The 66556-nt window shown below is 62.2% G+C and overlaps 7 protein-coding genes and 1 long non-coding RNA gene across 11 annotated transcripts; 3 read left to right on the forward strand and 5 right to left on the reverse strand.

Moving 5' to 3' along the window:
- The first annotated feature begins 502 nt into the window (after positions 1-502).
- Positions 503-2615, forward strand: PGAP3 (post-GPI attachment to proteins phospholipase 3). Its single transcript, XM_057399549.1, has 3 exons — positions 503-716; positions 829-1033; positions 2514-2615. The coding sequence occupies exons 1-3, from the start codon at positions 503-505 to the stop codon at positions 2575-2577; spliced, it is 483 nt and encodes a 160-aa protein (XP_057255532.1). The 3' UTR covers positions 2578-2615.
- Positions 2616-3745: 1130 nt separating this feature from the next.
- On the reverse strand, positions 3746-7300 carry PNMT (phenylethanolamine N-methyltransferase). The gene is made up of 3 exons (XM_057399532.1): positions 7106-7300; positions 6217-6424; positions 3746-4181 (listed from the first exon to the last, which is right to left on the reverse strand). The coding sequence occupies exons 1-3, from the start codon at positions 7257-7259 to the stop codon at positions 3746-3748; spliced, it is 798 nt and encodes a 265-aa protein (XP_057255515.1). The 5' UTR covers positions 7260-7300.
- On the reverse strand, positions 5208-6181 carry LOC130593986 (uncharacterized). The gene is made up of 3 exons (XR_008970947.1): positions 5929-6181; positions 5667-5686; positions 5208-5238 (listed from the first exon to the last, which is right to left on the reverse strand). It is a non-coding gene; the product is annotated as an uncharacterized LOC130593986 (long non-coding RNA).
- A 2513-nt stretch (positions 7301-9813) lies between the features above and the next one.
- TCAP (titin-cap) lies at positions 9814-11106 on the reverse strand. Its single transcript, XM_057399534.1, has 2 exons — positions 10930-11106; positions 9814-10130 (listed from the first exon to the last, which is right to left on the reverse strand). Exons 1-2 carry the CDS (start codon positions 11076-11078, stop codon positions 9875-9877), a joined length of 405 nt encoding a protein of 134 aa, XP_057255517.1. The 5' UTR covers positions 11079-11106; the 3' UTR covers positions 9814-9874.
- Positions 11107-12289: 1183 nt separating this feature from the next.
- Positions 12290-25682, reverse strand: STARD3 (StAR related lipid transfer domain containing 3). The gene is made up of 14 exons (XM_057399538.1): positions 24929-25682; positions 22188-22265; positions 21918-21995; positions 21774-21827; positions 21569-21686; positions 20391-20489; positions 19813-19868; positions 18970-19062; positions 17664-17726; positions 16673-16768; positions 16205-16284; positions 15854-15958; positions 14585-14678; positions 12290-12434 (listed from the first exon to the last, which is right to left on the reverse strand). The coding sequence occupies exons 1-14, from the start codon at positions 25142-25144 to the stop codon at positions 12324-12326; spliced, it is 1341 nt and encodes a 446-aa protein (XP_057255521.1). The 5' UTR covers positions 25145-25682; the 3' UTR covers positions 12290-12323.
- Positions 25683-30708: 5026 nt separating this feature from the next.
- On the reverse strand, positions 30709-37630 carry PPP1R1B (protein phosphatase 1 regulatory inhibitor subunit 1B). Of its 4 annotated transcripts, none has more exons than XM_057399542.1 (8): positions 37201-37626; positions 35950-36094; positions 34702-34724; positions 33802-33868; positions 33529-33657; positions 32059-32124; positions 31834-31965; positions 30709-31051 (listed from the first exon to the last, which is right to left on the reverse strand). In XM_057399542.1, the coding sequence occupies exons 2-8, from the start codon at positions 35981-35983 to the stop codon at positions 30963-30965; spliced, it is 540 nt and encodes a 179-aa protein (XP_057255525.1). In that variant the 5' UTR covers positions 35984-36094; positions 37201-37626; the 3' UTR covers positions 30709-30962. The 4 variants fall into 4 exon arrangements, with proteins under 4 accessions (XP_057255525.1, XP_057255522.1, XP_057255523.1 ...); XM_057399539.1 differs by having other exon boundaries at positions 35950-36010; positions 37201-37623; XM_057399540.1 differs by lacking the exon at positions 32059-32124 and having other exon boundaries at positions 35950-36010; positions 37201-37630.
- Positions 37631-41302: 3672 nt separating this feature from the next.
- LOC130593989 (putative per-hexamer repeat protein 4) lies at positions 41303-43011 on the forward strand. Its single transcript, XM_057399536.1, has 3 exons — positions 41303-41374; positions 42090-42170; positions 42904-43011. Exons 1-3 carry the CDS (start codon positions 41303-41305, stop codon positions 43009-43011), a joined length of 261 nt encoding a protein of 86 aa, XP_057255519.1.
- A 6083-nt stretch (positions 43012-49094) lies between these two features.
- Positions 49095-51590, forward strand: NEUROD2 (neuronal differentiation 2). Its single transcript, XM_057399535.1, has 2 exons — positions 49095-49303; positions 50521-51590. The coding sequence occupies exon 2, from the start codon at positions 50526-50528 to the stop codon at positions 51588-51590; it is 1065 nt and encodes a 354-aa protein (XP_057255518.1). The 5' UTR covers positions 49095-49303; positions 50521-50525.
- Positions 51591-66556: the final 14966 nt, after the last annotated feature.

The following is a 66556-nucleotide window of genomic DNA, read 5'->3' on the forward strand; positions in this document are numbered from 1 at the left end:
AATATGGGGGTGCTGGGGGGCTCCTTCTCAATATGGGGGTGCTGGGGGGGCTCCTTCTCAATATGGGGGTGCTGGGGGGGCTCCTTCTTAATATGGGGGTGCTGGGGGGCTCCTTCTCAATATGGGGGTGCTGGGGGGCTCCTTCTTAACATGGGGGTGCTGGGGGGCTCCTTCTCAATATGGGGATGCTGGGGGGCTCCTTCTCAATATGGGGGTGCTGGGGGGCTCCTTCTCAATATGGGGGTGCTGGGGGGCTCCTTCTCAATATGGGGATGCTGGGGGGCTCCTTCTCAATATGGGGGTGCTGGGGGGCTCCTTCTCAATATGGGGGTGCTGGGGGGCTCCTTCTCAATATGGGGGTGCTGGGGGGCTCCTTCTCAATATGGGGGTGCTGGGGGGCTGCTTCTTAACATGGGGGTGCTGGGGGGGCTCCTTAATATGGGGATGCTGGGAGGCTCCTTCTCAATATGGGGATGCTGGGGTTCTCCCTTTCAAACCTTGGATGCTGGGGGGGTGGGCTCCCTCTGACCATGGAAGTGCCCCCTTCCTCCTCCTCCTCCTCCTCCTCCTCCCCCCCAGGACACTGGGGCTGCAGCGCCCAGCCTTAATCAGCATCTTCCGAGCCTTCCTCCTGCTCTTCCTCGCCTGCCACATCTCCTACCTGAGCCTCGTCCGCTTCGACTACGGCTACAACATGGCAGCGAACGCGGGCATCGGTGAGCCCGGCGCTCGGGCTTTGCTATGGGGGGTCCCCCTATATATACCTATGGGGTGTATGGGGGGGGGATCACCCCCTATTCCCCTCTGCATCCCCGTTCCCCCCCCCAGGGCTGCTGAACGTGGCCTGGTGGCTGCGGTGGTGCCTGCGGAACCGCCCGCGCCTGCCCCACGTCTGGAAGTGCGCGGCCGTGGTGCTGCTGCTGCAGGCGCTGGCGCTGCTGGAGCTGCTCGACTTCCCCCCCCTGCTCTGGGTGCTGGATGCCCACGCGCTCTGGCACATCGGCACCATCCCGCTCAACGTCCTCTTCTACAGGTCAGGGATGGAAACGGGGGTGCTGAGTGCGCCCCTTTGGGTATTGGGGTGCTGGGAGCGCCTCTCTTTGGTGCATGGGGTGCTGAGTGCACCCCCTTGGGTATTGGGGTGCTGGGAGCGCCTCTCTTTGGTGCATGGGGTGCTGAGTGCACCCCCTTGGGTATTGGGGTGCTGGGAGCACCTCTTTGGTGCATGGGGTGCTGAGTGCGCCCCTTTGGGTATTGGGGTGCTGGGAGCCCATCCCTTTGGTGCATGGGGTGCTGAGTGCGCCCCCTTGGGTATTGGGGTGTGGGAGCCCATCCCCGCCTTGAAACGGGGGTGCTGAGTGCGCCCCCTTTGGTATTGGGGTGTGGGAGCCCATTCCTGCCTTGAAACGGGGGTGCTGAGTGCCCCCCCTTTGGTATTGGGGTGCTGGGAGCGCCTCTCTTTGCTATAGGGTGCTGAGTGCCCCCCTTTTGACACTGGGGTGCTGGGAGCTCCTCTCTTTAGTGCATGGGGTGCTGAGTGCGCCCCCTTGGGTATTGGGGTGCTGGGAGCCCATCCCCGCCTTGAAACGGGGGTGCTGAGTGTGCCCCCTTTGGTATTGGGGTGTGGGAGCCCATCCCTTTGCTGTAGGGGTGCTGAGTGCCCCCCCTTTGGTATTGGGGTGTGGGAGCCCATCCCTTTGCTGTAGGGGTGCTGAGTGCGCCCCCTTGGGTATTGGGGTGTGGGAGCCCATCCCCGCCTTGAAACGGGGGTGCTGAGTGCCCCCCCTTTGGTATTGGGGTCCTGGGAGCCCATCCCTTTGATGTAGGGGTGCTGAGTGTGCCCCCTTTGATATTGGGGTGCTGGGAGCCCCCCTCTTTGGTGCATGGGGTGCTGAGTGCTCCCCTTTTGACACTGGGGTGCTGGGAGCTCCTCTCTTTGGTGCATGGGGTGCTGAGTGCTCCTCCTTTGATATTGGGGTGCTGGGAGCCCCTCTTCAGTGCATGGGGTGCTCAGTGCCCCCCTTTTGACACAGGGGTGCTGGGAGCCCCTCTCTTTGCTATAGGGGTGCTGAGTGTGCCCCCTTGGGTATTGGGGTGTGGGAGCCCATCCCCGCCTTGAAAGGGGGGTGCTGAGTGCGCCCCCTTTGATATTGGGGTGCTGGGAGCCCCCCTCTTTGGTGCATGGGGTGCTGAGTGCCCCCCTTTTGACACTGGAGTGCTGGGAGCCCCTCTTGAAAAGGGGTGTGCTGAGTGCCCCCCTTTGATATTGGGGCACTGGGACCCCCTCTCTTTGCTATAGGGGCGCTCAGTGCCCCCCTTTGATATTGGGGTGCTGGGAGCCCCTCTCTTTGGTGCATGGGGTGTTCAGTGCCCCCCTTTAGACATCGGGGCACTGGGACCCCCCCTCTTTGCCGCATTGGGCGCTGGGTACCCCCCTCTTAACCTCGGGGTGCTGGGGGCTCCCTCCCTGCCCATGGGTGCTGGTGGGAGCCCCCCCTCTTCCCTCCCCCCAGTTTCCTGATGGACGACAGCCTCTACCTCCTCAAGGCCAACTCCGACCTCCTCAAAGCGGATTAGAGCTGGGGTGATGGGGGGGCACACGTGGCCCTTTGTGCCCCCCCAGATCTGCCCTGTGCCAAGCACCCCCCCTGCTCCCCCCCTCCAGCCCCCCGGTTGCCTTCTGAGGTTTGTTCTTCTCCCCACACCCCCCCCTGTGCCCCACATCTCCTTTGGGGGGGGGGGGCCCTGCTGGCTGCTGGCCGGCTTTTGCAGGGGGATGTGGGGGGCTGTGTGTAATGTGTGGGGCTGGAGCGGTGCCTTGGGGCCCCCCTTGCCAAAGGGTCTGTGCCCCCCCCCCCCCCAAACCTGAGTGTTTTGTGGGATGTGAATAAAGGTGAGTTCAAATCCAACCTGGGCTGGGCTCTTGTTCCCCCTGTGCCCCCCCCCCCCCCATTGCACCCCATATCTGTGCTGTGCACCCCACAACCACCACATCCTGCACCCCGTTTCTCTTGCCCTGTGCACCCCATATCCCCCTCACTGCCCACCCCATCCTTACTCCCTCCCTAGCCCCCACTGCAGCCCCCCTGACCCCTCCAGCCCCTATGGGTTACCCTGCACACCCCCACCAACACCCCCCTGTACCGTGCACCTCGGGCTTTATTTGGGGGCACTGGGGGCCCCACATCAGTGTTTTGGGGTGCTGGGGGGGGGGGACGGGACCCTCATTCTTCCAGTGGCTTCTGCACACAGGCAAAGATGATGCTGTCAGTGTCTTCTGCACCCCATTTCTCTCACCCTGTGTGCCCCATTTTCCCCCTCCATGCACCCCATATCCCCCCCATCCTCACTCTGTCCTAACCCCCATTGCAGCTTCCCACATCCCTGAGCCCCCCGACCCCATCAACACCCCCCTGTACCATGCACCTCAGCCCTTTATTGGGGGGCTCAGGGACCCCACATCCGTGCTGGAGGGGACCCCTAATTCTTCCCCCGCCTTCTGTGCATGGGCGATGATGATGCTGTCAGTGTCTTGTGCACCCCATTTCTCTCACCCTTTACCCCCCTGTGTGCCCCATATCCCCCCCATCCTCACTCTCTCCTCACCCCCATCGCAGCCTCCCCCATCCCTGACCCCCCGGAGCCCCCCCCCAACACCCCCCTGTTCCACGCACCTCAGCCCTTTATTGGGGGGCTCAGTGCTCAGTGCTGGACGGGGCACACGCGGACCCCCCCCCTTCCTCCCTCATTCTCCCCCCGCCTTCAGTGCATGGGCGAAGAAGACGCCCTCGACGTCGTCCACCCCGGTCCGCAGCGCCGGGGGCATCGCGTAGGAGCGGAGCTGCCGCAGCTCGAAGCCGGCCCCGCTCAGTGCCCGGCGGACGTCGCCCTCGTCGAGCGGCAGCACCGGGAGCCGCGCCGGCCCCGCCACGTAGAAGGACTCCCCGAGGGCCCCCAGCAGCACCGCGTGGCCCCCGGGCCGCAGCAACGAAGCCGCGTTCGTGAGCGCCCGGGAGAAGGCGGCGCGGTCCGGGCTCACGGCCTCCAGGCAGAAGGCGGAGAGGAGCGCGTCCGCCCGCGGCTGCAGCGGGGCCCCGAGCGGCTCCCGTCGGTGGACGTCGATGGGGAGGATCCGGCGCAAACGGGCCCGCAGCCGCCGCTCCTTGTCCTGCCACGGCTCCCTGGGGGGGTTAATGGGGAGAGGAAAGGGGGATGTGGGGATGGGGTCCTATGGGGAGCAGTCTGGGACCTGAAGGGATGTGCGGATGGGGATGGGGATGGGGATGGGGATGGGGTCCTGCGGGGAGCAGTCTGGGACCTGAAGGGATGTGGGGATGGGAGCTCGTGGGGATGGGGTCCTGCGGGGAACAGCTGGGTACCTGTGGGGATATGGGGATGGGGTCCTGTGAGGAGCAGTCTGGGACCTGAAGGGATGTGGGGATGGGGATGGGGATGGGGTCCTGCAGGGAGCAGTCTGGGACCTGAAGGGATGTGGGGATGGGGATGGGGATGGGGTCCTGCGGGGAGCAGTCTGGGACCTGAAGGGATGTGGGGATGGGGTCCTGGGATGTGGGGATGGGGATGGGGATGGGATCCTGTGGGGAGCAGTCTGGGACCTGAAGGGATGTGGGGATGGGGATGGGGATGGGGATGGAGATGGGGTCCTGCAGGGAGCAGTCTGGGACCTGAAGGGATGTGGGGATGGGGATGGGGATGGGGTCCTGCGGGGAGCAGTCTGGGACCTGAAGGGATGTGGGGATGGGAGCTCGTGGGGAGGGGGTCCTGGGACAGCTGGGTACCTGTGGGGATGTGGGGATGGGGTCCTGCAGGGAGCAGTCTGGGACCTGAAGGGGTGTGGGGATGGGGATGGGGTCCTGTGAGGAGCAGTCTGGGACCTGAAGGGATGTGGGGTTGGGGATGGGGTCCTGGGATGTGGAGACAGGGATGGGGATGGGACCCTGCGGGGAGCAGGGATGTGGAGATGGAGAGGGGTTCCTGCAGGGAGCAGCCTGGTAGCTGTGGGGATATGGGGATGGGGATGGGGATGGGATCCTGCGGGGAGCAGCCAGGAACCTGCGGGGATGTGGGGATGGGAGCGCACAGGGATGGGGATGGGATCCTGCAGGGAGCAGCCTGGGACCTGCGGGGATGTGGGGATGGGAGCGCACAGGGATGGGGATGGGATCCTGCAGGGAGCAGGCAGGGCCTGTGGGGATGGGAGCCCATGGGGATGGGGTCCTGCAGGAAGCAGCCTGGCACCTGCAGCGATGTGGGGATGGGGACAGGATCCTGCAGGGAGCAGCTGGGTACCTGCGGGGATGTGGGGATGGGAGCCCATGGGGATGGGATCCTGCAGGGAACAGCCTGGTATCTGCGGGGATGTGGGGATGGGAGCCCGTGGGGATGGGGATGGGATCCTGTAGGGAGCAGCCAGGGCCTATGGGGATGTGCCAATGGGAGCTTATGGGGATGGGATCCTGCAGGGAGCAGCCTTCTCCTGCCAATGATCCCTGTGGGGATGGGGCGCTGTGGGGATCAACCTGGCAATGCAGGGATGTGGGGATGGGGATGGGGATGGGGATTGGGATGGGATGGGATCCTGCAGGGAGCAGCCTGGTACCCGCAGGGATGTGGGGATGGGAACCCATGGGGTTGGGGATGGGGACAGGATCCTGCAGGGAGCAGCCTGGTACCTGCAGGGATGTGGGGATGGGAGCCCGTGGGGATGGGGATGGGATCCTGTAGGGAGCAGCCGGGGCCTGTGGGGATGTGGGGATGGAAGCCCATGGGGATGGGATCCTGTGGGGAGCAGCCAGGGTCTATGGGGATGTGCCAATGGGAGCTCATGGGGATGGGGATTGGATCCTGCAGGGAGCAGCCTTCTCCTGCCAATGATCCCTGTGGGGCTGGGGCGCTGCGGGGATCAACCTGGCACCTGCAGGGATGTGGGGATGGGAGCCCATAGGATTTGGGGTCAGGATCCTGCAGGGATCAGCCACCAGGATATGGGGGCTGTGATCCCGTGGGGTCTGGGGACACAATGGTGCAGGAGATCAGCCCAGCATCCAAAGGGATGTGGATCTGTGATGTCATGGGATTTAGGGACAGCTTCCCGCAGGGACCAGCCCAGCATCTTCAGGGCCGTGGGGCTGTGATCCCATGCGATGTGGGGATGCGCTCCCACAGGCCCCCCCCCCGGATCCCGTGCACCCCTACCCGCGCCCCTCGATCTTGCAGACGTGCTGGATGAAGGGGCTCCAGTCGAAGGTGCCGGGGTCCCCCCGCACCCAGCGCCGCAGCTCCTCCCGGTTCACGGCCAGGTAATCGGTGGCCACGATCTCCTCGAAGTGGTCGCAGGCGCTGAGCAGCTGGTAAATGGTGGGGCCTGAGCCCACGTCGATCAGCGTCCGCCCATGGATCTCACCTGGGGAAGGAGACGGACGCAGTGGGATCCCACCCTGACATCCCAGCATCCCATCTCAGCATCCCATCCCATCCCAACATCCCATCTCAGCATCCCATCCCAACATCCCAGCATCCCAACATCCCATCCTACCCCAACATCCGACCCCAACATCCCATCCCATCCCATCCCAACATCCCATCCCAACATCCCATCCCAACATCCCATCCCATCCCAACATCCCATCCCAACATCCCATCCCAACATCCCATCCCATCCCAACATCCCATCTCAGCATCCCATCCCAACATCCCATCCCATCCCAACATCCCATCTCAGCATCCCATCCCAGCATCCCATCCCACCCCAACATCCCAACATCCCATCTCAGCATCCCATCCCAACATCCCATCCCATCCCAACATCCCATCTCAGCATCCCATCCCAACATCCCAACATCCCATCCCATCCCATCCCAACATCCCATCCCATCCCAACATCCCATCTCAGCATCCCATCCCAACATCCCACCCCAACATCCCAACATCCCATCCCATCTCAGCACCCCATCCCACCCCACCCCACCCCATCGAGTTCCATCCTCCCCAGGGCACAGGGAAGTCGCTGCGGGGCACGGTGCCTGCTCCCTCCCTCCCTGCCCCATTCCCGTCCCCCCCACAGCGGGCTCCCCACGGCCCTCACCGGTACCGAAGGTGTCCGCGAGGCACCGCAGCTTCCAGGGCACCACGAACTCCTCGGAGGAGAAGTCCGCGCGGGGGGGGCCGTAGTTGTTGTCCAGGTACGCGCGGGGGTCGAAGCGCTCGTAGCGCTCCCGCAGCGCCGAGAGCCCGCTCATGGCCGCGGCTCCGCCGCTCCCCGGCCCCGCAGCCGCCTTTTATCCCCGTAACCAGGTTAGAGCCGGCGCCGCGGGGCGAGCGATGGGGCCGGGCGCCAGCGAGGCCGGATGCGGCCCCCGCGCGGGTAACGCGGCTCTATCGGAGCCAGGGAGCCGGCTCCGTCCCTGCGGCTGGAAGCGGCGGTGGGAGCGAGGAGGGGGATGCTCGAGGGGTGATCCCCCCCCCAACCCCAGCCCCAACCCCAACCCACCGTGGGGTGCCCCCCCGGGGGGGATGGTCATGAGTGTTCTCTGGGGTGGGGATGGGAATGGGATGGAGATGGGAAGGGATTGGAATGGGGAGAGGATGGGGGTGGGGGTGGGATAGGGGTAGGAAGGAGGTGGAATAGGGGAGAGGATGGGGATGGGGGGGTGGGGATGGGGATGGAGATGGGAAGGGATTGGAATGGGGAGAGGATGGGGATGGGGGTGGGATAGGGGTGGAATGGGGAGGAAGGGTAGGAAGGGAGTGGAATAGGGAGAAGATGGGGCTGAGGATGGGATAGGGGATGGGAAGGGATTGGAATGGGGAGAGGATGGGGCTGGGGATAGGGATGGAGATGGGAAATTGGAATGGGGAGAGGATGGGGATGGGGGTGGGATAGGGGTAGGGGGAGAGGATGGGGATGAGGATGGGATAGGGATAGGAAGGGAATGGAAAGACAGAGAAGATGGGGATGGGGATGGGGTATAGGGGGGAGAGGATGGGGGGATGGGGATGGAAGGGATAGGAAGGGAATGGAAAGACAGAGAAGATGGGGATGGGGATGGGGTTGGGGTAGGGGTAGGAAGGGAGTGGAATGGGGAGAAGATGGGGCTGAGGATGGGATAGGGATGGAGACGGGAAGGGATTGGAATGGGGAGAGGATGGGGATGGGGATGGAATAGGGATAGGAAAGGAGTGGAAACACAGAGAAGATGGGGATGGGGATGTGGTAGGGATGGAGATTGGAAGGGATTGGAATGGGGAGAGGATGGGGCTGGGGATGGGATAGGGGTAGGAAGGGAGTGGAATAGGGGAGAGGATGGGGATGGGGATGGGGTAGGGATGGAGATGGGAAGGGATTGGAATGGGGAGAGGATGGGGATGGGGATGGAATAGGGATAGGAAGAGAGTGGAATGAGGGAGAAGATGAGGATGGGGATGGGTTAGGGTTAAGGTGGAGTGGAATGGGGAGAAGATGGGGCTGGGGATGGGGTAGGGATGGAGATGGGAAGGGATTGGAATGGGGAGAGGATGGGGATGGGGATGGGATAGGGATAGGAAGGGAATGGAAAGACAGAGAAGATGGGGATGGGGATGGGGTGGGGATGGGGATGGGAAGGGATTGGAATGGGGAGAGGATGGGGCTGGGGATGTAATAGGGATGGAGATGGGAAGGGATTGGAATGGGGAGAGGATGGGGATGGGGGTGGGATAGGGGTAGGAAGGGAGTGAAATGGGGGAGAAGATGGGGCTGAGGATGGGATAGGGATAGGAAGGGAATGGAAAGACAGAGAAGATGGGGATGGGGATGGGGTAGGGGTAGGGGTAGGAAGGGAGTGGAATGGGGAGAAGATGGGGCTGAGGATGGGATAGGGATGGAGACGGGAAGGGATTGGAATGGGGAGAGGATGGGGCTGGGGATGGGATAGGGATAGGAAGGGAGTGGGATAGGGGAGAGGATGGGGATGGGGATGGAATAGGGATAGGAAGAGAGTGGAATGGGGGAGAAGATGGGGCTGGGGATGGGATAGGGATAGGAAGGGGATGGAATGAGGGAGGGCTGGGGATTGTCCTGCGGCTGGGGTTGTGTTGGGAATTGGGGTGGCGATGGGATGGGCACGGGACTGCGGCTGAGCCCAGCCCCGGGCACCATCAGCACCGTGGGGCCAAGGGGCAGGATGGGACCCACTCAGGGGCTGGGTTAAGGACCCCAAACCCTGCCCATGCAGGGCCGGGAGGTGGCCGGGACGGGGCCTGGCAGTGGCCCAGGGGCAGCTCAAGGGAACAGGAACAGGAACAGGAACAGGAACAGCTAATCTGGGTGCTGGCACCACAAGGGCTGGAGGGGGGGGGCGTTATGCAAGAGATGGGTTCCCCCCCCCCCAAACCCAAACCCAATACCCCCCAATTCCCCCCCAGACCGCCACCCTGCAGCGTGCTCGGGCCCCTCCGGCTGCCTCAGTTTCCCCCCTTCCCACAGCGCCCCATGGGGACCCCCCCATAACCAACACTGCCGGGCCAGGCCGGGCACTTTATTGCCATACAGAGCCCATCATTGCCACAACCCCACCGCAGCCCCCCCCCCCCCCCCCCCAAACTTGGTACCGGGGGGGGGGGGGTTCATTCAGCGCTCCCCATCCTCGCCCCCCCCTTTCCTTTGCCAGGGAACACAAGAGCAGTCCCCACCGGCCCCCTCGATGCCCGCTATGGGGTGGGGAGTCCCAAGCGAATGGGAGCCCACCCCCCACATCCCCCTCCCCACCGTCCTGCGCTGCCTCTTTGGGGTGGCAGAGCAGAGCCCCCCCTCCATCTCCATCCTCATCCTCACCCCCCACCCCGCCCCAGACCCCATCTATCCCCGTTGCCACCCTCAGCCCCTCTGGGCCTCTTGGGACAGGGAACGGGACAGGGTGCGGGGGACCCCGCTCTTGGCTCCTCGGAGGTCCGGGGGGGCGAAGAGGGGCAGGGGCAGGGTGCGGGCGTAGGGCAGGAGGTGCTGGCTCAGGGGCTGCCCCACGCAGCCCACCCGCAGCACGCCCCATGGCGAGCGCTGCTCCAGCACCCGCACCTCCCCGCGATGCTCCAGCGTCTCCCGGCGCTGCTCGTCCACCTCCCGACGGCACCACCTGGCAATGGGGCCGGGAAGGGGGGCTCAGCACCCCCCGGGGGGGTCCTGTGTCCCCATCGACCCTAATGGGGACCTGCGCAGCCCCAAAGGGACCCCCAACATCCCTCATGGCTCAGCCCCATGGAGACCCCAATTGAACTCCCCCCACATCCCTGGAGCTCCACAGGGACCCTTGGAGCCCCCCACATCCCCTTGGACACCCCTATATTCCCTATGGTCCCATTGGAACCCTGGAAGCACCTCACAGCCCCCTTGGGGACCTCTGAGACCCTCATATCCCCTATGGCCCCATGGAGACCCCACACCCCCATAGAGTTTGGGGACCCCAGAGACCCCCATATCCCCTATGGCCCCATGGAGACCCTTGGACCCCCCCCCCCCCCCCCCCCCAGAGTTTGGGGACCCCTGAGACCCCCATAATCCCCTACGGCCCCACAGAGACCCTTGAGACCCCCATATCCCCTACGGCCCCCCAGAGACCCTTAGACCCTCATATCCCCTATGGCCCCACTGAGACCCTTGGACCTCCCCCATAGAGTTCAGGGGCCCCTGAGAACCTCATATCCCCCATGGCCCCACAGAGACCCTTGGACCCCCCTATAGAGTCTGGGGACCCCTGAGACCCCTACGGCCCCACAGAGACCCTTGGACCCCCCAAAGACTTTGGGGACCTCTGCAACCCCCATGGCTCCATTTGGACCCTTGAGACCCCCATATCCCCCCATGGCCCCCTTAGGATCCTTGGTGCCCCCCCCTTGGATCCCCCCCCCATAATGGGTGCCCACCGAGCCCCTCACCCCTCCTCAGGCCGGGTGCTGAGCTCCAGGTCGAACCATTCAGCGCTGAAGCTCTCGTGCCGCCCCACATCCTCCTCCCGCACCCGGCAGCCCAGGCGGGCCCCCGAGAGCAGCCCCCCGCTGCGCACCACGGCAGTGGGGCCCAGCATCCTGCCCCCTATGCGCTGCTGCTGCTGCTGCTGCCCCCCCCGCCCCCGATGTGCCGCAGCTCTTATATAGCCCCACAGGGGCTATTTTGGGCCGCGGCGCTGGCACCGCCGGGGCCAGGACGGTGCCAAGCAGGGGGTGGCACCGGGGGGGGGGACACACACACACACGTGTGTGGCCCCGTGTGTGGCTGTGCCCGGCCCCATGCGGCTGCGGTGACACCCCCAAAGCCGTGTCCCCTCCATGGGGATGGCGTTGCCAGGACCCCCCCCCCCCCCCCCCCCCCCCATGGATCCAGCCCAGGGCACGTTTGGCCTTTCCCTGCCTGGCACTGATGGGCACTGAGGTGGGGATGGCTTTGGTGGCCCTGTCTCTGCCCTATAGCGCCATTAGGGCCCCATTGCAGGGACAGGCTGTGCTGGGGGGGGGGCTGAAAGGTGGTGCTGTCGTCGTCCCCCCCGTGTCTGTTCCCCCCCCCAAGGGTGGGCTATTTACAACTCACTTCTGCCCCCAGGGTGCCAGCGGCCATGGGGCATCCCGCTCCAATGGGACCAACCAGGACCCATGGACCAGGATGCTCCACGCGCTGCCAGGGACCCCATGGGATGGGGGCAAGGGGCACCCATGGTGGAGTCCCCATCCTTTGGCATCCTCCTCGCCTTCATCCCCTCCGGGTACCAGGGCTTTGTGGAAGACAACGACCGACCAGTGCAAGGCTTTTAATGCTGACACATCCCGTGTGTGTCCCCCCCCCACACTGCAGGGACAATGGGGGACACCAGACCCCCAGGAATGGGGCGGAGGGGGGGCCCCTCTGCAGCGTGGGCCCCATGTGCAGGCGGCTCCGCTGCTTCTCTTTATAGCTCAGCACCCGGCCCCGGCGCTCACAGGTAGGGAGCAGCCGCAGGCACCCCCGCAGCAGCGCCCCCCCAGGGAGCAAAGCCTCTGCTTAAGGCTCTGGTTCCCCCCCCGCGAGAGGCAGCAAAGCACCAGGGAACAACCCAGGCACCCCCCTCACCCCCCCCGGGTGCTGCAGTGGGGCAGAGCCCCCCCAATGTGAGGGGATGGAGCCGAGTCCTCACCCTCAAGCATCCTCCTCCGAGCCTGGGGTCATCCTGCGTGGGGCTGAGCCCCATGGAGGGCCGGGGTTTGGCACGCGCCGGGAGGAGCCGAGCGCTGCCCCACGCTCATCCCAGTGCCGCAGCGTCCTCCCGGGGGTCCCCGTCCCAAGGGAACGGCCGTGGGGCTCAGGGCCGGGCGCCGGCGCAGAGCTCGCCGACGCGCTGCCGGAGGTGGAAGGCGAACTCGAACATGGTGGCAGCCAGGCTCTGGTGGACCAGGGAGCGGGGCAGGCGGCCCTGCGGGGACGGGAGGGAGCCGTGAGATGGGATAACGGGGATGTGGGGATAACGAGGATGCAGGGATAAGGGGGATGTGGGGATAACAGGGATGTGGGGATAACAGGGATGCAGGGATAACGGGGATGTGGGGATAATGGGGATGTGGGTATAACGGGGATGCAGGGAAAAATGCAGGGATAAGGGAGATGCTGGCATAACAGGGATGCTAAGATAACGGAGATGTGGGGATAAGGGGATGCTGGGATAACAGGGATGCTGGGATAATGGGGATGCGGGCATAACAGGGATGCGGAGATAAGGGGGATGCTGGGATAATGGGGATGCTGAGATAACGGGGATGCTGGGTAAGGGGGATGCTGGGATAATGGGAATGTGGGGATAACAGGGATGCTGGGATAATGGGGATGTGGGGATAACGGGGATGCTGGCATAATGGGGATGTGGGGATAATGGGGATGCTGAGATAACGGGGATGCTGGGTAAGGGGGATGCTGGGATAATGGGGATGTGGGGATAATGGGGATGCTGAGATAACGGGGATGCTGGGTAAGGGGGATGCTGGGATAATGGGGATGTGGGGATAATGGGGATGCAGGGATAACGGGGATGCTGGGGTAAGGGGGATGCGGGGATAAGGGGGATGCTGAGATAACGGGGATGTAGGGATAACGGGGATGCAGGGGTAAAGGGGGTGCAGGGATAACGGGGATGCTGAGATAATGGGGATGTGGGGATAACGGGGATGCAGGGATAAGGGGGGTGCAGGGATAACGGGGATGCTGAGATAACGGGGATGTGGGGATAACGGGGATGCTGAGGTAAGGGGGGTGCAGGGATAACGGGGATGCTGAGGTAAGGGGGGTGCAGGGATAACGGGGATGCTGCCGCAGCGGGGAGCTGCCGCTCGCAGGGAGCAGGCTCCGGGGGAGGAACTGCTTTTGATTCCTCTAAAAAAGCCCTGCACGACTCAACCCAACCGCCTCGGCCCCGGCTCTATTGTGTGAGAGGCATTGAAAAGTACATCTCCTCCATGCCGCTGCGGGGGAAGGCAGCCCGAGGGAGGGCTGGGAGCAAGCACAAGGGGTGCTCCGGCAGGCACAGAAGGGACCATCCCCTTTGGATGGTGGCATTCCAAGGAGGCAGAGGCTATTCCCTATGGAGCAGGGTTCCATGGGACTGCAGGTCCGGGGGCAAAGCTCCAGCGCGTTGCAAAAGGCACCCAGAGCTGTGTAATCCTCCCCCTTGGGTGAGGCAGGGATGAGCCACGGGCTATAAATACCCCTCCAGGCCCAAAGGAAATAACAAGGCAGCGCAGGAGAGGGGCCCGGGCACCAGCAGAGCCCTGCAGGAAGGTGCTGGAAGCAGCAGCCAGGGGGTTATTAATAGCCCGGCTGCTCTGGAATCCCTGCCAGCAGCAGAGGCCGCGGGTGAGGGCTCTCCAGGTCGGGAAGCACAAGGAACATCTTCCCTTTCCCAGCTCCAGCTCGCACAACGGAGCGGGTTCAGCACCCTCCAAGCTGCCCATGGCAGAGCTGGGGAGGGAAACGCATCCCCAGCACAATGGGGCAGGAGGCCACGCTCTGCTCTGCTCTGCTCTGCCCCGGCATTCCCTGCCCAAAGCGTTCCACAAGGCAGGCAGGAGCTATGGGGAGGGAAGGGGAAGAGGGGGGGGGCCGTGGGAGGGGAGGGGGCCGCGCAGCTCTGCAGCAGAGCGCTGATGAATGGAGCCTTTGTGCTCTGCTGCTGCAGCGCCGTTACCACGTCAACCCCCGGCGAAGGAAGGGGGGGAAAGGGGCCAGCTCGACCCCGGCTCCCTTTTGTCTGGGCCACCAGTAAGGAACTGGGAGCCGCAGCTCCACCAAGAGCCTTGCCCTGGGTGCAGACTCAGCCCCACACCGAGCTGGGGGGGGTTCCTGGGGGCAGTCCTGCACACAGAGATGTGGACTCCCGAGGGAAATCACAGAGGGAGCTTTTCTGGGGGTGATTTTCAGGTAGTGTTCAACCTCCACCTCGGAGCAGCCTTTGATAAGGAGCAGCTTTGTGGGAGCACGGCGCAGGTCCTGAGCGCGCAGCGGGGGCTGCCGGGAGCTCTGCTGGGGCCAGGATGCGGCCGCAGCGCGAGTGCATCAGCAGAGAGCTGCCTTTACCTTCAGGTCCGTGTTGAGAATCCAGATGAAGGTGCAGACCCTGGGGTTGCTGGGACATTTGAGCACGATGAAGCCTCCGGGGCCGTTCTCACCCCTGCGGGGAAGCAAGCGCACACGCTCAGAGCCGGGGCTGCTCTGTGACACCCTGGGGTGCAGGGCTCGGCGGCAGCAGCAAGAGCTGGAGCCCAGCAGGGTGAGAGCAGATGCAGAGCGCCCGGGAAGGGATCTGCTTTGGCTGCAGCACACGAGGGGCAGGTTTCCCACAGGTGCCTTGGCTGCCAGGGCAGCCTCTGCCTCCAGCCCGGCCCCAGCTCTTCCTCCCACCGAGCTGTAACCCTACGGAAGGGGGTGCAAGGAAGAGGTCCCAGGACACCCTGCACGGGCAGGGAGAGGCTCGGCGCAGGGAGCCTCGCCAGCACAGCCCCCCCGAGCCTTCCTCGCACCATCTGATCCGGCTCCGAGACAAGAGACACGGAGCCCGAACACAGCTTTCCCTTCCCAGATCAGGAACACGCTATTTTCTGCTGCACACGTTTGTAACGGGGATCTTTCTAGGCCCTGAAGTCCCCAGCTCTGCAACAGACCTGAGGCAGCTCCAGTGGCTCCCAGTTACAACGTCAGTTACTTTAACCAGATCAGGAGGAAAAACCAAGCCCGTGCACAAAGTGGCACAGCCAGGCCCCAACACTGGAGCAGCACAACAAGGAGCCCTTGTCTGACGAGGCTAAGCCCACTGACATCCATCCCCAGGCAGGCAAAGCTGGGGGCAGGCCCAAGACCTGCCCTGCTTCGGGAGCCAGCCCGTCCTGACGCAGCCTGCATCACCCCCGGGACCGTATCTGAGTGTCCCCAGCCTTTAAAGTCACTAAGTTCCTGGCTTACGAGAAGCAAAAGGCATCCGAGAGGCTCCAGCAGCCACTGTCAGCTGCTTCCTGCCCCTCAGGACCGGCAGCTGTCCCTGGTTGGGAATGAACTGTTGCATAAACAGGATGCAGACCGGGCTGGGGTTTGTGCTGTTTGTGGTCAACACCTCTGCTCCCCTGAGCACAGAGCTGGGGAACGCCCGAGCAGCGCTCGACAGCGCTTGGAGAGGTTCTCTGAACAAAGGCAGAAGAACAAGGGAAGCAAGGTTTAGCTCCACAAATAGACCTGGCTTCCTGCACGCGCTGCCAGGGCGACAGCAGGGCTTGCATTTCAGTGCCTCTTGGCCCCGAGCTCGAGCAAAGCCTCAGGAACCAGCGACAGGGGGGAAGAGAGCCTGCCTCTTACCTGACATACTTGGAGAGCGGAGGCTTCAGGCTGTGCGTGGTCGCCATCCCTGAGGAGATGTACCTGTCTCTTCTCCTCTCGATCCGCCGCACGTTCACGAAATCCCTGAGCAAAGAAAGGAAGGTTTCAAACGGTGCAGGGGTGGGAGGCTTGGATCCTGCTCTCCAGGCTCCTAGGAAAGGCTTTGGCAAGGGTATGGCAACAACCCGGACAGATCCCTTTGCCTTTGGGAACGTCGACAGCAGGAGCTGCCAGGCGGCACCGAGCACCAGAGCTGGGGCCGAGCGCAGCCCCGTGCTTCGGGAGGGTGCTTGGGGGCTCAGTGCAAAGCAGAGGGGGGAACAAACCGACCTTGGGGAGACAACACCGCCCGCAGCCCCAGCGGCCACGTCGTACGACACGATCGTGTTGTCCTCCACCCGCTGCAGGACCTGGGCAGGAGGGTGAGAACAGGAGACAAGAGGAGGTCTGCGCCCGCCAGCAGCGGCACGGAGCCTCCGCTACCCCAGCAGTGAAGGCAAACGGTGTGATCTTGCCACCAGCCCAAGACCCCAGCGAGCAGAGGCAGGCCTGGCTCAGGCCCTGGCCCATCTCCCTGCCCACCTCGTGGGCTCTTGGCTGGGCAGCGGCGGGCAGCTGGCTGCCGCAGCGCATTCGGCTCGTACGGATGAGCGGCGGAGATTTAACGCCTCGGTGACTCGGATCCAGCTCCAGCTCCAGGAAGGGTCTGGCCACAGCCCTGCCTTGGACTGGGAAGCTCCCCAGCTCTCCGCTCCAAGGAGCTCCTGTGATTAAGCCATCTTTGTCCGGCACGCTCACCTGGCAAGCTGCCACTGTTCTGTTCCACAGGATCATCTTCTCCGGCTGGAGAATCACCTCCTGGTAAACCGTTTCAGCAGAGCACTGCAGGAAAGCCTGAGGACAGAGGCAGAGCAGTCAGCCAGCCACTCGGGCGAGGCTGTTCTCAAGGAGCACAGGACAGATCACCAAAGAACTGGGATAACACAGGAGGGAAGAGGCGAGGCCGGCCCGGCTCCAGAGCACGCTGTCAACAGGGGCCTGGAGGGCACACGTGGAGCTGGAGGAGGCGAGGGTCTGCCTGCAACAGGGCCACACACACAGCCCTGAGGGCTGGCTCCTCTCCCACCCTCACCCCTCTTCAGCAGCAGCTCCACTGTGCGCACAGTTGCTTGGGGAAGCGGCTAAGAAGCTGTTCTGAGCTCCGGCACAGACCCCCATCTCTCCAGGTCCCTGTGGGGCCGGGAGATCTTTGGAGGTAAACGGTTAATGCAGTCAAGTGGGCCCCATCCAGCTTTTTCTCTGCGAGCTGCTCCATTGGCAGCTCCTGCCAGCGAGGCAGCATATGCACTGGAACAAAGAAAAGCTACCGCAGCACCGAGGCTTCATTAAAGCGTGGGTCCCAGCCAAGGCACTCCAGCAAGAGGGCACAGAGCACGGCACTTCCGAGCAGCTCTCCTCCATGCCAGGAGGCAGCAGACGCACGCTCAGCCCTGGTCTTGCTGGCAATTAGTTCCAATTAGCCTCCTTGGTCAGATTAGTCCTAGATGCTGGGGTTGGAAGCGACTCTTGCAGTCACCTGCTCCCAAGTCTACCAACGGAGCTTGGGGGCCCAGTGTGTTTGCTGGGGAGTTTGTCTGCCAGCCAAGGGGCTTTCCTGGAGAGATTCCCTAGAGCGTGCAGTGCGCTTCATCTGTCTCAAGCAAAGAGAGGGTGCTTTGCAGCCTGCGCCGTCCTGCCAGGGCCAGGAGCTGGGACTCGGCTTAAGGAAGTGATCCAGGATGGTTCTTACCTTTAAAATAAAGGTCTTGCCGTGGAAAGGTATTTCAAAAGTGTAAACAACGTCCCCAAAGTCCTGGGCAAGAAAAGAAGGAAGTTTCCATTTCCGTTAGCAAAAGCAAGCACTTGTGTGTAAACCACCCCAGGCGTCACTGCAGGAGCCTCTCCAGCCCTCACACGTGCCCTGTCTCCCCATAGCAACCCCAGAAGGGAGCTGCGCTGAGCCCGTTTCAGAGGCCCAGGCAGAGATTTCCATAAACAAAACAACATCCAGAGAGGCAGCAGGGATGAGACAGAAAAAGAATCCACCCCGTGCCAGCCTGCAAACTCCTCACCAAGGTCAAACTCTCTTTGTAGCAAGCTACCAACACCAGGGTAAAGAGAAAGGGGTGAGTTTGCCAACGCTGCCGCTGGTACCTCCATCTGAGAAGAGCCTCCCTGGGGGGGTTAGGGATGGACAGATGATAACCTTTCATCATTAGCCCCGTGTTAAACTCTGATTAGTCTATTTAAATCCATCCCCCTTTGGATAAAGAAAACAATCTGCCCAGCTAGTTTGGCATCAGACAATGGATCACTTGACAGGGGAATTTTGAACACCAGATGAGACAGCAGTTTGCAGGACTCTCACCCCACAAGCAGAAAGCAAGGGCAGGTTTAGGAGGCAGAGGCACTGCCCTTTTCTCTCCAGCCTTTGGAGATAAAAGAGCTCTAGGTACCCAGAAAACTGCCCTGTAGCTCAAGGAATGGTGAGGAAACAGGCAGGGCAGGGCCTGCTTTGCCTTGCGTGCTGCCCAAAGCAAGAGGTGCCCCAGTGGGAAGACCTCAGGCAGAGACGCGTCCCCCATTTACACTCCAGCACCCTCAAGGTCCCTGTCCTAGGGAAAGGGCAACACAAACAGCTTTGGAGGTGTGAGGAGAGGGTCTGTGCCCCACATCCTCCTGCTCCCACGTGGGCCAGAGCTGCTTGGTGTGGTGGCCCCAGCACGCCCAAAGGTGTGGAGCAAGGGCAGAGCCGTGGGGCCGGTGTGCTCTGCATCCCAACGCCAACCAAAGGTGAGCCCTTCCCCGCCTGCCAGCCACAGGGAGGAGTGATGGGCTCTCTCCTGTCAAACGGGAAGGCAATTAAACGTCTAATTAAATACGAGGGGATTTTACATTGAACTGAACTGGAAGAGGTTCCTAATTCAATCAGGTCATTGTAACGCTTGTTAATTTTTCATGTCGCGAGGAGGTTTCAAAAGCCCCATTTGCCCTCCCGTTTGCACCGAGCCACCCGTGCTCCCTGCCAGCAGCACGTGGGGCAGGGAGACACTTGCATTGTTCTTCTCGAACTTCCAGTTCTCCTCCTGGGCGAGGATTTGGTCCACAACCTCCATCGCATCCTTGCCTTGCCGGACGTACTCTTTCTCCTAGGAGAGAGGAGAGCACTTCATTAGCTGGGCTCACAGGCAGGCTGTGCAGGGCTGGCAGAGGGAAAGGGGATCTCTCCCATCACCACCAAGCAGAAATCTCTTAATTTGGGTGACAGAGGCCTCATTTTGGAGCTCAAAGTCACGCTCCCCGCCCTGGCTGGCATCCACACACCAGCTGCGTCTACCAGCGAGGCTCCCGCCTTCATGTGAACGCTTCCAGCAGGGAAAGGGCTGGGAGATGAGCAGAGCTTCCTCCTGTGGAGGTGCCAGAACCGGGGCTGAAGCACTTGGAAAGGAGCAGGAAGCAGCTTGTGCCCAGCCAGGCTTTGAGGAGCTGAAGGACTGCCCTGTGAGGCATGGATCAGCAGGGATGGCCCAGGCGATGCCCTTCTTGGTACGTGACCAGGGAAAGGGAGAGGGGGATTGAGGCAGAGCCAGAACCACATCCCTGTGGAATGCTGCAGGGAAGAGGGGGGTGAATGCTGGGTGGCCCAGAGAACCCACTCCTCTGGTGGCCACGATGCCACTGGTCTCAGAGCACACAGGGACCAGCCTGGGGTGCTCTGGAGTTACAGCGCCCTGATGGGGCCGCAGGGGTGTCAGAGACTCCCATAGCCTTGGAGGAGCCTAAAGCTGAGGGACAGGGAATGGTGAGGGACAGGGAATGCTGGGGGACAGGGAATGGTGAGGGACAGGGAATGGTGAGGGACAGGGAATGCCACCCCAGGCCACGCTGCCTCTGTCTACCTGAGCTGTCAGCACCTTCCTCCCTGCACCTTCCTCATCCGATTCATTGTCCGACCCTGGGGGGGGAGAGCACACAATGAACACGCAGCTGATGAAGCCCCCCCTTGTACAACCTCCCTCTGAGCTTCTCCTGGGGGACAGTGTCTGATCCCACACGCTATGCAATGGGAAGGGCTCCCATGCTGCTGAACACGGGCACTGCTCTGATCATCACCTGCTTGTGGCAGCTCGCCCCGTGCCCTCATCCCAAGGGCAGCCTTTTGCAAGCCCTTTAACCACTGCTAAGAGCACTTAATCCCAAGACCACAAAAGGCTCCAGTTTCCCACAGAGCTGAAGCCAGGTGTGGGGGCTGAGCATGACTCTGCTCTGCAATGGCCCAGGGACAGCACAGCCGTGCCCCACACACACCTTGCCTGGGTGCAGGGCAAGGACAGGGGAGCTTGTTCTGCAGAGTCAGGTCTTGGAGGCCCTGCCACTGCCAAGGGCTGGGGTAACGGGACAGGGCGCAGGGAGGAGGCTCAGGAGGAACCCTGTGATGGGAACAGCGAGGCAGAGGGGGAGGAAGGGCAAGAACTACCTGCAAAGGACTCGGGTGGGGAGTAGAACTGCCCCTCGGAAAGGGCTCCGGGGTAGAGCAGGGGCCCACGAGAGGCTGCAGCCTGGGCTGCCAGGTACCCTGCGAAGCAAAGCACAAGGTTTTACACGCACAGCACCCGGTGCTTCGACACCCAGGGGTGCTGGACCTCCCAAGCACATCCAACCCCTCCCCTGAAGCACCCTCCCAGGCACTTCCCTCCAGATCCAGCTGGTCTTTCTGCACCGGCACCAGCCAGCCCACCAGCTTTTCAGCTCCTATTGCCTCATCTTTTGTTTGAGACATTTTATCTGCATGGAGATCAATGGGCTCTTCTGCCTGTCAAATCCAAAGGCGATTAAGCATCTAATTAAATAAGAGCTTCCCCTGGAAGCAATTTGGAACCTGAGCCTAATCCAATAGAGGCATTAAACACTTGATCATTTTTCATCTTAAAGCCTCCTCGCAAGACCCAAACATCCTCTGGTGGTTTCCAGTCAGTGCATTTCTGATTGAGCCCCGCTTGACAAATACTCCTTGCTTTAGGTGCTGTTTCCCAGGCCCCGGTCATAGTGAAGCCTGGGAGAGTGACAGCCTCCTTTTGCCATGCTAGGAACGGGCAGCTGGGCCAGTCCAGTGCCACTTGCTCCCTAGAAGGACCCCTGCAAGTTACAGGTGCCCGGCACTGGAGGGTGATTTGGAAGCTCAGTGCCCAGAGGCTGTGAGACTTCACAGGCCATAAGTCACGTCCTGTCCCTGACACGTGGCTATGACTGAAGCAACCCTCCCTGAAAGGTCTCCAGCCCGGCTCCAAAGGCAGATATCCCCACACAGAGCCCAAGAGCCCGCCTGGCATTTGTCTCACTGCTTCAAAACCCCTTCTCCAAGGCGGAGGTGAGCGCCGCTTCCAACCCGTCTGGCTTCTGGATCCAGACACTGGGGAATTTGGCACACTTTGCTCCACTCAATTAAAAGATGCTTTTTATAAGCTGGTATTTTCTTCCCCTGAAGGGAACTTCTATACCATAACAGAACGGAGTCGGGCACTTGCTGTCACAGCCAGCCTGGAGATCACTCCTCCATCAATGTCATCGCTGCCAAGGTGCTGCCAAAGCAGCAGCAACCTCGGGCCTGGGAGCCTCATCTGCCAAGTCCTACCAGAGAGCAGCGAAACCACTCACATCGTTCCTCTTCTGCTTCCTGAGTTAGGACTTTAAAATCCAGGAACCAAGTCTCCAGCCAAGCAATGACAAACGAGACGATGGGAAGCAAATAGCCAAAAGCCCCTTTGGCCAGAAGCTGTGTGGAAGAAAGGAGAAACCAGAGGGAGTTCCCAGCAACAAGCAAACAGCGGCAGCCATTCCCTGGGAGCCCAAGGAGACCAACCTCGGAGAGGATGACCTTCACGATCAAGAAGGCACTGGATACCAACGTAGTGACCTGGAAAACAAACGTGCACGCCTCAGATCCCTGCAGGATCTGGCTGGAGGGAGAAAGCTCCAAAGAGGAAAGCAAAAGCTGCCTCCTTACCGCGATGACCCACCAGTGGCGCAGCCTGACGATGGCGTAGGCCAGCAGCAACACAAAGAAACGAAAGAAAGCCAAGACCTTTAAAACAAGAAGCCACGGGACACTCGTCACTGCCCCTGTCCCTCTGCCAGGTGCTTGGGAGGACCCAGACACGAGCCAGGCTCCTGCAGACCTCGCTCCTACACAGAGCAGGCCGAGGGGCCCCCCTGCACGCAGATTCCCCCCCCCCCCAAAGCTGTTTCCTCACCTGCAGCAGTCTGAGATACTCACAAATATATCAAAGAAAGAGGTTTTAAAGCTGTACTTGATGATTTCACTCTCCAAGTTCTTCTGAATGCCATCCTTGGTCTGAAGGGGAGACAGGAAACCACAGAGCCATTGAGTGCACTGATAAGAAACTAATGGTAGAAAGAAGCCGGCCAAGCGGTGACCGGAGGTTGCCGCCAGGTCAGGTTATGCACCAGGCATACAAATGCTGCCTCATCTGCCAGGGCAGCACCACGGGAGGATACAAGAGCCCATTTCACCCTCGGTTTCACACCGAGGAGCACGAGGCGAGCAGCCAGAGCAGGAGCAGCAACGTTAAACCCTTCTCCATGGCCTCCCCGTAGCTGCTCCTTTGGCTCAGCCACCAGCTCCCAACTCTCGCAGCCTAAAGGCCTTGCTTGAGCACCTCCCACTTGTGCCCATCACTTCCACGGGTGGCTTTAGGGGGCAGACCTCAGCTGTACTGGAGGAGAACAGGGGAAAGTCACAGGAAACTGCTCCTCCAGCCCCTTTGCGCTGAACAAAGCATCCCACAGCTGCATAATCCAAACACCTCCCCTGCGAGGGCTCTTCTCAAGGGTCACTCAGCAACCCCGGTGGGATTTCAGCTGGGATCATCCCTCGTGGTGCAGAGCACTGAGGGGTCCCCTCTCCTGTTTTCCAGGCCAGCTGGCTCCCAGCAGTGCTGATGGAGGAAGCCAACCGGCAGGTTCAAACGTACTGGCAAAGGGGAAGAGGGAGGAGAGGGGCACGAGGGGCACGCACAGACACGGTCAGACCACGAGGAAAGCCAAAATGCTTCCTGGGGTATTGTATGGGAGCGTGGAAAAAGCTCACAGAAGAGCTGCCTTGCCTCACCCGCAGACAATCCGGGGCCCGCCAGCCCTGCTCCTTTTGACACCATCAATCCTGCTCTGGGGAGCCTGGGATGGCTGTTTGGGAGGAAGCGGATGGCTCAGGTAACTGGAACAAATGCTTCACCTTTAGGCTATTGGTTTGAACGCAGCCCAGCTGGCCTGGAAGCCGGGAGAGGCTGGCAGCTGTCTGATGAGCTATGAGAAACAAGTTGGTGGATCTCAGGCCAGTCCTTGGCAGCCGGGTGGCCTGGCACCCTCTGCTCTGCCAGGCCAAGGACAGAAGAGGCAGCCACCGGGAAACGGGCCCTCTAGGTCAGGGCTGGTGCTTGATACCCAGGGCAAGGGGAGGGCAAAGCAGCTCTGCACTGGGGCTCGTGCTTTGCCCCACACCACTTCACCAGGAGATGCTGCAGAACCAAGACCCAGGGAAGGCTCGGGATTAGAAGTCCTGGGAGATGTTTTCAGCTTGAACTGAAGAAGAACTGAAGCATCTCCTGTCCCCGAGGGCGGCGCGTTACAGTTTGCAGGCAACAGACATTTAACGAGGGCCAATTTGCTCGGCTTTATCTTGCAGTGAAGGAAACCGTTTGATAAAAAAAGCATTAGTCATGATACGGAGTCGTTGCTCTTCATAAGGAGGCAAATAAGCTGTCCTAATAGCTTTAAATATGCAGCATCTCGGCTCAGGGCCTAAATATCAGCAGTTAGTCACTCATTAATGGCTACCTGCAAGCCCTCCGCTCACAGTCACCCTGGTGACCGCGCTGGCACATTATCCCCCGGGGGGCTGGAGAGACAGCCCCTTTCCAGAGAGCCCGGAGAACAGGGACAAGAGCAGGAGGTCGGGGTCCAAGCCTGGACACCGTTGGCATCGCTGGAATGCTGGCTGGGAGATGCTTTTTCCTAGGCAGGGGTCTCTTCAAGCTCTCAGTGCTGCAGCGCGCAGGGGAGGGAGCTGCTGGCCCAGACAATCTGTTAAGTGCAGACACCCAGGAGATAAAGAGGGCAGAGATAAGAGCTGTTAAGTGAAGGCAGGATCCAGTGCTGATAAAGAAAAGCCAGATGCAGGCAGGGCCGCACGCAGAAGCGCTGGGGTCTATCTGTTCATCTGCTCTGCTCTGGGGCTGTTCCACGGGAGGAAGGACACGTCGTACCTGAAAAGACGCCGCCACCACGGCTGCAACCAGCCAGGGCCAGTTCAGGAGAAACCAAAACAAAACCAAGGCCAGGGAATTGCTTCAATCTGATGGGAACGAGGGAAAGAAACTGGATTTCCCTGCTCCTTGCAACAGGTAACTGGCTGAGCAAACACAGCCGCCTGCACAGGCGTGCCGGACCAAAGCCCTCGCGTTCCCCTTCGCCAGTCCCCCGTGCAGCAGAGCAGCGTCTCCAGCTCTCAGAAGCTGAGATTCCAAAGCTCAAAGCCTCTTTTGTCTGTGCCCAACAGCTGGGTGGGTGTGAGGAGGGTCTGCACCTCCTCTGATGCTCGCAGAACAAGTCGCTGCAGCGGAGCTGGCAGCTGCCTGGCAAAGCAAAGCGAGCAGCTTCACTTCAGGCAAGGGGAGCAGGAGAGAAATGGGGCCAAGAGCTCAACGTGGCGCTTCCAGGGGCCCCAGATCTTGTTTTGCTCGGACACAGAACACGGTGTTAACACCCCTGGACAGCCACAACAGAGCCCGGGTGCAGGAAATGAGCTGGACTTTCACGTACACCGAGTGCAGCGGCTCCTCAGCCAGCTCCAATCAGCAGAGGGCTGGGAAGAGCAAACAAAGACTTGGCCCCAGCCTTCTGAACCAGAGCAATTACCACCGAGGGAGCTGCGTTGCAAAAGCACAACTCAAATAGGACAAAGGCTCCTTGGATTTGCTCCCCCCCCCCCCGACTTACATTCAACTCGATTATCCACAACAGAGAAATGAAGAGCAGGTCGAAGGTGACGAAGAGGCAGAAGGTCCTCCTCACATCCGAGATGGCTTTCCTCTTCTCCAGGGAGAAGTAGCAGTATGGGGAGAAGCCCTGGCTCTGGGAAAACGAGGTGCTGATGGAGGCGATGGCCGGGAGGCTTCGTTCCAGGTTGTGCTGCAGGTCTGCGGGCTTGCTCATCCTCGGCCCAAGCCACTGGGGTCCTACATCAGTCAGGGCAGCATCGGCCAAGTCAGTGCATCACCTGTGGGGAGACACGCAGGGCACCCTCAGCTCTCTGGATATTCCTCCTCTCCCCCTCTAAGGGCAAATATTCCCATCTCCAAATCAGGTCCTGCCTGGTTTGTACAGGGAAAAGGCTAATGCTGACTGCTGGGCTGCCAAAGAGCCTCCCATTGGGAAGCAAAGACATCCAGGGCTGCCCCATCTCACCCTGGCACCCCTCATTGGCACAGACACTGTCCCCCCCTCTCCTGCTCACTGCAGGGGAGGAGGAATTGGCTGGGAAAGGCTCAGAGGTGCCAGGGGTCCCCAGAGCCACCAGGAAGTGTCCCTGGGACCTGGAGCAGGCACCCAGCACACGCCACAGCCAGAGCAGCAGATGGCAAACCCTGTGGAGATGCTGCTGTGGCAGCAGGAAAAAGGCCTCGGGGTGTTTCTACAGCTCCAAGAAAGGAGCAGATTCCCAGGATCCCGGAGCCAATGCGAGCTTCCCTGGGCTGCAGCAGCCTCCTCTGCAGGGACACGGAGCTCCTAGGGGCACAAGGCAAAGTGCAAAGCCTCAGGAGCTGGTTATCCATCAGCCAGAGCCCATCCCGCACAGCCAAGAGAGGGCCCAGCTCCCTTTGGGAGCAGGATGCTGGGTTTCACCCCCTGCTCCTGGCCCCGCTGCAGCCTCAAGGCTGTTTCCATGCCAAGGGCACTCTATGGAAACCCTTCCTCTCCGTCAGCAGGGCACGAGGAGGCCACGGTGTTAATGGCCCATGCGACAGAGCAGATACCCAAGGAAAAGGGGGAAGCCAAAGCAGGTTGTTCCAGGGGTCACCCACGGCAAAAGCACAGCCACGAGCTCTGCGCAACGCTCCTGCTCAAGCCCTTGCATCGGCTTCTGTCACAGCAGCTCTGCATCCTCCAGGAGCCAAATGGGGTTTGTCAACTGCAGATCACCCTGGGAACGACCAGGAGGCTGCAGCTGTGCCACGTTTAAGGGGCTTGGGGGGAAAACCCACCCCAAGACTTGGGGGGTAGGTGAAGCTGATGGAGCCTTGGACACCTGAGCAACAGCGAGAGCTCGGGTTTGGGGCAGGAAGGGAACAAAGCTGCGCTCCTGTCAGGTCCCTGTGAGGCCCTTCGGAAGGAGCTGCAGGCCTTGTCACTTCTCATCAGCCACAGCGCCCGCTGCTCCGAGCCGGGGGCCCCGGCTCAAAGTGGGGAAAGTTAGGAGACATCTGTGAGAGCTGAATAATGCATCAGCCCAGGCAGGGCTGCTCCTCCTGCACCGCCTCCGACACCGCTTTGCACTTAGGCAGCTCCCCCCCAACCCTCACAGCGCTTTCACATCACCCTGTGAGCCCCTCCAGCCCCACTGCCTCCACCCCTCCCCGGCTCTGCAGTGCCAGGGATACAGTGGAGCACAAGGGGATGGTTTTAAGCTGCCAGAGGGGAGACTGAGATGAGCTCTTAGGCAGAAGCTCTTCCCTGGGAGGGTGCTGAGGCGCTGGCACAGGGTGCCCAGAGAAGCTGGGGCTGCCCCATCCCTGGCAGTGTTCAAGGCACAGGGGCTTGGAGCAAGCTGCTCTATGGAAGGGGTCCCTGCCCATGGCAGGGGTTGGGACTGGATGAGCTTTAAGGTCCCTTCATCCCAAGCCATTCCACGATACAGCAGAGCCCAGCTCAGCCAGCCCAGAGCATTAAACCCCAGCTTTCCCCAGGGAGGTTTAACCAGCACTAACTCACTGCTGGGGGAAGAACCAGCACCAAGGGCTTCACCTTCAGCGCCCTATGGGGCAGAGCAGGAACCTCTGAAGCCCAGATGTAAACCCCTCGACTGGGGCTGCGTCTTCAGGGCAGGAGGAAGCTGAGAGCAGCAGGAGCACAGGGATGGCAGTGTGCAGAAATGTGCCTTTTTCTGGGTGACAGATAAATTATTGAGCGCCCTGGCGCTGCATTATGCATTCCGCATCCTCCGCAGCCTGCGAGGGCCTTGGAGCAGCTCCCACAGCCAACAGCAGCCTCGAGTGAGGGCCAGAGGCTGCCCGAGGGACCCGCGGGTGTCAGGAGCACAGCACCCACAGCAGGGGCTTTGCTGGTGGAAGGAAACCGGGCGTTCTCGAGCCTCCCAGGGCAGATTTGGGTTCTTTTTGGTGGTGAGAGCCCCTGCTTGCAGGGAGAAGAGTCCTTTAGGAGGGAGAAGCTTCAAGGGCGAAGCAGGAGGGGAGAGGTGATGCCAGCATCAGCAGCGAACCCCAGCGGGAAGCAGTGCGAGAGACAGCGAGCTCCTGAGGCCGCACCGAGCAGCAGCACCCAGGAGGGTCCCCGCAGCACAGCCCCTGGTGCTGAGGCTCATCCTGTCCCCGGGGGAAAGGCCAGAGCAGCCCCTGCAAAGCCCCAGTGCCAGCACCTCCTCCGTGGCACCCCCCCTTCCCTTCCCTTCCCCATCCCCAACCCTTTCACATTCAAATCACAAGGCTGCCATTAGCACCCGTTTGCATGTTAATGCCACCTCTTCCAGGGAGAAGCTTTTCCATCTTGTGACACGGCTTCTCCTTTCCTCCCTCGCCCCCACTTCCTATTAATGTGTCTTCCGAGCTCACATGACAGCTCCAACAGCTAATGCTCGTGTCACCTCGGCTGCCAGCGCCTGCAGAGCGAGACGGATAAGACCCTACAGAGGCCCCGGCCACAGAGCCTGAGCTTTAGGGAGGCCTTGGAAACACAAAGGGTGAAGAGGGGACAAGAAACCTCACTCTCTAGAACAGCCCCAACCCACAGAGAGCGTGGCACTGGTCAGCACAAAGACAGGAGCAAAGCAAGGGATCAACAGCCCCGTTCCACACAGGGGTTGGTCGGTATTCCTTGAGAAAAGGCTCCTGAAGGGGAGACCTGAGAGCAGCTCCAGTGCCTGAAGGGGCTGCAGAAAAGCTGGAGAGGGGCTTGGGACAAGGGATGTAGGGACAGGACGAGGGGAATGGCTTTAACCTGCAGAGGGGAGACTGAGATGAGCTCTTAGGCAGAAGCTCTTCCCTGTGAGGGTGCTGAGGCGCTGGCACAGGGTGCCCAGAGAAGCTGTGGCTGCCCCATCCCTGGCAGTGCTCAAGGCCAGGTTGGACACAGGGGCTTGGAGCAAGCTGCTCCAGTGGAAGGGGTCCCTGCCTGTGGCAGGGGTTGGAGCTGGGGGAGCTTTAAGGACCTCACAGGGTGGTGCCACGAAGGCACTGGGGCCGCACACCCGAAGATGCCGGGATCCCACCTCCTGCCCGGCACCACCGCCAGGAGCAAGGGCACTGCCATTGCCTCGGGGGCAGCACAGTCCGGTCCCTGGAGGGGGCCACCGGCAACCGCTCACAGCAGCCCCAGGGAAAAGGGGGCCCCTCTGTGCCCCAGGGCCTGGGGCTGCCCCTGCTGCAGGCAGCGGTGCTGCAGCCCCTCGGAACAGCCCCCCACGCCCCTTGTTAGTGCTGCGCACCTGCACGGCGACCAGCCCCATGTCAGTGGCCACCAGCCCCGTGTCAGTGGCCACCAGCCCCGTGTCAGTGGCCACCAGCCCCGTGTCAGTGGCCACCAGCCCCGTGTCAGTGGCCACCAGCCCCGTGTCAGTGGCCACCAGCCCCGTGTCAGTGGCCACCAGCCCCGTGTCAGTGGCCACCAGCCCCGTGTCAATGGCCACCAGCCCCATGTCAGTGGCCACCAGCCCCATGTCAGTGGCCACCAGATCCGTGTCAGTGGCCACCAGATCCGTGTCAATGGCCACCAGTTCTGTGCCAGCGGCCACAAGACCCCTATCAATGGCCACCAGCCCTGTGTCAATGGCCACCAGCCTCATGTCAATGGCCACCAGCCCCATGTCAGTGGCCACCAGCCTCATGTCAATGGCCACCAGCCCTCTATCAGTGGCCACCAGATCCATGTCAATGGCCACCAACCCTATGTTAATGGCCACCAGCCCCATGTCAATGGTCACCAGCCCCGTGTTAATGGCCACCAGCCCCGCGTCAATGGCTACCAGCCCCGTGTCAATGGCCACCAGCACTCTATCAATGGCCACCAGCCCCATGTCAATGGCCACCAGCCTCATATCAATGGCCACCAGCCCCATGTCAATGGCCACCAGCCCCATGTCAATGGCCACCAGCCCCATGTCAATGGCCACCAGCCCCATGTCAATGGCCACCAGCCTCATGTCAATGGCCACCAGCCCCGTGTCAATGGCCACCAGATCCATGTCAATGGCCACCAGCCCCGTGTCAACGGCCACCAGATCCATGTCAATGGCCACCAGCCCTGTGTCAGTGGTCACCAGCCCCATGTCAACGGCCACCAGATCCATGTCAATGGCCACCAGCCCCGTGTCAACGGCCACCAGATCCATGTCAATGGTCACCAGCCCAGTGCCAGTGGCCACCAGCCCCATGTCAACAGGGCCAAGGCTCAGGCGCTCCGCAGACACCCAGAGCAGCACCGTGACCACATCACAACGCGACACCGGAGATCACCGGCACGGCCGCGACCCCCCCCCCCCGCTGTCCCCGCTCGGAGCTGCCGCTGACACCCCCCCCACCCCCGGGAACGGCCGCGCTCCGGGGCCCGTCGCCGGCTCCAAGGCCCCCAGACCCAGACCCGGCCCCAGCCCCGCCCCGCCCCCCGGTACTCGCCGGTGCAGGCCCCATGCCCGGTGCAGGCCCCGCTCCCGGTCCCTGCCGCCGCCCGGTGCCGGCCCCGCCGGAAGCTGACCCCGGCACACGCAACTTCCGGCGCCGCTGCCACCTCTGACCCCAGGAGGGGAGCGCCAGAGCGAGGCTGCGCAGAGGGGGGGGGGGATCAGTGGGGCTGGAGGGACCATTCCCTTTCAGAGGGGGGGGATCAGTGGGGCTGGGAGGGACCATTCCCTTTCGGGGGGGGGGGGGGATCAGTGGGGCTGGGAGGGACCATTCCCTTTCAGAGGGGGGGGATCAGTGGGGCTGGGAGGGGGAGGGACCAGGGACCATTTCGGGGGGGGGAATCAATGGGGCTGGGAGGGACCATTGCCTTTCGGGGGGGGGGATCAGTGGGGCTGGGAGGGACCATTCCCTTTCAGAGGGGGGGGGGGGATCAGTGGGGCTGGGAGGGACCATTCCCTTTCGGAGGGGGGGGAATCCGTGGGGCTGGGAGAGACCATTCCCTCCCGGGGGGGATCAGTGGGGCTGGGAGGGACCATTCCCTTTCGGGGGGGGGAATCAGTGGGGCTGGGAGGGACCATTCCCTGCCGGGGGGGGGGATCAGTGGGGCTGGTAGGGACCATTCCTCTCCAGAGGGGGTCAATGGGATGGGAGGGACCATTCCTCACAAGATGGTGGGGATCAGTGGGGCTGGGAGAGACCATTCCTGTGAGAGAGGGAGGGTGTCCATGGGGCACCGGTATCTGACCCACAGCCCTGCCCCACAGCTCCCTGCTCTCGCCCCACCGATGCCCAGACCACCCAAAACCCGGGGGTCAGACCCCCCCCCCCCCATGGCCGCAGCCCCCCCCGCCAGACCAGGCTCCATCCTCTCTGTACAGCCGTTTATTGCGGGCAGGGGGCTCAGCTCGATGTGGGGCAGGGGGGTCCCCCCCACCAGCCCCCCGGCGGGGTCCCTGCCCCTCGCGTGGGACCCCCCAGTGCGAAGCGTGGTGGCCGTGGCCATGTGTGGGGCAGCACACGAAGCGCAGGCAGGGCAGCAGTGGGGCGATGGGGGGCAATGGGGCAAGGGGGGGCACCGGTGAAGCTGCTGCAGCCGGGGGGGTGCTGGGTCCCGGTGCCGGTTAACTGGTACCCAGGGGGTAGGTGGGCGAATGGCGCTCGGTGCCGATGGGGCGAGATGGAACCTCGGCGAAGCCGACGTGTCGCCGCTCTGGGGATGGATGGAGGGATAATGGATGGAGGGAGGGAGGAAGGGAGGGAGGGATGGAGGGATTGAAGGATAGATGATGGAGGGATGGATGGAGGGATAATGGATGGAGGGAGGGAGGAAGGGAGGGAGCGAAGGAGGGATGGAGGGATAATGGATGGAGGGAGCGATGGAGGGATGGATGGATGGAGGGATGGATGGATGGGTGAATGGATGGATAGAGGGATGGATGGAGGGAGGGATGGAGGGAAGGAGGGATTGAAGGATAGATGATGGATGGATGGATGGATGGATGGATGGATGGAGGGAGGGATGAAGGGATGGATGGAAGGATGGAGAGATTGAAGGTTAGATGATGGAGGGATGGATAGAGGGTGGGATGGAGGGATGGAGGGACAGACAGATGAATGGACGAATGGATGAATGGATGGATGGATGGATGAAGGGATGGAAGGAGGGATGGATGGAGGGGTAATGGATGGATGGAGGGAGGGATGGAGGGAAGGAGGGATTGAAGGATAGATGATGGAGGGATGGATGGACGCATGGATGGATGGATAGAGGGATGGATGGAGGGATGGATGGATGGAAGGATGGAGGGATTGAAGGTTAGATGATGGAGGGTGGGATGGAGGGTGGGATGGAGGGACAGACAGATGAATGGGCGAATGGATGAATGGATGGATGGATGAAGGGATGGAAGGGGGGATGAACAGGCAGAGGGTCAGGCACCACCAGCACCAGAGGGAGACACCAGGGGCAGGAGGAGCTGACACCCCACATACCCCCGGTGCCGCCGTCCTCCTCTTCCTCTTCCTCCAGTCCTTCGGGATCCTCCGGGATCTCGGACACCGTCAGCGACTTCAGGTCCTGGCCGCGCTCCTCGATGCCGCCGGCGAACGACACCTTCTGCCCGCCTGCGGGACCCGGCTCCGGGGTGACCGGGCTGCAGGGGCCCCGAGCGCCGGCCCCGGCCCCCTCCCGCCTCCTCCCCGGCCCCATCCCGTTACCTTTCCGCTTGTGAGCCTTGGGGCCGCTGAAGTAGCTCCGCTCCGCTCGGGCCTGGCTCCCGGGCGCTGCTCGGGCGGGCGCGGATGAGCCGAGGGCAGAGGGAAGCGCGAACGGCACCGCCGCAGCCCCGCGGGGCACGGACGCGCCTCTGCTCCCCCCGCGCACCCACCCTCGCCCCAAGGGCTACAGGGGATGGTGGCACCCGGCCCCGCAGCGCTGGGCTCCAGCATCCAACATCCCCGTCCCCGTGTCCCCCAGCATCCAACATCCCCATCCCCATGTCCCCCAGCATCCAACATCCCCGTCCCTGTGTCCCCCAGCATCCAACATCCCCGTCCCCACGTCCCCCAGCATCCAACATCCCCATCCCCTTGTCCCCCAGCATCCAACATCCCCGTCCCCACGTCCCCCAGTATCCAACATCCCCGTCCCCGTGTCCCCCAGCATCCAACATCCCCCAGTATCCAACATCCTCATGTCTGTGTCCCCCAGCATCCAACATCCCCGTCCCTGTGTCCCCCAGCATCCAACATCCCCGTCCCCGTGTCCCCCAGTATCCAACATCCCCATCCCCGTGTCCCCCAGTATCCAACATCCCCTTCCCCGTGTCCTCCAGTATCCAACATCCCCGTCCCTGTGTCCCCCAGTATCCAACATACCCATCCCCATGTCCCCCAGCATCCAACATCCCCGTGTCTGTGTCCCCCAGCATCCAACATCCCCGTCCCCGTGTCCCCCAGCATCCAACATCCCCATCCCCATGTCCCCCAGTATCCAACATCCCCCAGCATCCAACATCCCTGTGTCCCCCAGCATCCAACATCCCCATCCCCCGTCCCCCGTGTCCCCCAGCATCCAACATCCCCCGTCCCTGTGTCCCCCAGCATCCAACATCCCCGTCCCCTTGTCCCCCAGCATCCAACATCCCCATGTCTGTGTCCCCCAGCATCCAACATCCCCATGTCTGTGTCCCCCAGCATCCAACATCCCCGTCCCCGTGTCCCCCAGTATCCAACATCCTCATGTCTGTGTCCCCCAGCATCCAACATCCCCGTCCCCGTGTCCCCCAGCATCCAACATCCCCTCCCCGTGTCCCCCATCCCCATATCCAACATCCCCGTCCCCTTGTCCCCCAGTATCCAACATCCCCGTCCCTGTGTCCCCCAGTATCCAACATCCCCGTCCCTGTGTCCCCCAGTATCCAACATCCCCGTCCCCATGACCCCCAGTATCCAACATCCCCATCCCCATGACCCCCACCATCCACCATCCCTGTCCCCATATCCCCTGGGCTCCAGAAATCCCAACTCCATGTCCCCAGGATCCAACATTCCTGTCTCCATGTCCGCCAGGATCCAATATCCTCATTCCCACGTCCCCCAGCATCTGACATCCCCATCCCCACACCCCAAGGCTTCAGCGCCCCTGTCCCCATGTCCCCCAGACCCCCACATCCCCATCCCGCTCACCAGGCTCCAGGGCACTGTCGGGGTCGCAGGCACGGGCCAGCTCATGCTCCCCATCATCGGCCTCCCCATCGGAGCTGTCCCCCCCGGCCAGGCCACCCTCCAGGTGGGACTGGACGATGCGCTGCACCGCTGGGGAGGCACCAGTGTTGGCACTGGGAGCACTGGTGTCTCCCCATGGAGCACCCAGAGAGGTGTGGGGAGCCCCTGGTGCCCCCAGCCCACCCCGCACAGCCCCGTGCCTCAGTTTCCCCATTCACACGGCTCATGCAGTACCTTTGAGCGAGGGTGGGGTGTAGGCACACGGGTTGGTCCTCTTTGGTTTCAGCAGGCAGCTCTCGCGCTGAGGGAGGGAATGGCATCAGCAATGGGGTCCCGGTGTGTCCCCGTCCCATGTCAGGGGTCACCATGGACCCAGGGGAGCCAGGCACCCCATGGGGAGGTGGGTGCTGTAATGGGGGTCCTGCCATGGAGACCCCGGGATAGAGATGCTGTGATGGGGATCCCTCACTGGGGACCCCGGGATGGAGATGCTGTGATGGGCATCCTGCAGGGGGGACCGAGGGATGGAGATGCTGTGATGGGGATCCCTCAATGGGGACCCTAGGATAGAGATGCTGTGATGGGGATCCCTCAATGGGGACCCTAGGATAGAGATGCTGTGATGGGGATCCCTCACTGGGGACCCCAGGATGGGGATGTTGTGATGGGGATCCCTCAATGGGGACCCCAGGATGGAGATGCTGCAATGGGGGACCTGCAATGGGGACCCTGCGATGGAGATGCTGTGATTGGGATCCTGCAATGGGGACTCTGGGATTGAGATGCTGCGATGGGGGTCCCACAATGGAGACCCAAGACTGACAGCGATAAGGACCCTCCCCAGCGATAAGGACCCTGCAATGGGGATCCAGTGTCAATGAGGACCCTGCATTGGGGGCCCCATGATGGAGACCCCAGCACTCTGTGGTGTCCCTGTGATGGTCACGGGGCTGTTTGACCGCAGCCAAACACCAGAGCCTGTCTGGGCTCCGTGTCCCCGTCCCCGCAGTGCCAGCGCCGGGTGCCGGTGCCGGGCAGGGAACCGATAAGCGTGGAGCCAAACTGGGCCCTGATAACCCCCCGGTGCCCTGGGATGGGGAGCGGGGCTGCCCCGGGTGTCCCTGTGCCACTCACCTGGTAGGGCAGGGACTCGTCCTCTGGGTCGGTGGCAGCAATGGGGAGAGAAGAGTGAATGGGATAGGGGCTGATGGCACCCAGCAGAGCCAGGCAGGTCCCTGCCACCCCCAGACCCCTGCTCCAAGGGTTACCTGCCCACCAGGGACCTGCCACTGCATCCCGTCCCTGCCACCCCATTCCTTATGCGACACCCCATCCCGTCCCTGCCACCCCATTCCTTATGCGACACCCCATCCCGTCCCTGCCACCCCATTCCTTATGCGACACCGCATCCCATCCCTGCCACCCCATCCCGTCCCTGCCACCCCATTCCTTATGCGACACCCCATCCCATCCCTGCCGCCCCATTCCTTATGCGACACCCCATCCCATCCCTGCCGCCCCATTCCTTATGCGACACCCCATCCCATCCCTGCCACCCCATTCCTTATGCGACACCCCATCCCATCCCTGCCACCCCATTCCTTATGCGACACCCCATCCCATCCCTGCCACCCCATTCCTTATGCGACACCGCATACCATCCCTGCCACCCCATCCCGTCCCTGCCACCCCATTCCTTATGCGACACCGCATGCCATCCCTGCCACCCCATCCCGTCCTTGCCACCCCATTCCTTATGCGACACCCCATCCCGTCCCTGCCACCCCATTCCTTATGCGACACCGCATCCTATCCCTGCCACCCCATCCCGTCCTTGCAACCCCATTCCTTATGCGACACCCCATCCTGTCCCTGCCACCCCATTCCTTATGCGACACCCCATCCCGTCCTTGCCACCCCATTCCTTATGCGACACCGCATCCCATCCCTGACACCCCATTCCTTATGCGACACCCCATCCCGTCCTTGCCACCCCATTCCTTATGCGACACCGCATACCATCCCTGCCACCCCATCCCGTCCCTGCCACCCCATTCCTTATGCGACACCCCATCCCGTCCCTGCCGCCCCATCCCGTCCCTGCCACCCTATTCCCTATGTGACACCACACCCCCTCCCTGCCACCATGCCCCATCCCTGATGTCCCAAGCCATAGGTGACACCCGCATCCCATCCCAGCACCGCGCTCCCTCCCCGCTACCGCGTCCCATCCCGGGTATCTCACACCGTGCATGACACCACACCCCATCCTTATCACCGCATCCCATCCCTGCCACCACATCCTATCAGTGACACCAGCTGTCCCCTGCCACCACGTCCATCCCTGTCCCGTGTCCCATTCCCGGCCGCTGCGCTGCTCACCTGGGGATGAGTGCTCGGAGAGCTGGAAGAGCATGGCCGGTGTGGGCCTCCGCCGCCGGATCTGGGGCACAGCGGGGTGTCACCGGCTGGGGACACGCAGCGTGCCCGTCCCCTGCACCCCGGGGCCAAGGGCCCATGCACACGCCTGCACGTGTGTCATGCGTGTCTATGTATGTGCATGCATGTGAGCACGGGTGCTGGCAGGGACCGTGTGGGGCCGTGGCCCCATCCCGGGGTCCCCACGATGTCCCCAGTCCCCTCTAGCCCCTGCCCGGTCCCTCCGTGAGGGCTCTGGGTCCGGCGTGTGCCTGGGACGTCCCCTTGGGCTGGGTACAACAGTGACTGCACAGTCCCCCAGCGTGTCCAGTCCCTTCGGCCCCATCCCTGTCCCCGTCCAGTCCCTTCGGTCCCATCCCTGTCCCTCTCCTGTCCCTTCGGCCACATCCCTGTCCCCGTCCAGTCCCTTCGGTCCCATCCCTGTCCCTGTCCAGTCCCTTCGGCCCCATCCCTGTCCCTGTCCAGTCCCTTCGGCCCCATCCCTGTCCCTGTCCAGTCCCTTCGGCCCCATCCCTGTCCCTCTCCTGTCCCTTCGGCCCCATCCCTGTCCTTCTCCAGTCCCTTCGGTCCCATCCCTCTCCCTCTCCTGTCCCCTCCGTCCCATCCCTTCCCTCTCCCCCATCCTTGTCCCTATTCTGTCCCCTCTGTCCCATCCCTGCCCCATCCCTGTCCCCCTGCACAACTCTCCCTCAGCGGTTCCGCAGCTCACACAGGTACCTCGGAGCTCCCCAGTCCCGTCCCCGTCTCTCCCTTGTCCCATCCTGTCCCCCCCCATCCAGTCCTGTCCCCTCTGTCCCTCCCGTTCCGTGTCCTGTCCCCTCTATCCCCTCCGATCCCACTTACCCTGCTCTCCCAATCCCGTTCCGTCCTTTCTGTCCCCTCTAATCCCCCCTGTCCTGCTCTCCCGGTCCCTTCCCCTCCCTCCTGTCCCCTCCATCCCTGTCCTGTCCCGTCCGATCCCCCTCGTCCCGCTTTCCCGGTCCCTTCCCTCCCTCCTGCCCCCTCCGATCCCCCAGTCCCATCCCTCCTGTCCCACTCTGCCCCCATCCTCTTTCAAGACCCGGTACCTTGGGGCTCCCTCGTTGCCCCCTCCCCATCCCTCCCGGTCACACCGGGGGTCCCTCGTCACTGCAGCGACCTCGGGGGTGCCGAGGGACTCCCGGGGTGCCCCCATACCCCGCTGTGTCCCCTCACCATCTCCACGGCGCGGGGGTCCAGCTGGCTGGGGGGGGCCGGGACCGAGAACTGGATCTTCTTGCGGTCCTTGGGGTCCATGGTCACCGCTGTCGGGGGGTCTCAGCCACCGGTACCGAGCAGGGAGTTCGGTAGCACCCGGGGCTCCGGTACGGCGAGGACTGAGAGTGGCGGGAGGTGGGGAAAGCAGAGCCGGTGAGGAGGAGGAGGAGGAGGAGGAGGAAGGAGAGGGAGGGAGGACACATCTCCTACCAAGCACTGAATTATTCATCTCCCCCCTCCCGGGGCAGGGGGGCTGAGGCCGAGGTAATGAGCCCTTGGGGAGCCCCTCGGGGGGTTCAGACAAGCTGTGGGGGGACCTTAACCCCTTCCCTGCCAACGGGGTGTCTCCCGATGGGACAGCGATGGGAATGGGACGGGAATAGGTGCTTCCACGTGAGTCCCCATTCCTGGTGCTTCAGTTACCCCACCAAGCTGCAATCAGGGGGCAGGGGCACGGCCATTTACACCCTTGGGTGGGCTGCAGGAAAACATCCCCCCCTCGGGCCCAGCCTGCTCTGTTCCACACGGGCCAGGGACACGGCTCAGGCAGGGCTGGGATCTCCCAGGGGCTGGATATCCATGGGGACTTGGGACACCCCGACCGTGCCATTGCACCTCCGCCAGCCACAGCCCCGGCGCACGGGGCGTGCCAGGGCCAGAGGACTCTGCCCTCAGCCGGCCCTGCGCCGTTTTCCTGGTGGAAAATTCCACCAAACCCAAAGTTTCCCCCTTGGGAAGGGGAGGTCTCGGCCTCCCAACCCCGGTCCCTCCGTCCCCCCGGGGCACAGCCTCCAGCCCGGCCACCGCTCGGCACCGGGGGCCGGTGCGGTGCTGCCGGAGGGCACCCGTGGGCGCAGCGCCGGGGCCGGGCGCGGTGGCTCCTGCCCCATCGCGGGGTGTCCTGGCCGGGGGGACAAGGCCGGGGCGGTGGCGTTGAGGAAGCCGCTTCCAAGAAGGAACGAGGAAGAGGGAGCCGGGAGCTGGCTCCGGCCCCCGGATCTCCCGGTGCTCCAAGGGCTGCGGGTGGCCGCGGGCCAGCAACCGCTGCTCCAGCAAAATATTTACCCGAGCGGCACCGTGCCACGGAGCAGCCTCCTCCGGCACAGCGTGGCAAAGCCGGCCCTGCACATGGCGCTGCCAACCTCGGGGCAGCGGGGGGGACAAGGCGTGAGGTCCCTCGGTCACCCCCTTGGCCAGGCTGACCACATGCGATGCTCCGGAGCATCGTCTCCATCCTCATCCCCATCCCGCCATCCCATCGCGGGACCGGGGTCGTTATGGCAACAGGTTCCCAGGCTCCCATCCCGCTGCCGTTCCCGCTCCTGCCGCCTACGAAGACACGGAGCGAGGGGGTGGCCGGGCCCCCTCCCCTCCCCTCCCTGCGCTGCGGCAGCGGCAGCACCCGCAGCCCCCCGGGATCGGCGCACGCCGCCCGCGCCCGCACCCACACAGCCGCGCACCCGCCGGGGCACGTGGGGAACCGCACCGGGCCCGGCACCGGAGCCCTCCCCGTCACGCAGCGCCGGGCCGCGTGTGCCGGGCACGGTCACTCCTTACCCACCGGCTCAGCCCCGTCCATCCCATGGGCACCGGGGCAAGGGCACACCGAAAGCGGGGGGGGGGGGGGGGTGTGTGGGGTGTGCGCCGTGCCCGTGCCCATCCCCGTGCGTCGTGGCGGGGGCTGCGGCAGCGCATCCTCCTGCAGAGACAGTAAAAATAGCAGCAGCAGGTTCAGGACGAGGAGTTCGCTCCTCACCGGTGACAGGAGCCGGAGCCTGCACCCATCGGGGGCAGCAACGGCATCACCGGACTTGTGGGGCCGCGGTGTCAGGGGGGCGGCGGTGGTGATGGAGGGATGGAGTGACAGGGATGAGGTGGCGTAAGGGTGTGGTGACATAGGGATGGGGTGGCAGAGGGGATGGGGTGGCATGGAGTGGGGTGACAGGGATGAGGTGCTGCGGGGATGGGATGGCATAAAGATGAGGTGATATAAGGATGGGGTGACAGGGATGGGGTGGCATGGGGATGGGGTGACAGGGATGAGGTGCTGTGGGGATGGGGTGGCATAAGGATGAGGTGATACAGGGATGGAGTGGCAGAGGGGATGGGGTGACAGGGATGAGGTGCTGTGGGGATGGGGTGGCATAAGGATGAGGTGATACAGGGATGGAGTGGCAGAGGGGATGGGGTGACAGGGATGAGGTGCTGTGGGGATGGGGTGGCATAAGGATGAGGTGATACAGGGATGGAGTGGCAGAGGGGATGGGGTGACAGGGATGAGGTGCTGTGGGGATGGGGTGGCATAAAGATGAGGTGATATAAGGATGGGGTGGCATGGGGATGGGGTGACAGGGATGGGGTGGCACAGGGGTGGACCATGGTGGGGACAGGGTATACAGTGGATGGAGCATCGTGGTGCTGGGGCACCCCAGGGATGGGGCACTGGGACAAACACCCTGGGGATGGAGCACTGTGGGGACAGGGCACTGTGGGGGGACACGGGGGGGACACGGGGGGGGACACGAGGTACTGCGGGGCCGGAGAGCAGTGAGGACAAGAAGACACAGAGACATCGATCGTTGGGTCTGAAAGGTGAGTGTCGGGGGGGGGGGGGGGGGGGGGGGGGCGGAGCCTGTGCACCGGAGGGGGCGGGGCTAAGGGGAAGGGCGAGGCTTAGGGGGGTGGGTCAGTGGGTGCCGGGTCCCCCCTTCAGTGCCCATCACTCCGGGTGTCCCCCCCGAGCCCCCATCGCACCCCAGGACCCCTGTGGGTGCAGCCCCCCCCCGGCTGCAGAGGAGGTGCCGGCAATGGGAACACGCGTGGGAACACGCCGGGGGGGGGGGGCGGCAGGGACCTTAACCCCTTCCTTGCTGGTACCCCCCCAGCCACAGGCATGGGGGGCGACCCCCCCCAAATGGGTTTTTTCACTGGGGTGGCTGGGGACGTGGCCACCCCTATGGTGGCACTGGGGGGGGGGTCTGGCATCCCCTCTACGCTGTAGGGCTGGGGTCTGCACCCCACCGCAATGGTGACCCTGATGCAAGGAGAGGATGCGTCCCTGTGGTGCTGGCACCACGAGGACGGGGGCCATCAGGGGTCTGTGTCCTCCTGTCCCCCTCCCTCTGGGCCTGGTCCCGGTGCCACCGGCAGATGCCGTTGCCGGTGCTGGCAGGGTCACCGCGGCGCTGGCACAGCCACACGGCGAGCACAGGCCTGGGCACGGGCTCAAGGGCTTTGGCACGGGGTGACCATGGCTGGAGCCATCCCGCTTGGCAGCCACCGGCCACCGGCCCATGCCAAGCCTCACACCCCGGGGTGCTGCCATGGGGGCATCGGGGGGGGGGTCCTGGGACATCACCTTGGGATGCGCTCCCCCATCTGGTTTGGGGGAGTCTGGGCGGTCTGAATAGGTCAAACCATAGCGGGGGGGACGGGGGACGAGGGGGGGGGACAAGCCTGAGACCCCAAGGAAGGAGAGGACGTGGCCACGCGGGGGTCCCTTCTTGCTGGGGGCCGTGCCTCAGTTTACCCACCTGTGGAACCCCAGCTCTATCCCCATGCACCCCTTCCCTAAGCATCTGTGACCTCAGAGGACCACAACGCCCACCGCAGTGCCCCCACAGCAGGGTGGGCTGTACCGGGGGGGGTCCCGTCCCTTTTGCCCCCCATCCCCATCAGTGCCACCCTCCCGGGGGGGGGCCCGGCCGCCAGCACAGAGCAGTTTGGCGGCCTCCATTCCCAGAAGAAAGACTAAAGTTAAAACATCTGTTAATTTATAAACCAATTTAACCATGACTGGTTAATAAATAGGAACCAGCTGCCACCCCCCCACACACCCCCCCCCATGCTGCCTGGGCCAGGGGATGCGCAGCCGGACGCACCCCCCCCCTTTCCCCACAGCCCCCCCGGGTCGATGTCACTTGTCCCAGTTGGGGTGTCACTGAGGACCACCCCCCCCAAGGGGTGTTGGGGGGAGCACGTGGGGAGGGTGGGATGGGGACATGGAGGGGGTCCTGGGTGGGTGGGGTGTGCGTGTGTGTGCACGTGTGTGTGCACGTACATGTATGTGCTAGGTATGTGCATGTGCGTTCATCCATGTGTGTGCGCATCCATGTGTGTGTGCATCCATGTGTGTGTGCATCCATGTGTGTGTGCATCCATGTGTGTGTGCATCCATGTGTGTGTGCATCCATGTGTGTGCATCCATGTGTGTGTGCATCCATGTGTGTGCATCCATGTGTGTGTGCATCCATGTGTGTGTGCATCCATGTGTGTGTGCATCCATGTGTGTGTGCATCCATGTGTGTGTGCATCCATGTGTGTGCATCCATGTGTGTGTGCATCCATGTGTGTGTGCATCCATGTGTGTGCATCCATGTGTGTGTGCATCCATGTGTGTGTGCTTGCATGCGTGTGCCAGGGATGTGCATGTGTGTGTGTGCATGTGTGTGTGCTTGCATGCATGTGCCAGGGATGTGCATGTGTGTGTGCATGTGTGTGTGCATCCATGTGTGTGTGCATCCATGTGTGTTTGCATCCATGCGTGTGCATCCATGTGTGTGTGCTTGCATGCATGTGCCAGGGATGTGCATGTGTGTGTGTGCATGTGTGTGTGCATGTACATGTATGTGCTAGGTATGTGCATGTGTGTGCATCCATGTGTGTGTGCATCCATGTGTGTGTGCTTGCATGCATGTGCCAGGGATGTGCATGTGTGTGTGTGTGTGCATGTGTGCGTGCGTGTACATGTATGTGCTATGTATGTGCATGTGCATGCATCCATGTGTGTGTGCATCCATGTGTGTGTGCTTCCATGTGTGTGTGTTTGCATGCATGTGCCATGTGTGTGTGTGTGCATGTGTGTGTGTGCATGTGTGTGTGCTATGTATGTGCATGTGCATGCATCCATGTGTGTGTGCATCCATGTGTGTGTGCTTCCATGTGTGTGTGCTTCCATGTGTGTGTGTTTGCATGCATGTGCCAGGGATGTGCATGTGTGTGTGCATGTGTGTGTGCATGTGTGTGTGCATGTACATGCATGCGTTAGATGCGTGCTTGTGCCTGCATCCATGTGCGTGTGCACAGGAGTGCGTGTGTGTGCTTGCGTGTATGTGCCAGGGACGTTCATTGCGTGCATCCCTATGCACATGCATGTGTATGTGTGCACAGGAGGGGGCATGTATGTGCATGTGTGTGTGTGTGTGCAGGACGCGTGTGCATGCGTGCGCACAGCCCCGGTGCGTGTCCATCAGTGGGTCTGGGTGCCAAGCCTGGACGTGGGGGGCTGCTGTTCCTATGGGGCTGGGAACAAGGGAGCATCCCCACTGCACATGGAGCCGGCATGGATGTGGATGGAGACAGGCCCAGGCCAGGCACTGTGCCCAGGGATGACCGCAGCAATGGGGCCGGCTTGTGGGGTCCCTACTCCTGCCCCCCAACACCCCCCCCCCTTACACCATCCCCCCCCATCCCCGCTCCCCCTCGGCCGCGCGCCCCGACACGTGTCGCAATAGTAATGTAATTTGTACGTTAACAATGGGCAGCTTGAGGTTTATATTTAATTACACCGTTTGCACCAACCTGAACTCACCCTTATTCATCAATAATGCATGGGCTTGTGTTTAGCGCTGCTTAATTAATCTGTGCTTACGACAATTAAAGGCTTGCAAAATCCCCAAAGGTGGCAGCGGGGAGCGGCTGCGCCGTGCTCGTGGTGATGGTGATGGCGATGCTGTGCTCGTGGTGATGGCGATGCTGTGCTCGTGGTGATGGCGATGGCGATGCTGTGCTCGTGGTGGTGGTGATGGTGTGCTCGTGGTGATGGCGATGCTGTGCTCGTGGTGATGGCGATGCTGTGCTCGTGGTGATGGTGATGGTGTGCTTGTGGTGATGGTGATGGTGATGCTGTGCTCGTGGTGATGGTGATGGTGTGCTTGTGGCGATGGTGATGGTGATGCTGTGCTCGTGGTGATGGTGATGCTGTGCTCGTGGTGGTGGTGATGGTGTGCTTGTGGTGATGGTGATGGTGATGCTGTGCTCGTGGTGATGGCGATGGCGATGCTGTGCTCGTGGTGATGGTGTGCTTGTGGTGGTGGTGATGGTGTGCTCGTGGTGGTGGTCGTGGTGATGGTGTGGTCGTGGTGATGGCGATGGCGATGCTGTGCTCGTGGTGATGGTGATGGCGTGCTTGTGGTGGTGGTGATGGCATGCTTGTGGTGGTGGTGGTGGTGATGGTGTGCTCGTGGTGATGGCGATGGCGATGCTGTGCTCGTGGTGGTGGCGATGGCGATGCTGTGCTCGTGGTGATGATGATGGTGTGGTCATGGTGGTGGTGATGGTGTGGTTGTGGTGATGGCGATGCTGTGCTCGTGGTGGTGGTGATGGTGTGGTCGTGGTGGTGGTGATGGTGTGGTCATGGTGGTGGTGATGCTGTGGTCGCGGTGGTGGTGATGGTGTGGTCATGGTGGTGGTGATGCTGTGGTCGCGGTGGTGGTGATGGTGTGGTCATGGTGGTGGTGATGCTGCGCTCGCGGTGGTGGTGATGCTGTGGTCGCGGTGGTGGTGATGGTGTGGTCGCGGTGGTGGTGATGGTGTGGTTGTGGTGATGGCGATGCTGTGCCCATGGTGGTGGCGATGATGTGCTCATGGTGGTGGTGATGATGTGCTCATGGTGGTGGTGATGCTGTTCTCGTGGTGGTGGCGATGGTGTGGTCATGGTAGTGCTGGTGATGGTGTGGTCGTGGTGGTGGTGATGATGTGCTCATGCAGAGCAGAGTGACCCTCATGAGTGACCTCAACACCCGCATCCCTGGGGGTGCCCCCCATACCACAAGTGGCCACTCACCTCCTACCCAACCGGTGAGCGCTGCGGTGAGGACCCTGCCTCGGTTTCCCCATGAGGACACAGCAACCATCAGCAACAGCCCCCCTTTCCTCCTCCCCATTGCTTTCTGCTTCGTTTTCCCTTTCCCCTGCCTATTGTCCGTGCCCTCTCCCACTGGGGCGCGCCGGGGCCAGTGCTCCCGGTGCTCGCGGTGCTCCCGGTGCTCGCGGTGCTCGCGGTGCTCGCGGTGCTCCCGGGGCCAGGCCGTGCCACACCGGCTCTGTGCCTTTAAGCGCGGCACCGCGGCTGTCCCGGATCAGCCCGAGCGCCTATTAAAATTTTATGCGAAGTGTAAATGGGCCAAGTCTCCAGCTTCCCGCTCCCTCCGAATGATTTATTACTCGCAAATACCACAGAACTAATTAGTATAGTAATTAATTAATACGAATTTGCATATTTGCATGTGCAATTAGTGCAGTGGAGTGATTACTCTGAAAATGAGAAGTTGGGCTTGTCAGATGGTAGTGTGAACTGGAGTGGAAAAGCCTCGTGCAAATGAACCTGGGCGGCGATGGTGGCGATGGTGGCGATGGTGGCGACGGTGGGCACGCGGCGGCACGCGGTGCCTGCGGCCCCCGGAGGGTGCGAGGCCCCACACATGGGGGGCTCAGCCCCAGGGACCCCCATCAGCCCTGGCCTGGCCCTGGTCCCCACCATAGGGACCAGCTCCATCCCTCGGCCATCTCCATGGCGACTCGCTGTGCCAGGCGCATCGCCATGGCAACGGGCTGGGCCACGCATCCTCGCCATGGCGACTGTCGTCATTGGCGCCCTGTCACCATGGAGACTCCCCCCTCCTGCTCCCCAAATCCTCTCCATGCCCCTCTTTCCCCATCGATGGCGCAGGGTGCTGATGAGCCCCAAAGTCACTCGGGATGCGGGATGGGGGTCCTCAATATCCCCAGGGCACCCTGAGATAGGGGCAAGGACCCCAGGGTGCTGGGTGATGAGGGTCCCCCATTGCCATGGGGCTGGCAGGACGAGCTGAGCCCCACGCTGAGCCCCACACCGAGCCCCACACCGAGCCCCATGATGGCAGCACCCGGCTGGATCAGGTCCCCAGGACCAGTGGCCCAAGGCCTGCTCAGGATGGGGGTCCAGCACCCCCAGCCCCACAATCTGAATCCTGCCCTTCGCCTTTGTCACCGGCGCCCCTCCAGCAGCCCCTCGCCCGTGGCCTCGTGCCCACCTGCCCTGCTGAGGCCTGATGCCACTCAGTGCATCCCTGCGAGGGTTTGGGGACACCAACACGATGGAGGCAGCCCCCCCCCCCCCACTGATCCCCCCACATCCCCCCCTCACATCCCCCCCACAATGTGCCATCTGCCGCGGGGGGGCCGGTGCCAGTCGTGCTCCTTCAGTCACACCGTGCCCACGCCGGCGGCACCGTGGGGCTGTAAACCCACCCCTGCTCCCCCATGGACCCGGCCTGGGTGGGGATGCTGCGCTCACACTGGGGCTCCTGAGGCCTTGTGATGTCACAGGGCAGCGGTTGTGATGTCATAGCCCGCTGTGACCTCACCGTTGGGGCCTTGTTACCTCACCAGCAGCCAGTTGTGCTGGTGGCACAATGGTGACCTCCCCCCCCACCCCATTGCAGCCCCTCCATTGTCCCCAAGGAGCACCTGCCCCTGGCAGGGTGACCCCCTGGGTGCTGAAGGAGCAGGAGGGGAGATGCACAAGCGCCCTGGGGCCATCCCTGTGCCCTCACCGGGACCCTCCATCCCCAGCCCCACGCCGGAGCCCGGTGGGCGATGGCTCCAGCAGTTTCCCACTGAACAATTCCCCATCTAATTTATCCGATGAACAGCTCGTGCCTTAAAACCCGCTTGGCCAGGCCTCGGTTCTAGGGGCAGGGGTTGATGCCCCTTCCCCTCCCTCTGTGCCTCAGTTTCCCTCCACCACCAACCTTCCCCCTGCCACCCCCCCATCCCACCCCATCCCACCCATGACCTCGCTGGTCCCTATTGAAAAGCCCTTTAGGAACCAGCAGGGCACCCACAACCCCATCCCCATCCCACAGAGACCCCCAACCACACCTGGACCCCTGCTCACCAGGGATGAGTCCTATGGGGGGTGGTGGTGGTGGTGGTGGTGGGGGGGGTGATGCTCCATGGACAGGGATGGGGACGGCCTCAGCTCCCGCTCCCTCCGCTCTCCTCCCCTCGCTGCCATTCCCGGCGGTGGCTCCGCCGCACGTTCTCGCATCCATCTCTCCCCAGCTTTCACCTCCCAGAAATATTGCAGCGCGGAGCCGGCTCCATCTGGCACCGCGGCCCCCGCCTCCCCCCCGCCGCCGCTCGCACCGCACTCGGGCCCTGCACGGCTCAGACCCGCCGCGGGGAGGGGGGGAACGGGGACCGCACGGTGCGGGGGGACGGGACGGGATCCGGAGCGGGTGCTCCCAGTCCCACGGCCGCGGTGCGGGGCTCTGGGCTCACCCCGGGGATGTGGTCCCCATGCGGGGGGTGCCCAGCGGGGTCCCAGCACCCTGCTCCTGTCCGTCCGGATGCTACGTGTCCACCACCCCCCCCCCCCCCGCCCGGCACCCACCTCCTGGATGGAGCTGTTCCAGGCAGGATCCCCATCCCCATTCGTCCATCGCCTTCCTGCTGGAGGGAGGGGAAGGAGCACGGAGGATGAGTTTTGGAGGAGGAAAGAGCTTCCTGCACCAGCCAAACGCCGGGCAGCGAGACCCAGGGGACCTGGCTGGGGTGGGCAGAGTCCAGAGGCGGCGGTGCCGGGAAAGCCGGTTCCTGGACATGGGAACCAGCAGCAGGATGGGGACCGGAGCCCCAGGGTCACCCAGCCCCGACCTCCTGGAGCAGGAGGGCCCCCCCGACCCTTCCCCTGCACCCAAAGCATCAGCCGCCATCCCTGCTGCCCTCATCCTGGGTTCACCCCAACCTCACTGCCCCATTGAATGGGACCCCCATTCCTCACCCGGGCTGAACCCGCCTCCCAAAAGCACCCAGACACCAGGATGGGGCTGGTGCCATCACCAGCCACGGCTGAGGGAATGGCACAGGGATGGCACCGAGCGCCCCGCTCCTGCCCACCCCGCGGGCTGTGTCCCGGCACAAGGCTCTGGTTTGGGTTTCCATCTCCCCCCCTCTCCCCTTTCATCTCCTCTCCCCGTTTCATGTCTCCACTTTCTTCTCCCTCCAAGCGCTGTGAATGCTGATGAGCCTCACACCGGCGCCCACCCTCACCGCTCTGCTCCCCGGCTGCTAATTAGGCTGGAATGGATGCACTGGGCCAGGGGGTTGTGGCTTCCCCTTGTCCCCATCCCTGTCCCCGCAGAGGCCAGCACAGGCATTTCAGCCTGGGGCAGCCCCATGTACCAGGAACCGTGGCACCATCAGCTTGGCTGCACTGATGCCAGGGTGCAGCCATGCCAGGGGAAGCCGAGGGCAGCGTGGTAGAGACTTACCCAGAGTGGTACCCGTCACTGGTGGGCACCGGCTGGGCTCCTGGGGCACGGCGATGCCCACCTGGCACCCGGCAGCCAAATGAAGATGGCAACAACAGCGGGAGGTGATTAGGGCTGCGATGTGCAGGGAGGGTGCTCAGGTTTTGGTGGCCTGGCACGGCACCGGCACCGGCATGGCTGGGGTGGGCTCTGCCTCCCCGCAGGCCGGCTCCAGCTCCAGTGCCATCTGCTCGGCCGCAGCCATGAGTGACAGGAGGGTTTTGGGGGGGGACGCCGGTGGAGGCCCCTCTGTCACGTGCCAGCACCGGCACCTGCACTGGGGGAGTGGGTGATGCCGACGCCGCTGGCACACACCCGGCACCGCCAGCCCTTTGTCTGCACGTGGGCACGGCCCTGGACGCCACCGACACCGCGGGCACCATGACCACGCCATGGCTGTGCCACCCTCGCCTGCAGTGCATGGCCGGCACGTGCCACGTGGCACCCGCTGCCCTGGGTCCTGCTTCCCTGGGCTTGTGGGGACAGAGGGATCCAGGACACGGAGACATCCCGCAGCCAGGAGCAGGGCACCGGGTGATGGGATCCAGCTCTCAGGAACACAACACACCCGTAAGGGGTTCCTTGGCCCTGGTGCTGCACACCGAAACAGCAGTGGTGATTTCTGGTTGCGCACACGCCGCGGTGGGGACAGACTGGGAGGCCAGGGGGTGACAGGGCACTGCCAGGCTGGTGAGGAGGCACCCAGCACACAAAGGCCTCACCGGCTGCACCATGGCATGGCCAGGCCTCCACCATGGCCACCGCGAGACCTGTGTCAATGGGGGGCACGGGCACCGTGCGCATCGGGGAGGCCGTGCTTGTGCAAGTGTGTGCACGTGTGCACGTGTTTGTGTGCGCACGGAGGAGCGTGATGGAGGTCTGTGCCGTGGGGCTGCAGGGAGAGGCTGGCACGACCATGCGGCCGAGGGGATGTAGGGCAGCAGGCAGAGGCCGTGTGCCACCCACCAGTCTGGTGACCCATAGCCCCGCACCTACCAGCGCTGCCCACACCCGCACCCACAGCCCCCTTCCTGCACCGCACCGGGCACGGCCACCACCACCGCCACGTCCCCATCCACAGCCTCCTGCCCGCACCAGGCCCTCACCACCGCAGCCATCCCCGGCTCGGCTGGTGGCTGAGGGTGGGGATGGAGCCGCAGATGCCAGCTCCCACCGAGGGTCCCCACGGCGGCTCCCCCCTCGCCCCGGTGTCCGCCGGCTGCCCCTAACACGCTCGGGATAGCCGGTTTCCCCACCGCCCTGGTGCTGGCTCCATTGTTCCTGCCGGCCCCGCCATCGCCTGCATCTCGCCCGGGTCCCATTTTGCAGCGTGTAGGCAGAGCTGGAGATTTGGAAAAGGGTTTTTTTTTTTTGTTTTTTTTTTTTTTTTTCTTTTCCCTTTTCCCTGGGTTTTTTTTTTGGAGTACAGAGTGACAGATGGCGAGTCCTCCTTCCCCAGAGAGACAAATCTCCCTGAATGCAAGCGCATGTCAATCATTAGCTCTCATGTGATAGCTCTCGCGCATGACGTGCCAACCATATGGCACTGGCAGCAGAGCTGGTACCCCCTTTGCTGGGTAGAGATGCCACTCTCGCCTCCTTTTGGATAGAGGACTGCAGGAGGCTGGAGCACCTCAAGGAGCCGCGTCCCGGTCCCAGAAGATGCTGGGAACAATGAAATAAGAATTCCTGCGGTCCGCCCGAAGGTGAGTTATGTAAAGAAGTGGAGGGCTGGGAGGGCAGCGGAGGAAACTTGAATGGAGAAAAGGCAACTTCCATGTTGATTTGGTTTCTCCGCCGCGTCTCGCCCTTTTTTCACCCGGCTTTCGTTCTCCCCCGGCCCTCGCTTCTCCCGTTCCCCACCGATGGGGTTTTCCCTCTCCCCCCGGGAGCGACCTCCCCCCCCCCCTTAGGGAGGGGTTGTTGGGGTTTGGGGTTCGCCGCCCCCCACCCCGCTTTCACCCCCCCCCCAACCCGCGGCTGGGCGCGCCCGGGGCGGCGCGGTCCCGGCGGGACGGAGCGGGCAGCGTTGGCCGAGCGGCATCAACGAAATCAGCGCGGAGCCGCCGCGCCGCCGCCCCCGAGGGCTCCGACCTGGCCGAGCCCCCCCTCCCGCTCCCCCGCCAAGCCCCCGGCCCCCGCCCCGGGCGGTGCCCTCCCCCCCACCCCGGCCCCGGCCCCGCCGCCCCGGCCGGCACCGGGGGCGGCCCCGGTAGCGCCGCCGCCCGGGACCCCCCGCGCTGCCCCCGGGAAGAAAGGGAGGGGGGGGCTCGGCCGCCGCCGCCCCCGCCGCCCCCCGCCGGTTGATGCCGCCGCATTTCCCGGGCCGCGCTCCGGTGGCCGGGGGAGCCCCGGGGCTACGGGGCCCCGGGCGGGGCTGACGGGGCTGGAGGGGGGGGGGGGGGCAATGGGGGGCAGAGGGGAGGGGGCGGCAGCGGCTGCGCCTCGACCCCCCCCCGGCCCCGGGACGTCGGTGGCGGAGCCGCGGCTGAGGCCGCTCCGCGGCCGCGGAGGGGAAAAGTTGGAGGCGTCAAAGAGGGGCCGGTGGCACCGGGCCCGGGCCGCGGACCACCGGGGCGAGGTGCGGGAGGGGGCAGCGACAGGGTCGAGGCCGGTTGGGGGCCGCCGCGGCGGGCGCAGGAGCGGGGCAGCCGGGCGGCGGCCGAGGGGAGCCCGGAGGAGGGTGGAAGCGGTGTCGGGGGGGGCCGCACGGCCGAGCCCCGAGGGAGTCCCGGTGCCCCCGGTGCGGGTCGGCCGGTGCGGGAGGCGGCGGCGGGCGGCCCCGCGCTTCATTCGTTATCGGCGGCCGGGGAGCGGCGGGGATGGGGATGGGGATTGGGAGGGGGGGGGGGCGGGTGGGTGGGGGGCCGGGTGGGGGGCGGCGGGCAGCCGGTAACGCCTGGCTCTTTGCCCCCCGTTGCAGCCACGATGCTGACGCGACTTTTCAGCGAGCCCAGCCTGGTCCCCGAGGTCCCGAAATTCGGCGGCTGGGCCGAGGAGTGCGAGGACGATGCCCGCAGCGAGAAGGAGGAGCGGGCGGGGAAGGGCTGCGTCCTCCCCGAGGAGCCGCCCGAGGGGGAGAGCAAGGAGGAAGGGGAGCTAGGCGGGGACGAGGAGGAGGAGGAGGAGGAGGAGGAAGGTTTGGAGGAGGCGGAGGGCGAGCGGCCCAAGAAGCGCGGCCCCAAGAAGCGCAAGATGACCAAGGCGCGTCTGGAACGCTCCAAGCTGCGGCGGCAGAAGGCGAACGCTCGGGAGAGGAACCGAATGCACGACCTGAACGCGGCCCTGGACAACCTGCGGAAGGTTGTGCCCTGCTACTCCAAAACCCAAAAGCTCTCCAAAATCGAGACCCTCCGCTTAGCCAAGAACTACATCTGGGCTCTGTCTGAGATCCTTCGCTCGGGCAAGCGGCCCGACCTGGTCTCCTACGTGCAGACTCTGTGCAAGGGGCTCTCGCAACCCACCACCAACCTGGTGGCCGGGTGCCTGCAGCTCAATTCCCGCAACTTCCTAACGGAGCAGGGCCCCGAGGGCGGCCGGTTCCACGGCCCCAGCGCCTCCTTCGCCGTGCACCCTTACCCTTACCCCTGCTCGCGGCTGGCCGCGGCGCAGTGCCCGCCCGCCGCCGGTCCCGGTGCCCACGGGCTGCGGACACACGGCTACTGCGCCTCCGCCTATGAAAGCCTCTACGGGAACGCGTCCCCCGACTACAACAGCTCGGAGTACGACGGCGGGCTCAGCCCCCCGCTCTGCATCAACGGCAACTTCTCCCTCAAGCAGGACTCTTCCTCCCCCGACCACGAGAAAAGCTACCACTACTCTATGCACTACTCGGCGCTGCCCGGCTCCCGGCCCGCCGGCCACAACCTGGTCTTCGGCTCCACGGGGGTACGCGGGGGGGTCCACTCCGAGAACATCTTCCCCTACGACATGCACCTCCCGCACGAGCGGGGCCCCATGTACGAGGAGCTCAACGCCTTCTTCCACAACTGACCCCCAACCCCCCCCGGTGATAGCGGGGAACCAACCCACCCCCCCCGGAATGATTTGGGGGGGGGGGGGCGGGTAGGAGGCAACGGCGGCGGCCCCCGCGGAGCGGCCCACGGGGCTCCTCCGTGGGCTTTGGTGCAATACGGGGACCGGGACCCCGCGCCCCGCGGGGACAAAGTGCTTTTTTGGGAGGATTTCCCCTTTTCCTTCTATTCTTGCTCTTATCTACCCGTTAGTTACATGATCAGTGTTATTTATTGAGTCAAACTACCACTAGCCAGTCAGTTCAGTAATTATTGAGTTAGTGAGCGACTTCTTTATTCAGGTAAATCCTTTTTGATTTCAAGAATTCAGTTAAATTACTATTTATTACGTTGAATTCTTACTTACTAAGTTAATGAATTAACAAGTTAAATTATTATTCCTTAAGTTAAATTATTATTTCTTAACTCGAAGAATTCTTTCTTTGCTTAAATGGCTATTTATTTGGTCATATTATGATTTACTTGATTTATTATTTACGTAGTTAAACGATTACATTTATTATTATTATTACTATTATTATTACTATTATTATTGCTATTATTATTATTATTAATTTCCCGGAGGGGAGGCCCCCAGCGCTGCCCCGGCCTCCCCCGTTCACCCTCCGGAGCCCCCCCGGGCTCCCCCCTTCGGCCCTTTGGCTCGAGCCGCGTCGTTTCCTTCTGAATTCGTTTTCATTTCATTTGAGCTCGATCTTTTTCCTCCCTTTTCCCCCTCATTTTGGGCCGTTCTCCCCCCCCTCCTCCACTGCCGCCACCCCCCCCCCCCGCCCCTAAAACACAACACACACATTACCCCCCCCCCCCCCCGGTATTGGACACCCGCGGGAGCGAGAGGAGCCGCGCTGCGGCGCGGAGCGCAACTTTCCGAAGCAATAAAGAGGCGAAGGGAGGAACCCACATTTCTATCTATGCAAGCGGGCCCGGCCCGGCGGACGCTCAGAGATGCACTTTGCTTTGGGGGGGCCCCGGCCCCGCTCCCCACCCCGGGAGCTCCTCTCGCAGCGCGTGTGTCAGGACGTTTTCTACCTGTTTTCAAAAACTTGAAACGGAAAATGACAAAAAAAAAAAAAAAAGGAAAAAAAAAAACTAAAAAAAAAAAGAGGAAAAGACAAAAAAAATGGGGAAAAAAAAGAGGAAAAATAATAATAATCATCATGAAAAAAAAATGAAGCGACACCCCCCCCCCCCCCCCCCCCCAGCCCCCCGCGGAGCACCCCGGTTCTATGCAAGCGGGGCTCCGGGAGGGGAGGGGGGAAGCGGGACTGAGCCCTCCCCCCCCACCTCCGCGGCACCCGCCCCGGCTCCGTGTTTCGCTCCGCTCCAGTTTGCCGCATTCCTCCGGTTGGAGCGACCGGAAGGCCGAGAAACGGCTTTGATTTTCCTTCTTTCTTTCTTTTTTTGTCTTCTTTTATCGATCTTGGTTTTTTTTTTGGGGGGGGTGGTTTTCTTATTGGACCCTACCCGCACCCCCTTCGAGAAACCAGCATTTAATAGAGCCCAGGGAGGAGGAGGAGGAGGATTTCTGAGAAAACGTTTTCGAAACGAAAAAAAAAAACGGAAAAGAAAACGGAAAAAAAAAAGAGAAAAATCTGAAAACCAAAAAAAAAAACAAAAAGTTTTGCAAAAAAAGAAAAAAAGGGAAAAAAAGAAACAAAAAAAGAAAAGCAAAACGAACCCACCACAAACCGTGTAGCAAAGGGGACCCGCCTGCCCGACACCAGAAGTGCTTTCGTGTTTCTGTTCCGTTTCATTTCGATTAATAAATATTTATGGCCAACGATATGCAAGACACCCCCCCCAACCCCCGCGCCGGGAGCCGCGGACACTGCCGGGGAACCGGGGACCGGGCTGTGGGGGGGGCCCGGCCTTTCTGCATGCACCGGCCCCACCGCAGCCCGGTCCTCGCCGGGGCGGCCCCGCCAGGACTCTCCGGCCGTAACGAGCCGCCTCCGCCGGGGCGATTCGCGGCGAACCCTGTAATTACCGAGCGTCCTTCGACGGCGATTAATAAATACTCAATGTTGACTCCGCCGCCTTCGCCGCTTTCCTTCCTCACCGGGCACCGGGGGCACCGGCCCGACCCCCTCCGCCGTGCCCCCGGTGCCTCCGCCGCTCCCACTGCCCCGAGTGCGCGGCCGTCGGTGGGGCGGCGCTGATATAACGCGGCGCTGCCCCATGGGTGTCCCCCCCCGGGACCGGGGGAGGCGGTGTCCCGTCCCCCCCACCACCTCCCGGCCAATAAAGGCACCGGGATCTGGAGCCGCGGCCCGGCTCGGTCCCGGTCCGCAGCCAGCGGCCGTGACACGGCTCCGGTCCCCCGGGAGATGGAGCTTGGAGAGTGATGCCCGGAGCTGGCACCGGGCCGCGGTGCTGGTGGCTTCGCGCGGCGGCGGCGGCGGCCAAGGCCGGGTTCTTCTGTGGCGGCCCCGGTACCTGGTCGGCTCCCGGTGCCGGTGCCCGATGGAGCCCCGAGGGAACCCCGCTGTGGTGCCAGGTCCCGGTGCCGGTGCCCGACGGAGCCCGGGCGCAGAGCCGGTGCCCGGTGCGGAGCTGTCCGCTGCGGCGGTGCTGAACGAGTGCCTGGGCCCCGCCGCCTCCCCAGCTCCGTTTACCGTGCGTGCCACCGGGGCTCATCACCCCCCGACGGCCCCGCTTTCCTCCCGGTCCCACAGACCCGCAGGTTTTGGGGCAGATTTGGGGTCGGGCCGGGACTCGCCTCCAGCGCGGCCAGGCCCGGGGCCGGCACCGCCGGGGCTGGAAACGGGGAACGGCTCCAGTGCGGCCCCGACGTGCTGGGGAAGGGAGAGGCGAGGCACCGGGCCCAGGCAGCTGAGCGGGTTCAACCGGCCCCGACTGAGCCGCTGCCCCCGGGGCTCTCCGAGCCCCGAGGACCGGTTCCCGGTGGTCGCCGCTCCCCGTGGAGGAGCAGAGCCTCTTCCGACGGCACCGGGAAGGGCCTCGCTTCTCCGGTGGAACGAGCCCCAAGGCCGTGGCGGGGGCGACGGGCAGGGAGATCGAGGCCCTTCTCCCGTCACCCGCCGGCGGCGGCACCGGGGCCGCGCGGCCCAGAGCTGCGGCGGCGAAGGGTGGCTGCCCCGGCGGAGGGGAGCGGATGGAGCGAGGGGATGCGGGAACCCGCCCGCTGCTCCGGCATGGCCCCGCAATGCGGCCCCGCGCTCGGTGCACGGCCCCGATGCAAAGCTCCGGTGCACGGCTCCGGTACAAGGCTTCGGTGCCCGGTTCCGGTGCTGAGCGGCGGCCGCCAGCGGCTCCCGAGGCGGGAGGTCGGGAGCTGCCGCCGCAACCCACGGGGCTCCGCATGATGGTGGGATCAAAACCCCGTCGGGGCGGGGGGGGGGAGGTGGGGGGGTGGTGATGTTACCGGGGGACCCCGCACTGCTTGACGGGGGGACGGGAGAGGGGCCAGCAGCGGCGGGGACCCCGCAGAGGCGGCTCTCGGGGCTCAGCGCCGTTATTCCAAGGCAGGATGAGATGGGGGTGGATTCCCCCCCCTTCCAGTTACCCCCAGTGCCCCCGGTGCCCGCGTCCCTTTCCCTCTCCCTGCGCGGAGGAGCGCGGCAGGGGCGCGGGGCCAGCGCCAGCTCCGGGTCGCCGCTGCCACCGGCGAGTGCCAGCCGGAGAGGAGAGGGGGGGGGAAGGAGGAGTCATTGCTTCAGTTTAAATTTCATGGCATCTGTTCATTATTATACAGTGCGGATTTTTATATGGACAGCTAAATTAAAGACAGATTTCTGCCAAAATTGCAGCTACCATAAAAAAACCCGGAGGCTCCCGGCGCTGGGCGATCGCCGGCGCTGCGGAGGAGGCTCCTTTTCGGGGGCTGCCCGGGGGTCGGGGGTAAGGGGTCGGGATGAGGATGGGGGGTGCTGCCCCTGGCTCCGTATCATGGGGACACCGGGATCCCGGCCGGTTGGAGAGGGAAGGGTGGGGGGGGGGGGGGTCCCCGAAGCCGCGGCCGGGGCTGGCAGCGGTCCCCGCCGCACCGGGGGGCTGCCGAGCCGCCCCCTCCCCCGCCCGGCCTGCCAGGCTCCATCGCAGAGGAGTTAAAACAAGGACATCTGTGCCTGGAATCGTTGCGAGGCTCCAAACCTGCCAACGCCTGCTGGCACCGGCCGCCGGCAAAGCCGCTTCTCCGGAATGCGGCACCGCCGGCACCGCCGCCCCGGCCCTCGCATCCCCAGCCCCGCAGCACGGCCCGGAACGGGGGGCTCGGCCCGGATGGGTTGGGGGGGGGGGGGGGATGCTCAGCCCCCCATGGGGTTGTGGGTGCAGCCCCCCCAAGGCAGTGTCCCTACCGTGTCCCTGTGCTCCGTGGCGTGGCCGTACCTCGGTTGTGTCCTCTCCTGCCCCGTCTTTACCCCCTGCCCCACCGGGGGCTCTGTTCCTATCCCCACAGCCGGGCAGTGGCCGTGGGAGATGCCCTGGGGGTCCCCTAGGACCTAGGATGGGATGGGAGGGGGGCGAGTGGTACCCAGGGGAAGGGGTCACCCAGGGCTGGGGGCATCCGGGATCCCAGAGCCCTTTGGAAAGGGAGGAACCTGTCCCGTGTCCCTCCCCCAGCCCTGCCCAGGGAGAAAAGGGGCAAACCCCACACAGGGGCAGTGGGAAAGGCTGGTTCCAGTGGGAAATGCAGGGCCAGCACTGGCTAGGAGCAGTGGAGAGCAGGTGGTGCCCACCTGAGCACCCTGAGACAGCCCCTTCCCTTCCCTTCCCTTCCCTTCCCTTCCCTTCCCTTCCCTTCCCTTCCCTTCCCTTCCCTTCCCTTCCCTTCCCTTCCCTTCCCTTCCCTTCCCTTCCCTTCCCTTCCCCTTTCCCTGTGACCCCCATCCTGGGCTCCAGCCCCATCCCCGCAGCCCCCCGCAGCCCCAGGCCGGGGGCTCCCCTCTGTGACCCCCTAACTCGTTGCCCCCAGGCCCGGGCCCTGCCTGGGCTCCTTCTCCCCCCGCTCAGTGCCAGGCGGTGGCTCGGTTCATATGGGAAATGTCCATTTTGTTGCTACTTAAAAGCTGATTTACGGCGGCTGCATCCCAGCCCTGCCTTGGCCTGTGTTCATCCCATAATCTGCCCATTTCTCTTGGCAGCTCCGGCTCTACTGGGCTCGCTGGAGGTCTGTGCCGGGCAGCAGGAGCACCCGGCCCCCTCCCGTGGCCTCAGCCCCTGGATCCCATCTGCTTTGGGTGGATCCTGACAGCTCCGAGCACCGGCGATGCCTCTGGTGTGCAGTGGTGGGATGGAGGGGACCCAGCACCCCCAAAACACCTACCTGGGGCCGTGGTGCTGGAGAGGACATGGGAAGGGGATGGGGACATGATACTGCACAGATAGGACCCCCATTCCATCCATCTCTGCTCTGAGATGGGGATGAGGGGATCCATCCACCCATCCACCCACCCATCCATCCATCCATCCATCCATCCATCCATCCATCCATCCATCCATCCATCCATCCATCCATCCGTCCTCTGTGCCCAGGCAGAGCAACCAGAGCAGGGGCACAGTGGCAGGTCCCAGCCCTGTGTCCGCCAGCGGCTTGGAGCATCATCCCGCCTGTCCCATCCCTCCTCTGCCTGCTCCTAATGAAACTGTTCCCGACTGAAGACGTTCAATGTAATTGAAAGCCAAACCTTTGGAATCATCACACTGACCCAGCATCCGCTTCCCTGGAGTCATTGCAGCCTCTTCCAGGTTAGTGCCGGGCTGGATTGCGCCATAATCCCGGCAAAGCAAACAAGTTCAGAGCAAAAACTAATTACATTTAGAGCAGCTGTGATAATAATCCTAATTCCACCCCATTTGGTGCCTAAAATCCGGTGATCCAGCAGCGAATGGGGGTGGCCGTGACCAGCACCCACGCCTGGGTCACCTCAGAGCTTTGGGGGGTCCCTTTGGCGCTGTGGTCCCACGGGGGGTCCCTGCCTTTGCCCTCCTCATGGTCCTACCCGACCCCATAGCCCCTCACCGGGTGCTGCAGCGGCTCTGCCCCGGTGCCCGGGTGGTGGCACCGTGCCCGGTGTCCCCCCCCTCTCTCCACGGCCTCCTTGGGGACACGGGGAAGGGGGGGATCAGGCGGGCGCAGCTGGCGCCCGTCACCGTAATGGCCACGGCTGGGCTGGCACGGCGGCCCCGCGCCTGCGGGCACCGGGCAGGAGCAGCTTGTGCCTGGTTTGTCCTTCACTAGACCCCCACAAACCCTCACAAACCCCCCCCCGTGCAGCCGAGGCCTCGCAGCTCATCACACGGCTGGCCCCGGTGATTGGAGCTCAGCACCGGAGGCACCGTAAACCCCAATGTGCCATCGGCCGGGCACGACACCCCGCTGCTTCCCTTAGGGAAAGGAGAAAAGCCACCGTCGGCATCACCCCAACCCCCCTTGATGCTGGTGGGTACCGGTTGGCACCGTCACTGGCAGCAGCGCGGCCGCGGGGGGGTATTTGCATCCTCACGGTTACCTTGGGGAGCGTTTGCCACAAACGTACATTGGGGCTTTTGGTTTCCCTTTTATTCCTTTTATTTAAAGTTGCCAAAAATTTGTGTTAGCTAATGGCTTCTTAATTCTGCCGAAAATGAGGGAAGGAAAATGATGCCATTCATCTTGTATTGGTTTGAAATCGCGGCTGACAACTAATCGATCATACTGTGGGACATTAACTCCTTTGGATGGGGGCCCAAAGCCGCTCTCGCAGCTCCCAGCTCCCGCCCTGGATTCATTTAACTACTTTACTGCTGGTATTTTGGCACGTGCCGCGCCGGCCTGGTTCCTCTCCGGCTACAGCTGGCACCGTGACTGCAGCATCTCCCCCCCCCCCCCCGCCCCGTGTGCCACCGACGGTGCCCTTCACCCGACCTTCACCCCGTGGCCTAACACCCCCCCCCCCCCCCCACACCTCTTCCTCCATGGGTCCCCCCCATTATGGACGTGGCCGGGATGGGCGAGCACCCAGGGACATCGGTGGGGACAAAGCAGGGATGGGGATGATGGCGGGGGGGGGTTTGCTGCCCCAGAGGCCCGTGCCTCAGTTTCCCCATGTGGAAGGGCTCAGGTTTCGCCCCCCCTCTGCCCCCCCCCCCCGATGTGGTCACTGGGACAGGCAGGTCCCCATGGGGAGCGGAGGGGCTGGTGGCACCTCAAAGCCATGGGTGAAGGCAAGGTGGCCCCAGCCCCTATGTCCCCTCTGACCCCAGGAGGGGGCCCCACATCGATTCCTGGTGCCAGGGGTGGTGGCCTTGGGCTGTGCCCCCCCTCCCGGGGGGCTGCGGGCACCCCACGGCCGAGCAGGGCCGGATCCTGCCCCCTCCATCCACGGACACGGAGCGAGGACATCGGCGATGGGGCCACGGGAGCGGAGGGGCAGGCGGTTTATATAGGCATGGTGGGCGGGGCCAGGGGAAGAAAGAAGTCTGCCATTGGTCAGCAGCACCAGCCCCGGCAGGCGATTGGCTGGAGGTATGATTGCCGGTTAGGGATTGGCTGAGGGCTGGGAGCGGGGTGGTCCCCGCGTGCCCCGGGTCGGTCTCGGTCACGGCCCATGGCGGGACCCGGCCGGGGGGAGCCAGAACGGAGGCCAAAGGGACAGAGACCCCCCTGGGGACCGGACCACGTGTGTGCGTCCGACCAAACACGTGTGTGCAACCAACCACGTGTGTGCGTCCGACCAAACACGTGTGTCCAACCAACCACGTGTGTGCGTCCGACCAAACACCAAACATGTGTGTCCAACCAACCACGTGTGTGCGTCCGACCAAACATGTGTGTCCAACCAACCACGTGTGTGCGTCCAACCAAACATGTGTGTCCAACCAACCACGTGTGTGCGTCCGATGTGTGTCCAACCAATCACGTGTGTGCGTCCGACCAAACATGTGTGTGCAACCAACCACGTGTGTGCGTCCGACCAAACATGTGTGTCCAACCAACCACGTGTGTGCGTCCGACCAAACATGTGTGTCCAACCAATCACGTGTGTGCGTCCGACCAAACATGTGTGTGTGCAACCAACCACGTGTGTGCGTCCGACCAAACACGTGTGTCCAACCAACCACGTGTGTGCGTCCGACCAAACATGTGTGTGTCCAACCAATCACGTGTGTGCGTCCGACCAAACATGTGTGTGTGCAACCAACCACGTGTGTGCGTCTGACCAAACGTTTGTGCGTCTGACCAAACATGTGTGTGCGTCTGACCAAACATGTGTGTGCGTCTGACCAAACGTGTGTGTGTCTGACCAAACGTGTGTGTCCAACCAAGCACGTGTGTGCGTCTGACCAAACATGTGTGTGTCTGACCAAACATGTGTGTGCGTCTGACCAAACATGTGTGTGTCCGACCAAACATGTGTGTGCGTCTGACCAAACGTGTGTGTGCGTCTGACCAAACGTGTGTGTCCAACCAACCACGTGTGTGCGTCCGACCAAACATGTGTGCCCAACCAATCACGTGTGTGCGTCCGACCAAACATGTGTGTGTGCAACCAACCACGTGTGTGCATCTGACCAAACATGTGTGCGTCTGACCAAACACGTGTGTGTGCAACCAACCACGTGTGTGCGTCCGACCAAACACGTGTGTCCAACCAATCACGTGTGTGCGTCCGACCAAACATGTGTGTCCAACCAACCACGTGTGTGCGTCCGACCAAACATGTGTGTGTGCAACCAACCACGTGTGTGCGTCTGACCAAACATGTGTGTGTGTAACCAACCACGTGTGTGCGTCCGACCAAACATGTGTGTCCAACCAATCACGTGTGTGCAACCAACCAAACATGTGTGTGTGCAACCAACCACGAGTGTGCGTCCAACCAAACATGTGTGTGTGCAACCAACCACGTGTGTGCGTCCGACCAAACGTGTGTGTACAACCAACCACGTGTGTGCGTCAGACCAAACATGTGTGTGTGCAACCAACCACGTGTGTGCGTCTGACCAAACATGTGTGTCCAACCAACCACGTGTGTGCGTCTGACCAAACATGTGTGTGTGCAACCAACCACGTGTGTGCGTCCGACCAAACACGTGTGTGCAACCAACCACGTGTGTGCGTCCGACCAAACACGTGTGTGCAACCAACCACGTGTGTGCGTCCGACCAAACATGTGTGTCCAACCAACCACGTGTGTGCGTCCGACCAAACATGTGTGTGAAACCAACCACGAGTGTGCGTCCGACCAAACATGTGTGTGTGTGTGCGTCCGACCAAACATGTGTGTCCAACCAACCACGTGTGTGCGTCCGACCAAACATGTGTGTCCAACCAACCACGTGTGTGCGTCCAACCAAACATGTGTGTGTGCAACCAACCACGTGTGTGCGTCCAACCAAACATGTGTGTGTGCAACCAACCACGTGTGTGCGTCCAACCAAACATGTGTGTCCAACCAACCACGTGTGTGCGTCCGACCAAACATGTGTGTCCAACCAACCACGTGTGTGCGTCCGACCAAACATGTGTGTCCAACCAACCACGTGTGTGCGTCCAACCAAACATGTGTGTCCAACCAATCACGTGTGTGCGTCCGACCAAACATGTGTGTCCAACCAACCACGTGTGTGCATCCGACCAAACATGTGTGTGCGTCTGACCAAACATGTGTGTCCAACCAACCACGTGTGTGCGTCCGACCAAACATGTGTGCCCAACCAATCACGTGTGTGCGTCCGACCAAACATGTGTGTGTGCAACCAACCACGTGTGTGCATCTGACCAAACATGTGTGCGTCTGACCAAACACGTGTGTGTGCAACCAACCACGTGTGTGCGTCCGACCAAACACGTGTGTCCAACCAATCACGTGTGTGCGTCCGACCAAACATGTGTGTCCAACCAACCACGTGTGTGCGTCCGACCAAACATGTGTGTGTGCAACCAACCACGTGTGTGCGTCTGACCAAACATGTGTGTGTGTAACCAACCACGTGTGTGCGTCCGACCAAACATGTGTGTCCAACCAATCACGTGTGTGCAACCAACCAAACATGTGTGTGTGCAACCAACCACGTGTGTGCGTCCAACCAAACATGTGTGTGTGCAACCAACCACGTGTGTGCGTCCGACCAAACGTGTGTGTGCAACCAACCACGTGTGTGCGTCTGACCAAACATGTGTGTGTGCAACCAACCACGTGTGTGCGTCTGACCAAACATGTGTGTGTGTAACCAACCACGTGTGTGCGTCCGACCAAACACGTGTGTGCAACCAACCACGTGTGTGCGTCCGACCAAACATGTGTGTGTGCAACCAACCACGTGTGTGCGTCCAACCAAACATGTGTGTCCAACCAACCACGTGTGTGCGTCCGACCAAACATGTGTGTCCAACCAATCACGTGTGTGCGTCCGACCAAACATGTGTGTGCAACCGACCACGTGTGTGCGTCCGACCAAACATGTGTGTCCAACCAACCACGTGTGTGCGTCCGACCAAACATGTGTGTCCAACCAACCACGTGTGTGCGTCCGACCAAACATGTGTGTGTGCAACCAACCACGTGTGTGCGTCCGACCAAACATGTGTGTCCAACCAACCACGTGTGTGCGTCCAACCAAACATGTGTGTCCAACCAACCACGTGTGTGCATCCGACCAAACATGTGTGTGCGTCTGACCAAACATGTGTGTCCAACCAATCACGTGTGTGCGTCTGACCAAACACGTGTGTCCAACCAATCACGTGTGTGCGTCTGACCAAACATGTGTGTGCAACCAACCACGTGTGTGCGTCTGACCAAACATGTGTGTGCAACCAACCACGTGTGTGCGTCCGACCAAACATGTGTGTGCAACCAACCACGTGTGTGCGTCCAACCAAACATGTGTGTCCAACCAATCACGTGTGTGCAACCAACCAAACATGTGTGTGTGCAACCAACCACGTGTGTGCGTCCAACCAAACATGTGTGTGTGCAACCAACCACGTGTGTGCGTCCGACCAAACATGTGTGTGTGCAACCAACCACGTGTGTGCGTCCGACCAAACATGTGTGTCCAACCAACCACGTGTGTGCGTCCGACCAAACATGTGTGTGCAACCAACCACGTGTGTGCGTCCAACCAAACATGTGTGTCCAACCAACCACGTGTGTGCGTCCGACCAAACATGTGTGTGTGCAACCAACCACGTGTGTGCGTCCGACCAAACATGTGTGTCCAACCAACGACGTGTGTGCGTCCAACCAAACATGTGTGTCCAACCAACCACGTGTGTGCGTCTGACCAAACATGTGTGTGTCCAACCAACCACGTGTGTGCGTCCGACCAAACATGTGTGTGTGCAACCAACCACGTGTGTGCGTCCGACCAAACATGTGTGTCCAACCAATCACGTGTGTGCGTCCGACCAAACATGTGTGTGTGCAACCAACCACGTGTGTGCGTCTGACCAAACATGTGTGTGCGTCTGACCAAACATGTGTGTGCATCTGACCAAACATGTGTGTGTGCGTCTGACCAAACATGTGTGTGTGCGTCTGACCAAACGTGTGTGTCCAACCAACCACGTGTGTGCGTCTGACCAAACATGTGTGTGCGTCTGACCAAACACGTATGTCCAACCAACCACGTGTGTGCGTCCGACCAACCACGTGTGTCCAACCAACCACGTGTGTGCGACCAACCACGTGTGTGTGTGACCAACCACGTGTGTGCGACCAAACATGTGTGTGCGACCAACCACGTGTGTGTCCGACCAACCACGTGTGTGCGTCTGTCCAACCACGTGTGTCTGTCCAACCACGTGTGTGCATCTGTCCAACCACGTGTGTGCGTCCGACCAACCATGTGTGTGCATCCGACCAACCACGTGTGTGCGTCCGACCAACCACGTGTGAGCGTCTGACCAACCACGTGTGTGTGCGACCAACCACGTGTGTGCGTCCGACCAACCACGTGTGAGCGTCCGACCAACCACGTGTGTGTGCGACCAACCCCGTGTGTGCGACCAACCACGTGTGTGCGTCCGACCAACCACGTGTGTGTGACCAACCACGTGTGTCCATCTGTCCAACCATGTGTGTCCGTCTGTCTAACCACGTGTGTCTGTCTGTCCAACCACGTGTGCCCGTCTGACCAACCACGCGTGTCCGTCCGACCAACCATGTGTGTGTGTCTGACCAACCACGTGTGTCCATCTGTCCAACCACGTGTGTCCGTCTGACCAACCCCATGTGTCCGTCTGACCAACCACGTGTGTCCGTCTGACCAACCCCGTGTGTCCGTCTGACCAATCACGTGTGTCCGTCTGACCAACCCCGTGTGTCCGTCCAACCAACCACGTGTGTTCGTCTGTCCAACCACGTGTGTCTGTCCAACCACGTGTGTCCGTCTGACCAACCCCGTGTGTCCGTCCGACCAACCCCGTGTGTCCGTCCCACCAACCCCGTGTGTTCGTCTGTCCAACCACGTGTGTCTGTCCAACCCCGTGTGTCCGTCCGACCAACCACGTGTGTTCGTCTGTCCAACCACGTGTGTCTGTCCAACCACGTGTGTCCGTCTGTCCAACCACATGTGTCCATCTGTCCAACCCCGTGTGTCTGTCCAACCACGTGTGTCTGTCTGTCCAACCACGTGTGTCCGTCTGACCAACCACGTGTGTCCATCTGTCCAACCACGTGTGTCTGTCCAACCACGTGTGTCCGTCTGACCAACCACGTGTGTCCATCTGTCCAACCACGTGTGTCCATCTGACCAACCACGTGTGTCTGACCAACCACGTGTGTCCATCTGTCCAACCACGTGTGTCCATCTGTCCAATCACGTGTGTCTGTACAACCACGTGTGTCCATCTGTCCAATCACGTGTGTCTGTCCAACCACGTGTGTCTGTTCAACCACGTGTGTCTGTCCAATCACGTGTGTCTGTCCAACCACGTGTGTCTGTCCAACCACGTGTGTCTGTCCAACCACGTGTGTCTGTCCAACCACGTGTGTCTGTCCAACCACGTGTGTCTGTCCAACCACGTGTGTCCATCTGTCCAACCACGTGTGTCTGTCCAACCACGTGTGTCTGTCCCACCACGAATGTCTGTCTGAGCACCCTCCCCACTGCCCTCCTGCTGCCATCCTCCTGCAGAGCACCTCCATCTACCCGTGTGTCTGTCCATGTGTCTGTGCCTGCATCCACCCAACCACACGTCTGCCTGTCCATCCAGCCACCTGCCTCCTTCACTGTGTGTCCGTCCATCCCTCCATCCGTTTGTCCATCCATCCATCCATCCATCCATCCATCCATAGAATCCTAGAATCATAGAATCGTTAGGGTCGGAAAGGACCTTAAGATCATCCAGTTCCAACCCCCCTGCCATGGGCAGGGACACCTCACACTAAACCATCTCACCCAAGGCTCTGTCCAACCTGGCCTTGAACACAGCCAGGGATGGAGCATTCACAACCTCCCTGGGCAACCCATTCCAGTGCCTCACCACCCTCACAGGAAAGAATTTCCTCCTTAGATCCAATCTAAACTTCCCCTATTTAAGTTTTAACCCGTTACCCCTTGTTCTGTCACTACAATCCCTAAGGAAGAGTCCCTCCCCAGTATCCCTATAGGCCCCATCCATCCATCCATCCCTCCATCCATCCATCCATCCATCCATCCCTCCATCCACCCATCCATCCATCCATCTGTCCATCCCTCCAGGCATCCATCCATCCATCCATGCATGCATCCATCCATGCATCCATCCATCCATCCATGCATCCATCCATCCATCCATGCATCCACCCATCCATCCATCCATCCATGCATCCACCCATCCATCCATGCATCCATCCATCCATCCATCCATCCATCCATCCATGCATCCACCCATCCATCCATGCATCCATGCATCCATCCCTCCATCCCTCCATCCATCCATGCATCCATCCATCCATCCATGCATCCACCCATCCATCCATCCATCCATGCATCCACCCATCCATCCATGCATCCATCCATCCATCCCTCCATCCATCCATGCATCCATGCATCCATCATCCATCCCAGTCCATGCTGTGTGCACACCCATGTACTCACATGGGGCTGACCCTCCAGGTGTGGTTGTGGTGTGATGGGCAAGGTTAAACAGGGGGGAGCGGGGGGGTGCGGCAGCATCTCCAGGAGGTGCTGGGTCCACTCGATGCCCCATCGTCCTCATCACACCTTCATCCCCATCGTCCTCTTCATCCCTATCAGCCTCATCACAGCCATTGTCTTCATGATCCTCATCAGCCCACTTCAACCCCTTCATCCCTTCACACCCATCACCCCCATCATCCCCTTGATCCCCATCACCCCCCATCACTGTCATCACCTCTATCACACCTATCATCCTCACCATCCACTTCTCTCTCATCATCCTCATCACCCCCATCGCCCTCATCACCTCTATCCTCATCATCACCTCTATCACACCTATCATCTCCACCATTCACTCCTGTCATCCTCATCACCCCCATCGCCCTCATCACCTCTATCCTCATCATCACCTCTATCACACCTATCATCTCCACCATTCACCCCCATCATCCTTATCACCCCCATTGCCCTCATCACTCCCCCATCATCCTCATCACCCCCATCGCCCTCATCACCTCTATCGTCATCATCACCTCTATCACACCTATCATCTCCACCATTCATCCCCATCATCCTCATCACCCCCATTGCCCTCATCACTCCCTCACCCCCATCATCCTCATCACCCCCATTGCCCTAATCACTCCATCACCCCCATCATCCTCATCACCCCCATCGCTCTCATCACCTCTATCATCATCATCACCTCTATCACACCTATCATCTACATCATCCACTTCCCTCCCATCATCCTCATCACCCCCATCACTCTCATCACCTCTATCCTCATCATCACCTCTATCACACCTATCATCTACATCATCCACTTCCCTCCCATCATCCTCATCACCC

The sequence above is a fragment of the Pezoporus wallicus genome, unplaced genomic scaffold (genome assembly GCF_028554395.1).
Source record: "Pezoporus wallicus isolate ANWC-B61680 ecotype Strahan unplaced genomic scaffold, APGP_CSIRO_Pwel_v1 contig_9178, whole genome shotgun sequence".
Taxonomy (NCBI): domain Eukaryota; kingdom Metazoa; phylum Chordata; class Aves; order Psittaciformes; family Psittacidae; genus Pezoporus; species Pezoporus wallicus.

What these genes read in the sequence shown, in the direction of transcription:
- PNMT (XM_057399532.1), bottom strand. Translation starts at nt 7,259, where the DNA reads ATGAGCGGGCTCTCGGCGCTGCGGGAGCGCTACGAGCGCTTCGACCCC. An exon ending in CGCGGACACCTTCGGTACCG is followed by an intron (nt 6,425 to 7,105) that starts GTGAGGGCCGTG and finishes CTCCTTCCCCAG; the next exon opens with GTGAGATCCATGGGCGGACG. An exon ending in TGCAAGATCGAGGGGCGCGG is followed by an intron (nt 4,182 to 6,216) that starts GTAGGGGTGCAC and finishes TAACCCCCCCAG; the next exon opens with GGAGCCGTGGCAGGACAAGG.
- STARD3 (XM_057399538.1), bottom strand. Translation starts at nt 25,144, where the DNA reads ATGAGCAAGCCCGCAGACCTGCAGCACAACCTGGAACGAAGCCTCCCG. An exon ending in GCCACTGGTGGGTCATCGCG is followed by an intron (nt 21,828 to 21,917) that starts GTAAGGAGGCAG and finishes TTTGTTTTCCAG; the next exon opens with GTCACTACGTTGGTATCCAG. An exon ending in GAACAGTGGCAGCTTGCCAG is followed by an intron (nt 16,285 to 16,672) that starts GTGAGCGTGCCG and finishes CCTCCTGCCCAG; the next exon opens with GTCCTGCAGCGGGTGGAGGA.
- TCAP (XM_057399534.1), bottom strand. Translation starts at nt 11,078, where the DNA reads ATGCTGGGCCCCACTGCCGTGGTGCGCAGCGGGGGGCTGCTCTCGGGG. An exon ending in AGCACCCGGCCTGAGGAGGG is followed by an intron (nt 10,131 to 10,929) that starts GTGAGGGGCTCG and finishes CCCCATTGCCAG; the next exon opens with GTGGTGCCGTCGGGAGGTGG.
- LOC130593989 (XM_057399536.1), top strand. Translation starts at nt 41,303, where the DNA reads ATGTATGTGCTAGGTATGTGCATGTGCGTTCATCCATGTGTGTGCGCA. An exon ending in TGTGTGTGTGCATCCATGTG is followed by an intron (nt 41,375 to 42,089) that starts TGTGTGCATCCA and finishes GTGCCATGTGTG; the next exon opens with TGTGTGTGCATGTGTGTGTG. An exon ending in TGTGTGTGTGCATCCATGTG is followed by an intron (nt 42,171 to 42,903) that starts TGTGTGCTTCCA and finishes CGACAATTAAAG; the next exon opens with GCTTGCAAAATCCCCAAAGG.
- NEUROD2 (XM_057399535.1), top strand. Translation starts at nt 50,526, where the DNA reads ATGCTGACGCGACTTTTCAGCGAGCCCAGCCTGGTCCCCGAGGTCCCG.
- PPP1R1B (XM_057399539.1), bottom strand. Translation starts at nt 37,281, where the DNA reads ATGGACCCCAAGGACCGCAAGAAGATCCAGTTCTCGGTCCCGGCCCCC. An exon ending in CTCCGAGCACTCATCCCCAG is followed by an intron (nt 34,725 to 35,949) that starts GTGAGCAGCGCA and finishes CCACCGACCCAG; the next exon opens with AGGACGAGTCCCTGCCCTAC. An exon ending in CAAGGCTCACAAGCGGAAAG is followed by an intron (nt 31,966 to 32,058) that starts GTAACGGGATGG and finishes CGGGTCCCGCAG; the next exon opens with GCGGGCAGAAGGTGTCGTTC.
- PGAP3 (XM_057399549.1), top strand. Translation starts at nt 503, where the DNA reads ATGCTGGGGGGGTGGGCTCCCTCTGACCATGGAAGTGCCCCCTTCCTC. An exon ending in GGCAGCGAACGCGGGCATCG is followed by an intron (nt 717 to 828) that starts GTGAGCCCGGCG and finishes TCCCCCCCCCAG; the next exon opens with GGCTGCTGAACGTGGCCTGG. An exon ending in CTCAACGTCCTCTTCTACAG is followed by an intron (nt 1,034 to 2,513) that starts GTCAGGGATGGA and finishes CCCTCCCCCCAG; the next exon opens with TTTCCTGATGGACGACAGCC.